This window comes from Herpailurus yagouaroundi, unplaced genomic scaffold (genome assembly GCF_014898765.1).
Source record: "Herpailurus yagouaroundi ecotype Mexico unplaced genomic scaffold, PumYag 165, whole genome shotgun sequence".
Classification (NCBI taxonomy): domain Eukaryota; kingdom Metazoa; phylum Chordata; class Mammalia; order Carnivora; family Felidae; genus Herpailurus; species Herpailurus yagouaroundi.
Window position 1 is genome coordinate 10,978,149 of NW_024412406.1, and position 68,823 is coordinate 11,046,971.

At 38.8% G+C, this 68,823-nt stretch overlaps 2 protein-coding genes, 2 long non-coding RNA genes and 1 pseudogene across 4 annotated transcripts in view; 1 reads left to right on the top strand and 4 right to left on the bottom strand.

Annotated features, from left to right (window-relative positions):
* LOC121038110 (uncharacterized) overlaps positions 1-3,751 on the bottom strand; it is a 5,415-nt gene extending 1,664 nt beyond the window's left edge. Inside the window, exon 1 of the long non-coding RNA XR_005794164.1 lies at positions 3,637-3,751. This is a non-coding gene — a long non-coding RNA (uncharacterized LOC121038110). The remainder of the gene's footprint in view (positions 1-3,636) is intronic.
* The window catches only part of LOC121038109 (uncharacterized), a 130,367-nt gene extending 122,529 nt beyond the window's left edge, over positions 1-7,838 (bottom strand). Inside the window, exon 1 of the long non-coding RNA XR_005794163.1 lies at positions 7,607-7,838. This is a non-coding gene — a long non-coding RNA (uncharacterized LOC121038109). The remainder of the gene's footprint in view (positions 1-7,606) is intronic.
* Positions 7,839-18,849: 11,011 nt separating this feature from the next.
* Positions 18,850-20,049, top strand: LOC121038329 (L-lactate dehydrogenase B chain-like; annotated as a pseudogene).
* A 12,154-nt stretch (positions 20,050-32,203) lies between these two features.
* LY96 (lymphocyte antigen 96) lies at positions 32,204-60,186 on the bottom strand. Its single transcript, XM_040487570.1, has 5 exons — positions 59,968-60,186; positions 49,767-49,856; positions 42,079-42,207; positions 33,300-33,352; positions 32,204-32,336 (listed from the first exon to the last, which is right to left on the bottom strand). The coding sequence occupies exons 1-5, from the start codon at positions 60,077-60,079 to the stop codon at positions 32,238-32,240; spliced, it is 483 nt and encodes a 160-aa protein (XP_040343504.1). The 5' UTR covers positions 60,080-60,186; the 3' UTR covers positions 32,204-32,237.
* Positions 60,187-65,969: 5,783 nt separating this feature from the next.
* TMEM70 (transmembrane protein 70) overlaps positions 65,970-68,823 on the bottom strand; it is a 7,056-nt gene continuing 4,202 nt past the window's right edge. The window contains exon 3 of the mRNA XM_040487571.1: positions 65,970-66,614. Coding sequence (XP_040343505.1) covers positions 66,157-66,614 — 458 coding nt within the window. The 3' untranslated portion in view covers positions 65,970-66,156. The remainder of the gene's footprint in view (positions 66,615-68,823) is intronic.

The following is a 68,823-nucleotide window of genomic DNA, read 5'->3' on the forward strand; positions in this document are numbered from 1 at the left end:
ACTCACAAACCAAGAGACCATGACCTGAACCAAAACCAAGAGTCAGACGCTTAACCAACTGAGGCATCCAGGCGCCCCAGCAGCTGTAGTGTTTTACTGCTGTGAGGTTCTCCAATGTATGGATATGTATTTGCAATACTAATATAGTTAGCACCTCCATTCAGCTGTTGATGAGTATTTGGATTATTTCCAGTTTGGGACCATTATACATTTGCAACGAACATTCTTTCACATGTGTTTTGGTGTGCTGAATGTTTATTCTTGTTGCCTATGTACCCAGGAATAGAATTGCTGGATTATAAATGATATCTGATTAACTTTAAATGTCCTCTACCAGGGTGCCTGCGTGGCTCAGTCAGTTAAGCGCCCGATTCTTGATTTTGGCTCAGGTCATGATCTCACAGTTTGAGGATTCAAGCCCTACATTGTGCCCTGTGCCGACAGCACAGAGCCTGCTTGAAATTCTCTCTCCCTCTCTCCCCTGCTTGCCCCTCCCCCCACACACTCACACTCTCTCTCTCTCTCTCTCTCAAAATAAATAAAATAAATGAATGAATGAATAAAGTGTTCTACCAATTTATACTCCCACCAGCAATATAGAATTCCGAATGTTCCACAGCTTCCCCCAACGCTTGTTATCATTAGTCTTCTCATTTCAACCATTCTGGTAGAAGTATAGAAGTACCTTGTTCTGTTTTTTGTTGGGTTTTTTTTTTTTTTTTGTATTTATTTATCTGTTTTTGAGAGAGAGAAAAAGAGAGAGCACAAGCAGGGGAGGGGCAGAGAGGGAGAGAGAGAATCCCAGGCAGGCTCTGCACTGTCGGCATAGAGTCCAATGTGGGGCTCGAACCCACAAACCATGAGATCATGACCTGAGCCGAAATCAAGAGCCAGACACTTAACCAACAGAGCCAATCAGGCACCCCCTTCACTCTGGTTTTAATTTGCATTTTCCTGATAACGTAGAGCACTTTTTCATGTTTCATGTTGCCATTAAGCTATCCTCTTTTGTGAAGTGTCTGTTCATGGAATGTAGACTTTACCCAAGGTTTTTTTTTTTTTTTTTAAAGAAATAAAGGTGTAGGCTTTTATACAACATAAAGTAAGCCCTCCCCCAAAATCCCCCTTAAGTATCTTTCTTTCTTCTCATGGCAGTTGCTTCATTTCCCCCCCCCCCCTCTGTCTTCACATAAAGATAAAACTACATATAAGATCTTCTCAACTTCTCCCCCACACTTCCACTAAACAAATTCTTCATTCCTGCTCTACAAGATAATAGCTAATCAAACTTTACTCAGCAAAATGCACACTTGGTTCACATCTATTGAGTCATAAACTTGCTGCCTAGGGAACCTCAATACAGCTCATTCATAACAGGTCTTAAATCTACTAGACTATAAACCCCTCCCTTCAAACTCAAGTTATCTTGTTTATAAGTTAATTTACTTAATTTCTATCTGTTCTCAGTAGAAGTTGTTTTGTTCAATGTTGAAACGCAAGTGCCTAGAAAGAGTGCCTAATACATAGTAGGTGCTCAAACACTTATTAAATAAAATGAAGATTAAAAAGAAAGTACTGATTACATGAAAAGATGCTCAACATCACTAATCATCAGGAAAATGCAAACCAAAGCCACAATGAGAGGTCACCTCACACCTCTTAGAATGGTTGCCATCACAAATAAGCCATACAGAGAAAGACAGATACCATATGGTTTCACGCTTATGTGGTTCCTGAGAAACTTAACAGAAACCCATGGGGGAGGGGAAGGAAAAAGAAAAAAAAAAGAGGTTAGAGTGGAAGAGAGCCAAAGCATAAGAGACTCTTAAAAACTGAGAACAAACTGAGGGCTGATGGGGGGTGGGAGGGAGGGGAGGGGGGGTGATGGGTATTGAGGAGGGCACCTTTTGGGATGAGCACTGGGTGTTGTATGGAAACCAATTTGACAATAAACTTCATATATTGAAAAATAAAAAAAAATAAAAAAAGAATGGTTGTCATCACAAAGACTAGAAATAACAAGTGCTGGTGAAGATGTGGAGAAAAGGGAACACTTGTGCACTGCTAGTGGATATGCAAACTGGTGCAGCCACTGTGGAAAACAGTATGGAGTTTCCAATAAAGTTAAAAATAGAACTACTGTATGATCTAGCTATTCTACTTCTGGGTAATTACCTAAAGAAAATAAAAAGAGGAATTTGAAAAAATATGCACACCCCTATGCTCATTGCAGCATTATTTACAATAGCTAAGATATGGAAACAACCTAAGAGTACATCAATGGTTAAAGAAGATGTGGTATGTATATTACATGTGGTTTTTTTCCGCCATAAAAAGAAGGAAATCCTGCTGTTTGTAACAACATGGATGGACCTTGAGGGTATTATGCTAAGTGAAATAAGCTAGGCAGAGAAAAACAAATGCAATATGATTTCACTTATATGTGAGAACCTAGACAAAGAAAAAGCTAAGCTCATAGATACAGAGAACAAATTGATACTTTTCAGAGATGGGGGAGGGGGAGCAAAATAGGTGAAGGGAATCAAAAGGTATAAACTTCTCATTATAAAAGAAGTCCTATGGGAATGCAAGCTGGTGCAGCCACTCTGGAAAACAGTATGGAGGTTCCTCAAAAAACTAAAAATAGAACTACCCTACGACCCAGCAATTGCACTACTAGGCATTTATCCATGGGATACAGGGGTGCTGTTTCAAAGGGACACATGCACCCCCATGTTTATAGCAGCACTACAACAATAGCCAAAGTATGGAAAGAGCCCAGTGTCCCTCGATGAACGAATGGATAAAGAAGATGTGGTATATATATACAATGGAGTATTACTCAGCAATCAAAAAGAATGAAATCTTGCCATTTGCAACCATGTGGATGGAACTGGAGGGTATTATGCTAAGTGAAATTAGAGAAAGAAATCATATGACTTCACTCATAGGAGGACTTTAAGAGACATAACAGATGAACATAAGGAAAGGGAAACAAAAATAATATAAAAACAGGGAGGGGGACAAAATAGAAGAGACTCATAAGTATGGAGAACAAACTGAGGGTTACTGGAGGGGTTGTGTGGGAGTGCTAAATGGGTAAGGGCACTAAGGAAACTACTCCTGAAATCGTTGCACTATATGCTAACTAATTTGGGTATAAATTTTAAAAAATAAAACTTAAGGGGCGCCTGGGTGGCGCAGTCGGTTAAGCATCCGACTTCAGCCAGGTCACGATCTCGCGGTCCGTGAGTTCGAGCCCCGCGTCAGGCTCTGGGCTGATGGCTCAGAGCCTGGAGCCTGTTTCCGATTCTGTGTCTCCCTCTCTCTCTGCCCCTCCCCCGTTCATGCTCTGTCTCTCTCTGTCCCAAAAATAAATAAACGTTGAAAAAAACATTTTTTTTAAATAAATAAAACTTAAAAAAATGGTAAAATAAAAAGCTGTATTATATGCAGATCTAAAATAATGACATTCATTCACAGAAAAAAAGATATATTAAAATCCAATACTTAACAAGAAGAGGAAGGCAAAGAATGGGTAGTTATTGGAATTTGTGTTTTTCTTTTTTAACTCACCAACCAAAACTAAGGTACTACCCATAGTTTAATGCTATATGGACAGCAAGTTGGACTCACATTAGAATAAGCCAGGTTTTGAACTGATAATCCAAGGACAAAGCAAATCTGGTTGTCTGTCTGAACTCAGCTTTGGTTTCTAGGTCAGTTAATTTGCTGTTGACTTTGAAAACTTAAGGTTTGAGGATGGCAACAACTTAAAGAAATGAGTCATTTGTTTCTGTCAAGTGGATAAGGACAAAATCAGCAGGAAAGGAAATAAAATAAAATAAAATAAAAAGTCCTAGGTTGTAATGTACAGACTACAGTGACTATAGGCAATAACCCAAATTACATGTTTAGAAGTTGTTAAGAGTCAGTCTTAAAAGTTCTCAGCACAAGAATTATAACTATGATGATAGATGTTAACTAAACTTACTGTGCTCATTTTGCAAATAGACAAATATTGAATCATTATGTTGTACAGCTAAAATAATGCAATGCCAGTTATACCTCCATAAAAAAATAATAATCCTAAAGCTTCAAGCTTTAAAAAAAAAAAAAAAAGTACTGAGAATATTATTGTATCCTTCCTGACATCCAAACCCCTCCAATAGGAAACCATCCCAATTTCAGACTAAGTATCCACATGTACCCAGTGAAGCCCATATCCTACCAAAGAACCCAATCCCACCCCTCTCAAGGGGAAGTAGGTAGCACTCTGAACCACATAATCCTATCGTCTGGCCATAGCTAATGGTCCTATGTCAGCTAATGGGATTGAGGGCAACACCAACTGAAGAAATCTAAAGAAGAGTGTTTCTTGCTGTTCGAGAGACTTTCTGGAAACCATCTGCTCTCTCCCCACCCTACAATTACCTCCACCTCAGATGTGGACAAGGAGGCAGGTAACTCAGGGGTGGTCAGCAGCTGTCTTGTAATGCCAGCCTTGGAATGAAGAGGACCCAACAGAACATGGAAAAGGCGAAATAGGGGTTCTTTGTGACATCACTGAGACACTGAACCAGACCACCCCTGAAGCCTGTCCTACTACTTACATAAATCAATAAATCTTCCTTATCATTTAAACCCAGTTTGAGTTGGGTTTGTGTTTCTAAGAACAGAACACACCTGGTACAAGACGGCAAGGGCATTCACTGTAGGTAAGAGGAACAGCAAGAGCAAAGGTAGAGAGGAATAGAATAGCATGATCCTTAGGGAAGCTACAGGGACTACAGTATCTGAGCATAGAATAGGAGGAAAGCGAGGCACCTGGGTGGCTCAGTCAGTTGAGCATCTGACTTTGGCTCAGGTCAAGATCTCACGGGTTTTGAGTTCAAGCCTTGTGTCAGGCTCTGTGCTGACAGCTCAGAGCCTGGAGCCTGCTTTGGATTCTGTGTCTCCCTCTCTCTCTGCCCCTCCCCTGCTCACACTCTGTCTCTCAAAAAATGAGTAAAGGTTAAAAAAAAGAATTAAAACAAATAAGAATAGGAGGAAAGCAAAGTCAGAATGAGACTGAAGATGTAGACAGGGGTCAGAATAGGAGACTAAATGTGTGCCATGCAACAACACATTGATTTCATCCTATAGGTAGTGGCTTAAAATGAAATTTGAGGGGGCAGAGCTGTTGCCTCAGTTTTTATTTGAGATAGGTCACTAGCAGGTTTGAAATGGGTTAGCTAGGAAAGAAATTGTGAAAATCTGAGCAAAGACAGAGTAGGGAATGTAGATTAGGGAACAGGTGTAAGATTTCAGAAGGTTGAGCCTACCTAGTTAGTTCACCTAATGGATGGGAGTAGTAAAGGAGAGGGAGGGGTCAGGGCTCATGCCCACCTTTCTAGCTTGAATTTCCTGGCTGTCAGTGGCATCATTTACTGAAATGGAGAATACAAACTAATGAGTTCCTCTTTTTGACAGATTGAGTTCCAGGAGTTGTGAAATATGCAAGTGTTGTTTGACAGGTATGATAATGTCCTGCATGGTGCTTTTAGCTTTTTAAAATCAATTGCCGATATTTCATGATTGTATTTTTAGCATAAAAATCCAAATTTACCCCTTCTCTTGAAAAATCAGAAGATCTGACCACATTGCGCCAGTATCCCCACATGGTAAATTAAAACGTGCATGTGCCCTTCCATTAGCCATTATAACATGCGTTCCATTGTCTTACACCCAGCCTGCTCCAACTGCCCCCCCCCCTTAGGGATCTGAACTTTCAGCCCCTCATACTGATGCAACTGATGTCAATGGAGTATCACCCCCTGAAGCAAGTTTCCATCACTCCCATGTACCCCACATTCTAGATACATTTCTAGTGGCATCTAAAGCCCCTCCAGCAGCAAACTCTCTGGTTACCACGTACTACCACCTTCTGTAGTTGGGTTTGCTACTACAGCTCTCTCCCAAAAAGAGTGCCTGGTTTCCAGGTCCCATGGCCAATACCTCTAAGCTCCCATCCAGCATTTCCCCCTTCCTTTGTCTTTTTTTAGTTCTTGTTCCTTCTGATAGCAGAAGGGTAGACCTCTGTCAAGAACAGAAGAGGAAGGGTCAGAAATGTATCAGCCTACTCAGGACAAACTGAGCTAGATTGGAGGAAACTAAAGGTTTCCAGGAAACCAGCCTCCCAGGAAACCCAGGGCTGCCACTTTAACGGAAACGGTAATGGAAATGATAACACACTCACATGGTACTCTCCTGTGGCTAAAATTACCCATCCACCAAAATCTCCTCCCTTCCTCCAAAATGACTTCTTCTCCTATCAACTATATTATCAAGTACTTTTTCTTTTTCCTTTCTTCTTCCTTTTTTGCACACTTAGCATCTTCCTTTTTTGCACATCTCAGTCATCTACATGACTAAACTTTACTCAAGACAATAGTTGAACTTGAAAAATCAAGTAATTTGCATCAAGAAGTGAGTAAAATTGAACTCTGCTATGGATTCTGGCATTAGGAAAAGAAGCTTCCTAGCTTAGATGATTAGTAGGAAGTTGTGTACCTTGGGGGCCCTACAGTCAAGTGCATTTCTGAGCAGCCACAGAGCAACTTATTAAGAGGCTATTCTCAGTTATGCCCAGCTTATACCAAAAGGAAAACAGCGGAGTTCTTGGTTGCTGGTATTGTACTGATCCTGGGTTATCTGCACAGGGAAGCCTGGCATGTGCTCTTTGTCTGAAAACAGGCTGTTCTCATTAGCACTAATGTCCACATCCGGCCTGCTCATGAACACTAAGGAAATAGAAGCTCTTCACTTCCTTTGCCTTGAATTATTGCTTCCTCTCTTGGCTTTCAGAATTGTAAATTGAATCTTATACAGGAAAATGTGTCTTCCGCACACTGGCCACATGCATGCTTATATTTAGAACAGCTCCCTCTACTCTTCTCTATACCAATAATATCTTATAGGTCTTATGTATCTTGAAAAGGGCACCGCTAAGAGAATTATTGGTGGTGGTGATGGTACAGGTGCTGTGATTTAGCTTCATTAACAATATTAAAGAAAAAAATGTTGAAATAGTAATAAAATCTAAATCCCACTACCCTTACATGTTTTCATTTTTTATATAGCTTCATTCAGTGTGTCCATATTAAATATATTGTTTTATAATGTTTATATTCTTATCATTTAACATACATTTAACTACCTAGTGGTGTGTAGTTTGTTGGGTGATTGTGAGTGAGATGACCATCATTCTCACCAAGTCTTAACTAGATGTTTTCATTTATCAATACAACATTAATCTTTACTGGCTACCAGAGCTCATGGATATTTCCTTAAAAAGCAGTTGAGAAAAAAAATCTCAGATGTGTTTTTCCACACCACCAAGCAATTAACTCAATCTTCCAAGGGCACGGACCGGGTGTCCTACGAATTTGACTCCGTTCTGACACTATCTACTTGGAGATAGCCACTTCCAATGCAAATCGAAAGTCCAAGTTATCTCCTGTGCTTCTAACCCACTGGCTAAAAATCAGAAGTTCCACAACCCACTCTTTGAGTTTAGTTAATCTGCCAGAGCAGCTCGTAGAACTCAGGAAAACCATTTACTTACCAGATTACTGGTTTATGACAAAGGATACAAATGAACAGCAAGAGGTCCCGAACACAGGAACTTCTGTCCAGGTGAAGTTTGGGACCCGCCACGGAGACATGTTCCGGTTTACCAACCCGGAAGCTCTCTGAACTCTGTCCTTTGGGTTTTTAATAGAAGCTTCACTACACAGGTGTGATTGGTTAAATTATTAGCCATTGGCAATTGATTTCACCTGGAGACCCTCTCCCTCTTCAGAGGTCAAGGGGTGGGACTAAACTAGTCACAAGGTTGGTTCCCCTGGCAACCAGCCCCACCCTTAGATGCTTTCCAATAGTCATCTTATTAACGGTAATCTCAGGTGTGGTTGAAAGGTGCTTGTTAGGAATATCATGAAACTTTATCACTTAGGAAATTTCAAGGATTTTAGGAGTTCTGCACCAGAAATAGGGACAAAGACCAAATATATATTCCTTATTATAAATCACAGTATCACCCTGAGGTGATATTCTAAGGAGGGCATGTAACCTTTAACTCTGCTTCCCGACCCTGTGGAAAGCTCAAACTTGAGAAATAACATCCACGTAGAATTGCATGAATGCCCTAATTCAAGCATTACTTTATATTCTACTCCTCGATCAAGCAAGTCCCTGAAGTTGCTACCGAACTTGGACTTTATTTGACTGAAATCTACTGTGTTAAACTCTTAGTGTACCTCAAGAGACATTGACAGAATTAGTCATATCAAATCTTATAACAAGAAGTATAAATGGAAACATGAAAATTTGTGTTATCTCAAACGTCATCAAAGAAATGTAAACAGTGAGATGACTATTTTTGCTTAACAGATTAGCAAAGTGTTTTTTAATGGATAATGAGTACATTACTAGATAACCACAAGTGTTTTGATCTAGGTGGAGCATCAAGCATGAGACAGGAACACAGGACATAGTCAGAGATCCAATATATTCATTCCTGCATTCAACAAATATCTTTTAAGGTCATACTGACGTGGGAAGCAAAGGTAAAAGAAAAAATTAAATTTCTTTACAGTGTACAGCCCACTGACAAGTCCTTGAGACAGGCAGAGTGACCTTCCTCTAGGAACGCAACTGCCTTGGTGTTAATATTAATACTTAGCCAAAGGCAAAAGACAAAAGCTTAACATTATCCTGACCCCAATGGGATCCTGTAAGCCTCCTTTAAGATACAAAAATTCCTATGGAAACTTCCTTTATCTCTACCCCCCAAGATAAGTGTTAGCAATCATCCTCCAAGCATATAGCCCATTGATATACATCTCATGGTCTCATAACTAAAGGTTTATTAGACAGTAATAAATGACCTTTTCCTAACAATAGCTAGCCCCCTCAAGGTCCTGGAAACCTTGCTTCCAAAATTCCTTAGAGACTTATGCCATCCCTAACACACTCCCAACTTGAAAGTACATAATCAGTCACCTATCACAACCCCAGTTCAGCTCTTTCTGCCCATGAGTCCTCTCCCTGTACTTTAATAAAACCACGTTTTTGCATTGAACACATCTCAAGCATTCTTCCTTGGCCATCGGCTCCAAATCCCAATGTTTCCACATCAATACTATGTACCGCACACTGGGATAGATGATGAGGACATAATGGTGAGTGAAACAAATATGATACCTGCTCTTGTAAAGATTACAGTCCTAGGGGGATAGATAAATATCAATCAAATAATCACACTAATTAGTGTATCATTGCAATCTGGGTTGCCTGTACTGCCACAGACACCACTAGGTGTCCCCATATCCATTCACTCCATCTACAGTAACAGATCTCCAGGTTTAAAGCTGGGCATATGGCAGCCAAAATAAAGACTACTTTTCCCAGCCTCCCTTGCAGCAAGATGTGGCCATGTGACCAAGTTCTGATCAGTGAGAGGTGAGTGAAAGTAATAAGCGCAATTCCTGAGTCATGCCCTTACAAGGAGTGATTATGCCCTCCCTTTCCTCTTTCTCCCTTCCACTGACTGAAATGGAAATATGGTGGTGAATTGTCTTAAAGCATGCTGGTGAGGGTAACTTAGAGATGTCCATACAACAAGGTAGAAAAATTCTGGGCTCCCAACATCAGAGAGACACTAGAGAAATCCTGGGCTGCTAAGGCCAACATTATATTGTCAGCAAAAGATAGAGACTTCTGTCTTATTAAATTCACCATGGCCTCTGTTTCAGCAGCAAATCTATGTTCCAAAAAGAAGAGCATTTGAGAAGACACAGTAAAGTGTCCTGACCTACGCTGGTCAGAAGGTGGGCTTCTCTGAGGAGTTGAGGCTAGAACTTGGATTGATGAATGGATGGATTTAATCAGGCTGGAGGTTGAGGTGGGGTAGAGAGGAGTCCTGGAGGAAAGCTTATTTAAAGAATGGAATAGAAGGCCACTGTGGCTAATTAGCCTACAGAAAGGATGTGTAAGAATAATGGTGGGAGCTGATGCTGGCTTAGAAGGACTTAAAGCTGTATCAGAGATATGGATGGATCTTGATTCTAAAAACAGCAGGAAACCATTAAAATGTTTCAAGCAGGGAAATGAGATGACCAAGTCTGTGTTTCAAATACATTGCTCTAGTTGGGATGAGGGTTAAGGTTGGTGTTTGGATAATATTGCAGAAGTCGAGAGAAATTATGGTGCCTTTGTCAACTGTTGTAGGCCTTGTGAGCACAGGGTACACATACAAGATTGTTCATGGCAACATTGTTTGTAATAGACAACATGAACAACGTCATGTGGCCACAAAATGAATGAGTCTTACAAACACTGTGCTGACCAGAAAGAAGACAGAGGTAAAAGATTACATACAGTATAATTCTATCCACACAGTTCAGAAACAATCCAAAGTAGCCTGCATTAAATCTAAGGTGCCATTGATTGTAAAACACTCCATTATTTTATATTTCTGTATTTATATTTTATACCTTTTCTCATAAAGAAAAAAATGCTGCAAATTAAACCATGACAAGCCATCATCATAAGCATATCTCAACTTCAGATATGCTAAAATATGAAAAAGAGATCTTCTTGGATTTGGTAAAATGAGGCATAACGTTTAAAGATTCATACATGGGAGGTAAAATTTAAATGCAAAAATACTGGGCACCTGGATGGCTCAATCTGTTGAGCGTCTGACTTTGGCTCAAATTGTGATCTCACGATTCGTAAGCTGAGCCCCACATCAGGCTCACTGCTGTCAGCACAGACTTCAGTTCCTCTGTCTCCCTGTCTCTCTCTGCCCCTCCCCCCTCATGCTCTCTATCTCAAAATTAATGAACATTTTTTAAAAAAAAGCAAAATGCTATCATAGAAATCAGGAGAGTGGATACTTCTTGGAGAGAGGGCTGATTGTGTAATCAAGAAAGGGCACTCAGGAGTGGGGAGGCTTCTAGAAAACAGCAATGTTTAATTTCTTAACCTAGAGAGTAGTTTATGATTATTCCCTAAACTGTGCATGCAGGTTTTGTACACTGTTCTGCATGGCACACTGAGGCTTGTGGGGGACAGGCTGATTCAGATGTGCTAAGGGTGGAGGGTATGAGGGCAAAAGACCCAAGGCTGCAGAATGAAGGACGGGTAAGAGAGAAAAGCCTAAAAGCACGAAGACCAGTCAAGAGGTATATAAGCCTGACCTAAGTAGCAGCATGAGTGTAGAAGAGAGGGAACAAATGGGAAAGATGCTTGGAATTTAACATAACATGGTCTTGGATCTGGCTAGATATACTGGTTGATTGGATCAAGACACAATCTTGATTATCATTACCATAGGCATCATTTGGGGAGAGATTACTACATTTCAGACAGTGGCATTTTGCACACATTGTGTGATTAATCTTCACAACCATCTGAAGTGTTAAATATTGTTATCGCCAGTATTTTAGAGATGAAAACTGAGGCTTAAGTCACATGGCTAGTGGCTGGCCAGGACGCAAAGCCAGGTATGACCAGCACTCCCACCATGTCTTTACTAGTCCCCTATCATTGCACTCCAGGAGCAGAGTAGCTTTTCTCTTCCGTTGTGTGCACAAAGATTGTGTTACTGGGCTCCATGCTTTATCCAACTTTCTTTCTTTCTTTTTTTTTTTTTTTTAATCCAACTTTCAAAGTGAAACAAGCAGCCTGATCTTCCATTCACCCCTTCTCTACCCCTGCTGTGTGCACTGGCCTGTGAGACTGTGACAACTAGCCCCTTTGCATTCTGGTTTCATTGGGTTCAGTCAGTGGAGAGTCCAGCAGGAGATCTGAGGGAGGTAGCAAAGTGCAATCCCTCCCTGTGGGGCTACTTCCAGCTGGTCTAGATGCACAAAGGAGGTAGGGGGTCTCAGCATCTCTCAGACAGACACTCTCTGTCTCCAATTCCTGTATGCGCTCCCCTACTCTTGAGGAATAATGGAGTCCACTGATCCTAACCCTGGGTACTGCGCTATTCTGCATGGTTTCCTTACATTTGGTCCTCCGTAAATAGTTCTTTATTAAACCCTCCTTAAATTATCCTAATTTAAATGTGTCATCTGTTTTCTGCTGAGACCCTGCCTGACACAGTAATAATACCTTACAGCTAAAGGCTTTTACAGTTTCTCATTAGTTTATTTGTACTTGAATAGCACTTTTTCAAGTTTTCTTTAAACAATAGACCTAGAAATGCAAGTGTCCATGTTTGATTCTTAGTCACTCTGCTGTAAGTAGAACTGAACAATCTCTTTGTTCTTGTCACAGACATTTTTATAGACTTTGTGTTTGTATTTCCATCCGTTGTTCCCTGAGAGGTCTTTATACTTATATAATGTTAAGGCACGAAACCGCTCCTTCCCATTTGATCTTTGCTTTTTATCCTCTAACCTCTGGACTCAGAAGCCTGTGCAGGCCTCAAAGACAGGAAAGTGTTTTTCTATTTGTATCCTCTGCATCAGTCACAGAGCCTGGCAGGGAATGGAACTCAGGACGGACATATTGAATGAATGGAGAATGATGTCTATTCTGGATCTCAGTTAGGGAACAAAACTCATCAGACAGTAGTCTCCTGATAGAGCGTTCATGAGAAAAGTAAATAACGCTTGGGAATCAAGTCAGAGAGGGGTGTCTACAGGGAGGGCAAAGCATATGGAGAACTTACGGGCAATCAGAAGTTGAGGTAGCTCACAGACTTACATTGCCTTATACTTCCCTTCTTCAAAAATTCAAAGATGACCAATTCTTTTTCTCTGAGCAAATTATCCCATTTAAACATTCATGAATTAACCACATTAACTTACTTCTAACGAAGAGAAGAAATAGTTTCTGTCTCATACATTTCAGCTGTCTTGTACTCGGGAGATTGTCAAGTTGAAAGATTTCTTTTTATGTTCCTCTTAATCCACTCTTTCCCATGAACAAAAATTTACTTCAAACTGGGAAGTGAGAGTTTGGGTTCATCTGTAATTTTTGACTCACATTATACAATCTAGCTCTAACTAAGCTGTAAAAGCATACAACACTCAAGACAAAATGAGAAAATAATAGAATTCTTTGACAGAGTAAATTATGTGTAGGTTTTCCTGTTTCGTCAAGCCAGGACCATTAGAAATGATCCAGTTCAAACCCTTCTCTTGACAGATGAAGAGAACAAAGCCTGAGGTCAGACTGGTGTTAGATCCAGGTCTGGGGCCATTGTTCCCTGACTGCCTACCTGAAAACCAACTAGAAATGGAGGGCTCTGGGCTCCTGGGCTAGTCCAATGGTAGAGAACTTGACCCACCTGAGCGCTACCCGGCCATCTTCTGAAGCACACCCAGTAGCTGACAGGGACTGGCCAGACTCTGGAGAATGACAGGCAAAGCTGAGAAGCGGCTGTGATTGGTGACAGCCAAAGGCCACTGAGACAAAGAGGCCTGGAGGGCCAGGCCCTAAGTTTTGTTTTTTGTTTTTTGTTTTTTTTTTAATTTTTTTTTTTCAACGTTTATTTATTTCTGGGACAGAGAGAGACAGAGCATGAACGGGGGAGGGGCAGAGAGAGAGGGAGACACAGAATCGGAAACAGGCTCCAGGCTCCGAGCCATCAGCCCAGAGCCCGACGCGGGGCCCGAACTCCCGGACCGCGAGATCGTGACCTGGCTGAAGCCGGACGCTCAACCGACTGCGCCACCCAGGCGCCCCCCTAAGTTTTGTTTTAAAGCATGGCTAGTTTCCATCTTTGGATAGTTTAGTATAAAAAGAAAACATGGAAAAGCAAGGTCAGGGGAGATAAATACCATTTATGTCAAACCTACCACATTCCAAGTTCCCTCATCCTAACCTTTTACCACTTTTGTGAGGTAAATAGTTCTACCCCTAATTTATTTTGTATACTGGAAATTTTCATTTTTATTTTGTGTAAGTATTACGTTAAATTATTTCAAATAACTGGAAGCTCTTTGCCTTTTTTATATTATGGAAATTGCCTGAGGTCATAAAGCTAGTTAATAGCAGAACAAGAACTCAATAAGATATGTTTAATGCCAAAGTCCTATAATGAGTTCCATCTCCTAAAATTCTAACAAGTTGAATCTTCAGAACATCTTTATTCATATATATTACATTCTTAGTATTTGATTTCCACTAAACTATATGCCTGGCACTTGGTCATTATTTTAACCTTTAGAATGCCAAAATTTCAGTTTTTAATCTTGCCTAATCATCCTTTTCTAATTCAAGTCATAATTAAGAATTCATCCATTTTTATCATATCAGTTAAATTTTGCTCTTGACAATTTAAGATGTGTAATGTGTAAATGTGCTTACAAGTATCCCATAGTTGGCTGGGCTGTGAGAAAGCAGGTATATTTATATGTTACAAGAAACAATGTGAATTAAAAAAATAAAACATTAAGATCTTAAAACAAAAAGAAAGAAACAATGTGAATTAGTTCAACTTTCTGGAAAGCTATCTGGTAATATTAAAAAAAAACAACTATAAAATTATGGATGTCTTTTGTCCATTTTGGAAGAATACACACCAAGTGAGTAAACCACACCTATATATATGTGTGTGTGTGTGCGTGTGTGTGTGTGTGTCTATATACACACGCACACACACACACAAATCTTCATAGTGTTGTTTCTAATTACAAACATTATAAGTAATCCATATGCCCAACAATAACAAGCAAAAAAGCAAAATGAAGCACATCAGGCCAATTCGAAATGACAAACGTGTGGGTCACCTAGCAACAACTAACATGAGCAAATTCCAGTCAACCTCAACCGGAAAAAGGTCACTGACAATGGCAGTGCCCCACTGCTGCCACATACCCTCTTCCCAGCCCCCCTCATTGAGGTATTTCACTTCATTATTTTCAGGTCTAAGATTGCATCTTACCTCTCCAAAGCCCTGAATAAAACCCTCCTGAACTCTGACAGCCAGAACCCAATATCAACACAATTGTGATATACAAGATGTGGTCTTTAATTTCATTGACAGTCACTTCATCCAGCATGTCTCTCCAGCTCACCATCTCCAACTACTCTCCCTTCAGGACAACCTTACCTCTGGATGACTCTGTAATCTTTTTTTGAGTTAGTGATCCTAATCTGCAACGATAAATATTCACTGCCATCTACTGTGTGCCAGACATTAGACACTGATGAATGAGACTATTTTGATTTGTGTATTAACCTGCCTATAAGCCATTTCCTCTTTAAAAGGAAATAAACCAAAAGTTGTCCAGATCCTAAGGGCTGAATTTTCAACATTAACTGTTAAGGACTGCAAAAGTCTGGAAACTGGAACTTTCTATAACCAATATATATACATATATACATATATGTGTATATACATACATATGTATACATTTATATACATATATGTGTATATACACATATATACATATGTATGTATATACATTTTTTTTTAATTAAGAAATTGCCTCTGGGGGCACCTGGGTGGCTCAGCCAGTTGAGCCTCTGACTTTGGCTCAGGTCATGATCTGGCAGTTTGTGAGTTCGAGCCTTGTGTCGGGCTCTGTGCTGACAGCTTGGAGCCTGGAGCCTGTTTCAGATTCTGTCTCCCCCTCTCTCTGCCCCTCCTATGTTCATGGTCTGTCTCTGTCTCTCAATAATGAAAAAACGTTTAAAAAAATTTTTAATAAAATAAAATAAAATAAATAATAAATAATAAATAAAATAAAAAATAAAAATAAAGTTAAATAAATAAAATTAAATTAAAATTTAAAAATATATTTAAAAACAAAGAAAGAAAGAAAGAAATTGCCTCTGCAAGATTATAGCACTCATTTATCCTACCTAAGTGCCATACTCTTGTTGGAACATACTGGTAAAAAGAGCAGAATTTTGAGTGAGTCCACATCTCAAATTCTATTAGTGTGACTAGAAAGGTATAATGCCAGTATCCCTTTGTTTTTTTTAAATTAATTTTTAAATTCTATTTTTAGATACTTTTAAATATCTTTTGTTTTATATTTATTTGAGAGAGAGATAAAGAAAGAGAGTGCAAGCAGGAGAAAGGGGCAGAGGCAGAGAGAGAGAAAATCCTAAGCAGTCTCCATGCTCAGCATGGAGACCTATGCAAGGCTCCATACCACATTCTGTCTCTGTCTCTCTCAAAAATAAATAAACATTAAAAATAAATAAATAAATAGTTTCAAATTTACAGAAAAGTTCCAAGGATAATAAAACTCTCATATACCTATATTAACCAATTTTTAACATTTGCTACCTTTGCTTTATAACTCTCTCTGTAATATGTGTATATATATATATAAAATATGTGCCTACACATATTTTTTCTTCTAAACCATTCAAGAGAGGATTGCACATACCATGCCCTTTACCCCTTTTAAGCAAGGATATATATGCTTACATAACAAAGGTAAATTCAGGAAGTGTAGTAAGGAATTTGAATTTAATCTAAAGTGCACTTTTCAGTCTCATTAAAGGTCCTAAGAATTTTTTTTATAGGCAATTTTTATTTGGGCCAAGATTACTTATTTCATTTAGCTGCCATGTCTCAGCCTTTCCTTGCCTCGTGACACAGACATTTTTGAAAAACACAGGCCAGTTTGTGTTTTTTTAATGCATCCTCCTGATAAGTTTGGTGCTTCTTGGCCACAGTGCTACCAAAGGGTAGTGCATCCTTTCAATGAGTCCCCTCTGGAGGCACATGATGATGCCCATTTACACTTCATTGGTGATATTCATTGTGATCACCTGGTTAGGGTGTTGTTCAGTTTCCCTACTGGATAGTTACTGTTTTTCCTGTTGTAATTACTAATTTCTCTTCAAACTTTCCCTCCCTAGATTTAGCATGTATATTTGATTCTTCCCTAAATGAAATTGGACCATAATGGTTAAAAATGTTGGTTTTGGGCACCTGAGTGGCTCAGTTGGTTAAGAGTCCAACTCTTGATTACACTCAGGTCATGATCTCACAGTCATAAGATCAAGCCCCGTGACAGGTTCCTCACTGGGCATCAAGCCTGTTTAGGATTCTCTTTCTCCCTTTCCCTCTGCCCCTACCCCACTCATGCTCATGAAAATGCATGCATAAGCTTACTCTCAAAACAAAAGAAAAACAAAAACGGTGGTTTTGTAACTCCATTCTTCTTCTTTGTTTAAAAAAGTTTATTTTATTTATTTTGAGAGAGCGAGAGAGAGCAGAGGAGGGGCAGAGAGAGGGAGATAAAGAATCCCAAGCAGGCTGCACACTGTCAGCAAGGAGCCCCACATAGGGCTTGAACTCACAAATCTTGAGATCATGACCTGAGCCAAGATCAAGAGTTGGATGCTTAATCGACTGAGCCACCCAAGCACCCCACTCCATTATTCTTCTAACTCCATTATTAGTTGGCATATGAGAAAGAACACTCCCTTCTCTCCTATTTACTTATTCACTTATTTACTTACTTAATCTGTGTATTACTAGTAAGGACTCCTCGATTTTCTTTTTTCCTCAATGAGTAGTAATCTATTACTCTTCTTACACATATTGATGCACTAATTGGCCAGATTGTGGCCAGTGAGCAACATTTCAAGCTGGTTTCTGAGTATTTTTAACATGTTGCCATCAATGGGGGTTGGGAGGAGGTACTTCCTTACTTTTGTGAATAATACAATGTCTTAGGCTTATCAGACTTTCCTTGCCTCAATCCTAAAATCAGCTATTATGTAAAGAGTACAGATTCCATTTCTAAATTGAATTGTTTGGTTTTTTTTTTTTTTGCTATTGAGTTGTATGAACTTTTTATATTTTGGGATATTAGCCTTTGATCAGACACATGATTTGCAAATATTTTCTCCCATTCAGTAGGTTGCCTTTTCATTTTGTTGATGGTTTCCTTTGCTGTGCAGAAGTTTTTTAGATTGATGTAGTCCCACTGTTTATTTTTACTTTTGTTGCCTTTGCCTTTAGTGTAAGACTCAAAAGCTTATCACCAAGATCTATGTCAAGGAGTTTACTGCCTATGTTTTCTTTTAGGAGTTCTATGGTTTCAGGTTTTACTTGCCAGTCTTTAACCCATTTTAACTTAATTTTTGTTTATGGTGTAAGATAGTAGTCCAGTTTTGTTCTTTTATATTTAGCTGTCCAGTTTTCCCAACACCATTTATTGGATAGACTGTCTTTTCCCACTGGGCTCCTTTGTTGTAAATTAGTTAATCATATATGCAATCAAATAAACATGTTTGGGCTGTCTATTCTGTTCCATTGATCTATGTGTCTGTTTTTATACCAATACCATATGATTTTAATCTATAGCTTTGTAATATAGTTTGAAATCAGGGCACATGATGATCCAGCTTTGTTATTTTTTCTCAAGATTGCTTTGGCTATTCAAGGTCTCTTGTGGTTCTATACAAATTTAGGGCGGTTGTTTCTATTTCTGTGAAATAGAAATTTTTTAATGGGCAGAGGATCTGAATAGACATTTTTCCAAAGAAAATATCTAGATGACCAACAGGCACATGAAAAGATGCTCAAGGAGATGCAAATCAAAACCACAATGAGATATCAGCTCATACCTCTTAGAATGGCTATTATCTAAAGGACAAGAAATAACAAGTGTTCGTGAGGATGTGGAAAAAAGGGAATGCTCATACACTGTTGGTGGGATGTAAATTGGTGCAACCACTATAGAAAACAGTATGGAGGTTCCTCAAAATTTAAAAATAGAACTACCACTCCTTGCAGACACTGCACCAGAGGAGTCACACGTAGTTGTCAGTGCCCTCTTTGCACGACTCTTACAGAAGTTTCTCTCTGAGCACATGGCAACTCTTAAGGAAAAACTGATGGCACCAGTTGCAGAAGAAGAGACAACTGTCCCAAACAATAAGATCACTGCAATGGGTGTTGAACAAGTTGGTATGGCATGTGCCATCAGCATTCTGGGAAAGTCTCTGGCTCATGACCTTGCCCTTCTGTATGTTTTAGAAGATAAACTCAGAGGAGAAATGATGGATCTGCAACATGGGAGCTGATTTCTTCAGACACCAAAAAATTGTGGCAGATAAAGATTACTCTGTGACTACCAATTCTAAGATTGTGGTGGTAACAGCAGGAGTCCACCAGCAGGAGGGAGAGAGCCATCTCAATCTGGTGAAGAGGAATGTTAATGTCTTCAAATTCATTATTCCTCAGATAGTCAATCACAGGCCTGATTGTATCATAACCGTGGTTTCCAACTCAGTGGATATTCTCACATAGGTTACCTGGAAACTTAAGTGGACTACCCAAACACCATGTGATTGGAAGTAGGTATAACATGGATTCCACTAGATTTTGCTGCCTTATGGCTGAAAAACATGGCATTCGTCCCAGCAGCTGCCATGGATGGATCTGGGAGAACATGGCGACTCAGGTGTGGCTGTGTGGAATGGAGTGAATGTGGCGTTTCTCTCCAAGAACTGAATCCAGAAATGGGAACAGACAATGACAGTGAAAATTGGAAGTAAGTGCATAAGATGATGGTTGAAAGTGCCTATGAAGCCATTAAGCTAAAAGGATATACCAACTGGGCTATTGGATTAAGTGTGGCTGATCTCATTGAATCCATATTGGAAAATCTATCCAGGATTCATCCAGTGTCAAGAATGGTGAAGTGGATGTATGGCATTGAGAATGAAGTCTTCCTGAGCCTTCTGTGTATCCTGAATGATCGGGGATTAACCAGTATTATGATCCGGAAGCTGAAGAATGATGAAGTCACTCAGCTCAAATAAACCAGATACCTTGTGGGACATCTAGAAGGACCTAAAAGACCTGTGAGTTCCGACTTCTAGGTTGTCGAAATTTAAAACTACAATGTGATTAACTGTGAGCCTTTAGTTTTTCATCCATTTACATGGATCACAGTTTGCTTTTATCTTCCTAAATATATGAATCTGGGCTCACAGAATCAGAGCCCATCTTTGGTTGAGTGCTTGCAACAGAGCCCTTGAACAAATAAAATTAACTATTGTAGTATGCTTCTAAAAAATAAAAATAATAGAAACAATAAAAATAGAACTACCATATAATTCCACAATTCCACCTCTGGGTATTTATGCAAAGAAAACAAAAACACTAACTCAAGAAGATATTTGCACCTCCATGTTCATTGCAGCATTATTCACAATAGCCAAGACTGAAACAATCTAAGTGTCCACTGACGGATGAATTATAAAGAAATTGTGCTATGTACATACAATGGAATATTATTCAGTCATAAAAAAGAATGAAATCTTGCCATCTGTGACAAAATGGATGGACCAAGAGGGTATTATGCTAAGTGAGATAAGCCAGACAAAGACAAATACCAAATGATCTCTCTTATTTGTGGAATCTAAAAAATGAAAAACAAAACAGTACTAGTCCATAGATACAGAGAACAGATTGGTGGTTTCCAGAGGTGGGTGTGAGGGGTAGAGGGGGGAGGAAATGTGTGGAGGGAGTAAAAAAAAAAAAAAAAAGAGTACCAATTCCTATTAGTAGGGAATTTCACTGTGTGCACTAAATTTAGCCCTTCAATTAAAAGAGTTAGGAAAGATATTAGATATCATAAACTCAACTAATACGAATTCCAGTAAATCTTATAGGGTTCTTCTTCCCACTGTCCATATTTGTATCTCCCTTCTTATGTAATGAGAACTCCCAACGAACTAATATATTTATTCCTTTGGTCAATCCTACAATACACACAAAGTAGCTTTAGAATTGCTATTTGCACCCTACTTTGTAGGGGGAAGAAAGAACTACTAAGAAGAACAGTGTATAGAGAAACTTAACAGAAGACCGTGGTGGGGGGAGGGAAAGGGGGAAAAAAAAGTTACAGAGAGGGAAGGAGGCAAACCATAAGAGACTCTTAAAAACTGAGAATAAACTGAAGGTTGATAGGAGGTGGGAGGGAGGGGAAAGTGGGTGATGGGCATTGAGGAGGGCACCTGTTGGGAGCAGCACTGGGTGTAGTATGGAAACCAATTTGACAATAAATTTCATATTTTAAAAAAAGAGACTCAATAGTGAAGAAAAGTAATATTTTAATACAGTCTTTTGAAAAAATCAAAGGAATGCAAAAATAAAATCCATGATGAATAAAATATTAAAAATTTTAATGAAGACAAAAAAAGAACGGTGTATAGTCAAATTATTGTATAGTCAAAAGTTACTTGGATTAGTTCTTTTTTTCTCCCTTCAATGTAGACATGACATTCATTTAAAAATATAATTGGCTTTATGTGTTTCTATATACATTCCATGTTAGGAAATTTTTGATCCTTGTTGATTTCTTTTATTTCAAAATATCTAGAACATTAACATAACTCAAAGTCAAACTTATATACAAAGGTGTGGTCAGAGAAGTGTTACTCCTGCCTGTATACTTTTCATGTCTCCTCCACACACCCTCTGTATAGGTCACTAAGTTCATTAAATTTTGGCTAGTGAAAATAAGCAGACATATGCATTTTCTTTAATTTCTCCTTCTCTCTTCAACAAAGCTGGGTACTACACATATACTTTTGCAATCGCCTTTTTTCACTTACTATGTCCTAGAAATCCCTATCAGTTTTAGAGATCATCCTACCTACAACCAGATTGTATGTATGTGACAAAATTTATACAACCAGTCTTCCATGTTTAACCATTAAGGTACTTCCCAAAATTTTGCAATTACAAGTAATGCTGCAATGAATCACCCTGGGCGTTTATTTTTGTATTGTTAGAGGCTATGTTCCTGGTGAATTTCTAGAAGTAGAGTGCCGGGTTTGTTAGATATTGCCAAATTCCCCTTTGTAGGCGTGGTACAATTTGCCTTCCCAGCAGCAATGTTTCCTCATAGCCTTGCCAACAGAATATATCATCAAGCTTTCAAATCTTTGCCAATCCAAAAGAAGAGAAATGGGGAATTTCAATATAGTTTTTTTTCCAGTGTAGTTTTAATTGGATTTTTTAAAGTAAGTTTGAACATCTTTTTATATGTTTAGAGGCTATTTTATATAAATAATTCATGAATTGATTCTCTTCATAAAAACTTGAAGCACTATGGATAAGTCCCTTTTAACCATCACCCACCGTCTGGTCCCCTTTTCCTTTACCCAAGGATAACTACTGTGATTAATTTGGTGTATATCCTTCCAGTTCTTATCTAATGTCTTTATATACAAATATATGTCCCCATAGAAAGTACACTGTATACTTTGGCATGTTTTGAATTTTTTTCAATGTATCATACTATACATGTCTATCTATGGCTTAACATCTGTTTGTTTTTTTTACAGAGAAGTAAAACACTTTAATGCCTCAATAATTCCAATGTTTTAAATTACAGTGTACTAAATATTTGTTTTAATATTTTTCCATTACCCTATATGCTTATAACCAGCAGAGTTTCTAATGTTTTGATTAAAATTTTTTATTGTGGTAAAACTCACATAAAATCATCATTTTAACCAGGGGCACCTGGATGGCTCATTTGGTTAAGTGTCCGACTTTGGCTCAGGTCGTGATCTCGTGGTCCGTGGGTTTAAGCCCTGTGTCGGGCTCTGTGCTGACAGCTCAGAGCCTGGAGCCTGCTTCACATTCTGTGTCTCCCTCTCTCTCTGCCCCTTCCCCACTCATGCTCACTCTCTCTCTCTCCCTCCCTCTCTCCCTCCCCAAAATAAATAAGCATTAAAAAGAAAGCAGATTCCCGTTGTTTTGAAAGAGACTCTAAAACTTTTCATTTTACAAATCTGAAACTCTGTATGCATTAAGCAATTCCCCTTTTCCCCTGACCAAGCTCCTGGTAACTACCATTCTACTTTCTGTTTCTTGACTACTTTAGATACCAAATATAAGTAGAATCATACAGTATCTGTCTTTTTGACTGGCTTATTTCACATATCTTGTCCTCAAGGTTTATCAGTGTTGTAGCACATGGTAGAATTTCCTTCCCTTTTAAGGCTAAATAATATTCCACTGTATACACCACATTTTGTTTATCCATTTGTCTGTTGGTGACATTTGGGTTGCTTCCACTTCTTGACTATTTTGAATAATGCTGCTATAAACATGGGATGCAAATGTCTCTTTGAGACCTTACTTCCAATTCCTTTGGATATATATCCAGAGGTAGCATGGCTGGATTATATGGTAGTTTTCTTTTTAATATTTTTAAGGAAACTCCTGTTTTCTATAGCAGCTACACCATTTTACAACCTCACTAACAGTGCACAAGGGTTCCAGTTTCTTCTCATACACAAATAACACTATTTTTTTTATAGTAGCCATCCTAATGGGTATGAGATGATACCTCATGATGGTTTTGATTTGCATTTCCCTAATGATTAGTGATGTTGAGAACCTTTTCACGTGCTTCTTGGCCATTTGTATATCATTGGGAAAATGTCTATTCAAATCCTTTGTCCATTTTTCAATTGGATTATTAGATGTTCCTATTGTTGTGATGTAGGATTTCTTCATATATTCTGGATATTAACCTCTTGTCTGATAAATGATTTGCAAATAGTTTTCACCGCTCCTTAAATTGCTTTTTCACTATGTGCATCGTGTCCTTTGATGCAAAAAGTTTTTAAGTTTGATATGGTTTCATTTGTCTATTTTTGCTTTGATTGCCTGTGGTTACGGCATCATTCCACATAAAGCATTGCCCAATTCAATCCATGAAGCTTTTCTTACAGGTTTTCTTCTAGGAGCTTTAGGTCTAAAACTTTAGACAGTTTTTAGGTCTTACATTTAAGTATTTAATATATTTTGAATTAATTTTTATACATGGTGTAAGGTGAGTGTCTGACTTAATTCTTTTGCATGTGGATATCATTTTCCCAGTACCAAGTGTTGAAAATACTGTCCTTTCCCCATTGAGTAGTAGCCTTGGTACCTTTGCTGCAGATCATTTGACTATATGCACAAAGATTGATTCTTAGGCTATTTTATTCCATTGGTTTATTTGTCTGTCTTTATGGAAGTACCACACTGTTTTGATTACTATTGCCTTGTAATGTTTTGAAATCAGTAACTGTGTGTCCTCTAACTTTATTCCTTTTCAAAATTGTTTTGGCAATTCAAAGTCCCTTGAGATGCCATATTAATTTTAGGATGAATTTTGCAGCTTAACTTTTTAATTCAGCAATATTGCTTTATTTATCCACATTAGTACACATACATCTACATCTACCTCATTCTTTTAAACTGCTGTATAATGTGTATTAATTGTTCTACAATTTCCTTTGAACATTATCCAAAATGATTGTCACTTACATTGTTCCCAATTTTCACTGATTTTGATTGGAATTTTCTACATGTTCCTTTAATTTGAAATAAGTCAATGGGTTTAAGTGATTAATAATGAAAGCATTCTTTTTTAAACTTTTTATGTTTATTTATTTTTGAGAGAAAGAGTCAAGGTGCAAGCAGGGTAGGGGTAGAGAGTGAGGGAGACAGAATCCAAAGCAGGCTCCAGGCTCTGAGCTGTGAGCACAGAGCCTGAGGCAGGGCTCAAACCCACCAACCGTGAGGTCATGACCTGAGCCAAAGTCAGACAGTTAACCAACTGAGCCACCTAGGCATCCCTTAAAGCATTCTTTTTAATGTCATTTTAGCTGAATATAAAAATCAATATGTACTCAGTATTTAAAAAATGATGCAGAAAAATACAAGGACTAAATCTAAAACACCTATAATCCTACCAAGATGCCAGGTAACACATCACAGAATGGAGGGATTTATAGTACAGAGATTAAATCCTAGATCCTCCTTTAACGATGTGACCCTGGGCAAGTTACTTAACTTCACTAACCTTATTTTTCTCACCTTTAAAATGAAGACAATAATATCTACCTGTTGGAAGTTTTGTGAGAATTAAATGAGATAATACTTAGGATATTGGGTAGCACTATATTGTATATCTATGCTATAGATTCTATAGGGAAATGGGTGACTAAATTATAGTATAGTCAAACAATAAAAATTTTTATAGCCATTAAAAATAATGAGGTAGCCAAACTATGGAGAGAGCCCAAATGTCCATCAACTGATGGATAAAGAATTTTTTTTAATATAAAGAGAAATTCTAATTTTAAAAAGAAAAAATAACTTTAAAACACAGAACTACTTTACAGAATCATCCACCTTTGTTTTTTTCAAAGTTAACAACACCTTGTGAAAAACGATTTCAAGTTAAAAACAGCAAAAGCAAATAGGCCACCTAAAACCTTCCAACTATGTTCATCCTGAAGTATCCAGAAAGGTTTACAGGAGTGCAGGGGTGACTCAGTCTGTTAAGCGTCTGACTTCAGCACAGTCTGTGAGTGCTGCTTTCAGCACAGAGCCTGGTTTCGATCCTTTGTCTCCCTCTCTCTCTGCCCCTCCACTGCTCATGCTCTCAATCTCTCTCAGTAATAAATAAACATTTTTTTAAGAAAAGGAAAGGTTTACTTAGTGCAGTTCTGCAGGAGAACTTGTGAGATCAATCTGAACCTTCTGTCCTAAAATGATCAATCTCAGATAAAATAAGCATCTTCTACATTTCCCCTGGCTTTTATTAATGTAGGCCCCTGGCTCATTTGAAAATTGGCCACACCAGCTTTCTTACACAGAATAGCAATCCATGTAAATCTTTTAGCCTCAGCTGCCCAGGGCTATACAAGTAAACCATTACAGCCATGGCCTTTTCTTAATTCCTAAAGGAAATCAATGGTGAAGTGAAAAGACTACTTCCACAAACTGTGGGGTTTTCCATTATACGCTTATGATGGTGTAATAAACTAATCAAAATATCAGATTTGCTATTTTCAGGATATGCTTGAATTATGTTTGTAGATCAAGGAGAACTTTCTAAAAACATATTTACTATAATAATTTCTATAAACATATTTATAAAGGGGATGAAAACTAAAAAGAACAAAGGGTATAATTTTATTTTTTAGTTTATTTATTTATTTTGAGAGAGAGAGAAAGAGAGAGAGAGATGTGTGTGAGCAGGGGAGAGGAAGAAAGAGGGGGAGAGAGAGAATACCAAGCAGGCTCCATGCTCAGCACTGGGCTTGACACAGGGCTCAGTCCCATGACAATGAGATCATGACCAGGAGATCACGACCATGAGATCATGAACTGAGCCGATATCAAGAGTTGGACGCTTAACTGACTGAGTCACTCAGGTGTCCCCAAAGGGTGTAATTTTAAAAGAGCTTCAGAAAGCCAGCGCAATGTAATAGCTACAAATTACTTTTTACTTTCACAAATGAAATTTACTCTTCCATAAGCAATGTAGAAATCCCTAAGAACAATTCTGATAAAGCTCAGTTGAGGAATTCATTGAAAGGTAAAACCAATTATTTGAGGTGGGGGGCAGGGAAATTTATTGATAGGAGAGATATGAGATTATAAAATAGTTCAGGCACAAGGAAAAGTTTCCACTCCGTAAATTTTTTTCTTAATAGTGATATGTTATAGGATGAATTGAAATCTAGGATTAATTAAGCCAGTTAGGATATTTAAAATACAGTGAAGAAATTGAATGTGCAATTACATTGAAAAATCCCAAAATGATTCCAAGAGAAAGAATACAAGATCCACATCTAAGCAATATTTTTATCATTAACTCTTTATGAACAATGAAAGATCAGTAATAAACTAGAACGAAGAGAGTAGTGTCTGATAATTTTACAAAATTGTCTATTAAGTGGTGTTGCTATAGAAAGGTACTATCTGGGTCACAGTACCATGAAGATCCATTTTAGCCTTTCAGACCAAGGCCAAATAAAAGGTTCCAGGTCCTCAAGTTATCATATCAGTGCCAGATGAGAGAAGTTTTGAAGATTGAAGCTTTTTTTCATCTGCTAAACAAAAGATCATACCCCCAGAATGTGGTGATCTCAACAAGACATTACCATCTAGTCAGGTGGCCTACCTCTAGTCAGGACGTTTCTCTCCAAAGTCATCTCCTACACTGCAAGAAATGCTTGTAAGTGCAGCCAATGAAATCAGGATGGATCCCAGTATTCAAAAATCAAGCTAAAATACAGCTGAGAAAGAGCATTTATATGTACAATAGTCCCCCCCCCATCTGTGGTGGACACCTTCCAAGATTCCCAATGGACACCAGAAATGGTAGATAGTATCAAACCCTACATATACTATGTATTTTCCTACACATACATACCTATGATAAAGTTAAATTTACAACTTAGGCACAGTAAGAGATTAACAACAAAAACTAATAATAAAATATAACAATACACTGTGATAAAAGTTATGCATATGTGGTCTCTCTCTTTCTCAAATATTGTATCGTACTGTACTCACCCTTCTTCTTATGATGATGTGTGATGACAAAATGCCTATGTGGTGAGAAGAAGTGAGGGGAATGACTTAGACATCATAATGTAGCAGTAGGCTACTGGGCCAGGAGAAGGATCATCTGCTTCTGGACCATGTTTGACTGTGAGGAACTGAAACCATGGAAAGCTAAACTACAGATAAGAGAGGCTACTGTATATCATAAAATCCTTCACTATTCCCTTAAAGTTAGCTCCTCCTTCAGATTGTCCTATTTATGTTTGTGGCACCATGATCCTTCCTCTTCAGAAATCTCAGAGTCATCTTTGAATTCTTCTCCTTTTCCCTTATAATAAGCAGTGGTTGTATTTGTTAGGACTGTACTTGGCTGCATGTGAGAGGAATCCACCTAAGGCAGCTTAACGAAACAGAAGTATATATTCCCCTCAAAACCAGAAGACAGGGGTAGGCAGTCTGGAGCTGGAATGGCATCCAAGTCAATGACAGTATCAGAGAGTCAGGCTCCTGGCTTTTAACTACCAATCTTTGCATGTGACTTTCATAGAGCTTGAAAGATGGTGCCTCCTCTCTGACACCTTTTGTGTTTGTCTTAGCCTAGGAAACAGAGAGCCCGAGGCAAGGTAGAAATACTAATGCTTTATTGGGTGATATACTCCCCAGGCATAGAACAATAAACAAAATAAAGTCCCTTCCCCCAGGGAGTACATTTTAGTGAGGGGATTCGAAAATAAACAAATAAATAGATATATAAACTAGAGAAGGTGACAGAAAGTAATAGTTCTATTTTATATAGACTCTCAGAGAAGGACATTCTGAGGAGGTTGTATTTGAGCAGAAACTCGAATGAAAAAAGGAATAAGTTACGCAAATATCTGGAAGATGTACGTTCCATGTTCAAGGAAGGATGACTGCAAGAGTCTGAGATAAGAATGTACTAAACATAGTGAGGGAAGAGAAAAGAGACCATGTGGTTGGAACCAAATGAAAGATGCCAAGAGAAATGTCATGAAATTGAAAGGTGGTCTTTTGGGACTAGATGGTGTCAGATCTAATGGGCCAGATTGAGAGATTTCATTCTAAGGATGATTACATAGGCCAATGGAGGGTCTAGGGAATGAGAAGCAAATAGAAGAGTAGACATCATTAAGAAGGCAACTGCAGGGTCCAAGAAGAGAGGGTGTGGTGGATGTGGTGACATGAACATGGAGGTCAAGAAGAAGCAGGGCTCATACTCAGAGTCTGGATTTCAGGAGTAGGACTATCCAGCAATGCAGTGCTCTTCCCTGCCTCACCTCCAACAACTCTCTCATCTTCTGCCTTCCATCTGTATCTGGAAAGAAGATGAGAAATCTAAGCCTGGAGACTGACTGTCAGGATCCAACCCCAGCTCTGCCACTTGCTACATATATGAACTTGAATAAGTTACTTTTATTTTCTATACTTCATCTTCTCCAACTTCCTTATCTATAAAATGGGGATAATAATAGTATTTCTTGCTTAAATTCTTGACATGCAAAATGCCTAGAAAAGCACCCACCACCTGACATGTTTAGCATCAATAACCGATACCTAATATCACTACTAGATGTTTTCAACATCTTAAATGTGCTGTATCTCTCTCACTTCTGAATTTGTCACCTGCTCTTCTCTACAGCTGGAATGTACTTTGTTTAATTAATTCCATACTCATCCTCCAACACTCACCCTAATGTCACTGCCTCTAGGGGGCCTTTTCTGATTCCGTAGATGATGTCTCTTACCTCATCACTCCATACTTAACCCTCATCATATTTTCCAATAATCATTTGTTTTGTTTGATTTTCCTACCATGTCAAAAACTCTGTAAAGGAAAGAACTGTTCTTGTTTTGTGCACCTCTGTATCCTCAAGGCCTTGCATAGTGCCTGAAAAACAGTAGGCATTCAATAGATATTGAAGAAATCAATTCACCTAGCAACCTGGTAATATTAGCAAAAAACAGAGTATGTAGTAGTCAAGCACCCAGGGCCACCTTATGACTTTCATGGGTCCCATCCTGCACAAATATATATATTTATAAATGTAAGTACTGTGCCCACTGTGCCTAATAGATAAGTTGGCCCCATAAGCATCAGCAAAGGATGGGTTAAAAGCAATGGAAAAAGTCAGCAGGAAATAGAGGGCCAGAACTGGAAATTAGCCTGACTTCTGAGATGTGGTAGACAAGGTAACTGTAAATCACCTAGAATGTTTTTAACTGCAAGTAAGAGAATCCTGACTCCAATTCACCAAACCAGTAACAGAGAAGTCCAGATATAGGGCAAGGTCTGGGCTTAGTTGATTCAATGACTCAACAGTGTCTGCAAAATTTCAGGTTCTTAAATGTTTATTTTTAGAAGAGAGAGAGAGAGAGAGAGAGAGAGAGAGAGAGTGAGGAAAGGGCAAAGAGGATCCAAAGCAAGCTCTGCACTGACACCAGCAAACCCTATGTGGAGCTTGAACTCAAGAACTGTAAGATCATGACCTGACCTGAAGTCAGATACTCACCTGACTGAGCCACCAGGCGGCCTTCAGTTTGTTTCTAAATCCCCATCCTTCTGTCCATAGCATCAGCTTCATCCCAAGGCCAGTTTCCCCTTATAGTCATCACATGACTGGCAGCAGAAAAGAGGCCACATCCCTCTTTGTTTTCATCCAGTGAGACAACCAAGACATTTTAGTCCTTCACTGTAGTCTGATTAAGCCAACATCAGACATGCATCCAATATGAACCAATAACAATCCTCTGGGGAATACCTCACACTGGCTGATCTAGCAAGTCAGGATCCTTTCCTAGAGCTAGGGATGTGGCATGCACCAGAACAAAATCAGGGAACGGGAAATGTCTGTAACCCATTCACAACTCTTAAGCCCCTCAAGAATTCAAGAGATGTGGAATGAGTTATCAGATACCAACTACATAAAAGTATATAAAGTGTTTACAACAAGTAGTAAAATGTATTTGCATCAAGTAAATAAAAAGGTCAAGAGACCATTTAATCCAAGGGAAGACCTTTAAGGAGAAGATCTGTGGAGGGTGCTTTTGGAGAAAGCTTTCCTGTGAGCTGCCTCCCCAAACCCTTCCCCTTAAAGAGGGAAGGAAATTGAACTAAGTAAGGACCTGCCTACCTTAGGGGATTCCACCAGGCTTCTCAGAGAGCTTAATATATGAGCTCTATATTGGAGTGGTGCACATTGGAACTGATGCCTACTAAATTTAGAGGGCTCTCTATTGGTAACATTATCAAATCACAAATGACCTCCACATTGCTAAATCAACACTCAGTCTTCATCTTATTTAACCTATCAACAGAGGAAAACAGTTGAAACTGGCTTTTCATAGACCAACATTCCAGATTTTCCCTCTACCCTCATGATCCCTCTACCCCCATGATACTCCTCTTTTGCTGCCTCCTCCTCACCCCCAATGCCTTGATGACAGAGTACTCCAGGGCTCTGTCCTTGAATCTGTTATTTTATCTACCTACACTTATTCTTTCCATATGTTAGCAACTTCCAAATGTTCACCTCCAGTCCAGAACTCTCTTCTGAACTTCAGACTCCTATATTTCCTGCCTTTTCAAAGTCTCCACCTGTATTTCTAATAGATATCTCAACATGTGCAAATGCAACTTCCTGATTTTTCCCAATAAACCTGTTCCTCCTTGACTTTCCCATCTCAAGTAATGGCAACTCCATCCTTCTATCTGCTCAAGCAAAAAGGCTGGAGACATCCTCTCTCTGTCTCATATTCTACATCCAACCCATCAACAAAAGTATTTTTGCCATTGTCTCTGCTTTCAAAAAATATCCAGCATAGATCAGTTCACATCATCTCCTCTATCATCTTTTGCTCAGGATTGCCTCTTTTCAGCATCAAAAGTATAAGAGTTGCACTCCATACTACCTATTGATGATTCCCTGAGAAAGTAGTACCTGACCAAGAAGGATCCACACTCATTACAGAGGTGAAAGGGCAGAATGGAGTGGAGGAGTGGAGTCAAGACAGGAAACAATGGCTGAAGGTTCTAGAGGGAGAAATGTGGCACATTCTGGAACACAGAGAGCAAGGGGAGAGTGGTGGGAATAGGGGCTAGAAAGGGAAAGGGTGGGCAAGGCCTGGCAGGCTTTCCAAAAGACTCCAACTTTATCCTAAAAGGAATCAGAAGCCACAGGAAGGATCTTGTTTGGTTTTGCTTCATTTTGTTCTATTTGCATTGTGGTGACATGAATGGACCTGTATTTTGACAGTATTATTAAAACAATCCTTATGGAGAATACTTCATCAAAGGCACCTGACCAAGTACAGGAAGATCAGTCAGGAGGCAGCAGAGTAGTCCAGGGAAGCAATGCTGGTAACTTGCCCCAGAGTAGAGAGGCAGGAAATGGAGAGAAGTCAACCAGTTCAAAAAATTTTACTGCCTATGTGTTATGGGCTGAATTTTGTCTCTCCAAAATTCATATGCTTAAAGCCCTAACCCCCAGTTCCTCGGAATGTGACTGGATTTGTAGGTAGCATCTTTAAAGAGGTAACTAAGGTCAGTAGGGCGGGCCCTAAACCAATGTGACTGGTGTCCTTATAAGAAGAGATGAGGACACACACACGGGGAAGACCATGTGAAGACATAGGAAAGGCAGTCATCTACAAGCTAAAGGGAGAGGCTCTAGAAGGAACCAAACCCATCCACACTTTTATCTCTGATTTCTAGCCTCCAGAACTGTGAGAAAACAAATTTCTAATTGTTCAGGCCCCCCCATCTTTGCTATTTGTTACGGCAGCCCTAGCACACTAATACACTGTTGGAAAAAAAATTTAAGTCAGCAATAAGACTTTTGAAAAATAAAAATATACTCCATTTATTCTAATTGAAATTAGGGTCATGTATGACAGTAAAATTCAGACAAAAGAGCATTTCTTCAGTATTTCCAGTGATGGCTTCTGCAACACATCTGTATCGTCCCTAAAATGAGGAATAAGAAATACAAGTAAATAAAATGTTAGATGCCTCTATTTTATAAGACTTTTATAAGAATTTTGTCTTATTAGGAGGAAGCCATTTAAATTAAATTGGTTATCATTTTCTCAGTTTCCTAATGAGATGAAATTTTGTATGCCTTTTGAATCCAGTGAGCAGAAACCTATTTATTTCCCAACTATAAAGGGATATTATAAGGGGATATTTTTTTAACAGTTTTTTGAAACTAGTCTGTGAGATTTTCAAACATACAATATCCTTAGAAAAATAGGTAAGGAATATGCATTTTAAATGACTATTTTAAAATAGTCACCCAAGGGTGCCTGGAGGGCTGTCTGTTAAGTTTCTGGGCCCCGAGTCAGGATCTGGGCTGACAGTGCAGAGCCTGCTTGGCGTTCTCTCTCTCTGTGTCTCTCTCACTCTGTCTCTCTCTCTCTCTGCCCCTCCCCCTCTCACACTTGCTTTCTCTCAAAAAATAAACTTTAAATAAATAAATAAATAAATAAATAAATAAATAAATAAGATAGGTACCCAAAGTGAAACATACCCAAAATTTCTTTGCCAGGCATCTAATGCAAATATCTAAAATTACATCATTACTATTCATGGGGTCAGTTACTGAGTTATACATGGCAGTCATTCAGTGCTTTTACCCAAAGATATTCAACATATTAATTATGAGCATTTGCATTACTTTTAGCCATGGATGTTAGAGGAAAAAAATGAAGTGAAAAAGAGCTTTTTTGTGTGTTACTTTTCCATATTTCCATATTCTACAGAAAGAAGAAATAGCAAAATACCCCAAACTAAATAAAAGCAAAAACCAAAATCTTAAACACCTTAAGGTTGAATAGCTATTTTTGAAGTTGTGAACGGCTTGTTTCAAATTCTTAACACATCTGTTACTTCAAAAGATTAAGAAAGTACAAAATGACTCTTGAACAATACCTTAGAAAATCGTATTCCCCTGAAGGAGAAGCCTACTGTTGTATTCACAGTCTCTACAAACAAAATACAAAATACAAAAAATTATATTGGTCGTCATCGGGTGATTTTGTTTTAACATAGTATGGAGTGTACCTTTTATGCTGCTACTGGCAGCAGCAGTCCCAAGCGAATTGTAGAGAAGTAACAAACTTCCTACCCCGGCTATGGGTCTCCTATGGCTTCCTCGCCACCCCAAGCATCTCTCAGTATCAGCCTATATTTCATCCCTTAGGGGATACAAAATTTTAAGGCCTACTTGTCTCAATAGTGAATGAATGAATAAGCCAGTGCTAATATGCTTCATCCCAAATTACATGTGTGCATATTTAATACTGCTACTCCTTCAACAGAGTAAAATAGATCTTTATAAAGGTGGAGGAGAGTTGGGAGGCAGCCAGGAAACCAAATCTCCTTCCAATCCCACCACTGAGAAGCCTAAGTAGTCACTGCTGAAATGCGCAGCCATGGACCTGGCCCTGCAGAAGTTGTGGACAGAGTCAGAAGTGCAGGAAAAAACATACTCTACTCTCCCACTCAGAAACACCAAAGGAGTGAATTTACAGGGTAAGGATAGAAAAGTAGAAATGTTTTGAATCTCTAACAAAAGCAATAGTGGCCAAAAATATCTTTTAAAGTAATATAGTCAAGTGCAAACTATAACCATTCTTGTTCTCCTAACTAGCCAAAGAAAATCCTTAATAGCAAATGAATAGATTATGTCTATTTTCACAAAAAAAAAAACATCTATTTGCTTCTGGATGTGAGAAATAATCCCACTGCCCCAATCAAAGGAGGGACACGGAGACTTGGAGCACAGTGAAGCGAGGCTTTAATCAACATTCTTGAAAGAGCAGGTATCTGATGGACAGGCACACTTGGGGCAGTTACAACAGACAATTTATCTCCTAGCATGCAAGTCCTTCCCCTGATTCCTCATTGGCTGAGGACTACAGAGGTTACAGCCTTGCCTGGAAGTTGCCTATACCCATGTAAGGCCAAAAAGTAGTCTGACTGGAACACATGTATATTCCTTGAGGTAATTCAGAGACTTCAGTTCTTTGGCACATGGTCATTGCAAAGCCTGTGAAAAATAAGCCCAGGAAATGAAGAGAGGAAGAAGAACCAGGAAGTGAAATGTCTAAGGGTTTGGGACTCCATTGTGTGATGGGGAGGGCTTTGTACATATTTCCAACAGGTTGTAAACCTACTGTTAACTAGACAGCACAGCTTTTATTTGGCATTTCTGAAAATGAATCATCTCACTTCTCACAAGGGTATATCCTTATTAGGGGTGTTAGCACACGGAGATGTTATTTCTTGAGCCTAGTAAAGTGATCATGTCCTCATGATATTCTGATTTTTCATTCAAGACCAATCCAATTCAAATGTAATAGTTCAACAAGTATTTATTGAAAGCTACTATATACCAGGGATTGAGGAGACAAGGGGCAAAAGTTAAAGTCTACTGGGGATATAGGCATGCAAAGAAGCCATTCCAATACGATGCAATGAAAAGATGCAGTAAGGATTAAGGGAATATAGCATTTTGGTAAGAGTGATAGTTCCAGATCTGAATCCCAGCTCTCCTACTTACTTGGAGTGTAGCCTTGGGCAAGTCACTTAACTTCTCTGTGCTTCAGTAAAATGGCAATGGATAGTAACACCTACCTTTTAGGAGGATCATGAAGGCTATATGAGTTAATACATGTTAGTGCTCAACAATGCTTGGAATGTAGCACTCATTAAATGTTACTAACAGTAAAATCTTAGTTATTATAACATTAAATGTTATTTCTTCTCCTTTCTAGACCCTCTTTCCATGGCATCTTGTGAATAACAATGATGCCATTAATATTATCATTGATATGATAATGACTGTTATTCAAAAGATGCTGGTGGGAAGGGAATCTAGAAAAGTGGGTTGAATTGTCATAAAGGATGGGAAGGAAGGACAAGAAGGATTTTCCAGGTGGCAGGAAAAAAAGGAGCAAAGGCAGGAAAGTGAAAATCAGTATGACTAATGCATACACCTGCAAGAGGCTCAGCGTTATTAAAGCAAAAGAGAAGCAGGAGTGCTAAGAACTACATCTTGTGCTAAGACGTAAGCAAAAACGGACTAAGGTTCCACATTTAAGAGAATGGAGGCAATGGAAGAACTGCCAAGAGTGTGAAATCATCAGATTTTATTTAGAAAGGTGGGTCACATGACCATATCACACATGAATTTAAGGGTGGCACTAAGAGTCAGGGAGACCAGTTAGAGGCCAGGAGGTGGTGACAGTAGTGAAGAGAAGAGGTAAATGCCTTCCATGACCACCAGCTCAGGTGCCCTCCCCCATTATGATCTATCTCATTAGCCTGCTGCTCTCCTTGAGAGCACTTATCAGAAACTGAATCTTATTTCATTTTTGTCTTATTTCATGACTTAGTAATGATCTCGTTTACTAGTTCATGAGCTCCATGAGGACAGGGGCTTTGCTTTGGTCACTTCTGCATCTCCAGTACCTGGTCCCTGGGTACCTGGCTTCAGGAACAGCTATAAAATTTACAAAGCCCAGTGCAAAATGAAAATGGGGGCCTCTTATTCAAAAGGCAGGAGAGACATCCTATGAAAAGTACTGAAATATAGAGCTTTTTCTTTTCCTCTACAGTCTCTCTCTAGACTTGCCATGATATTTTTTATTTGTTATTTAATCTCATTTGAAGTAAAACAAAATTTTAAATTATCATTCATCTTAAATTGCACAATGACAGGGTTTTTTTTTAATGTTTATTTAGTTTTCAAGAGAGACTGTGAGTGGGGGAGGGGCAAAGAGACAGAGAGAGACACAGAATCCAAAGCAGGTTCCAGGCTCTGAGATGTCAGCACAGAGCCCGACGCGGGGCTCAAACTCACAGACCATGAGATCACGACCTGAGCCAAAGTCAGACACCAACTGACTGAGCCACCCAGGCATCCCTGCACAATGACAGTTTTAAATACAAACATCAGAGCTTTTAACTCTGAGGCAGAATCACTGAAATTACACAGTTTGTATTTGGTGGCTCATCCCCAGAAGGTGCTTCAAGCTGACCAGAGAAAACTAGCACAAGCTTGACATCGGACATTTGAAAGAAGGAAGAGAAGATATGGCCAGGCAGGGAATGATCCAAGGGAATGGTCTCTTGGCTCAGAGTGAAAGGTGAGTATAGAAGCTCAGGGACACCCAGGGGGCTGCTCCATGAGTGGGGCACTTATGTGAAGCGTGGGCCTGAGAGCTGCCTGATGGGGGCCTCCCTCCCCTGTGCTGCCAGGCGCCTCATGCCTCAGTTTGGGGCAAAGAAGACAAATTAGGCCTCTTTCCTTCCCAAAGGCCCACTGTCACATGAGTTACCTTCAAGCGTTTTGCAACTTCCATGTAATACCTCCAGGAGCTACCTGTTGGTGGGGAGGCAACCCACTGATGGTTGGAAAACCCATGCACCCATGGTGCTGCCAGTCCAGGTGGGGTGGGTCATGGCCACATTGCAATTCAGACACTGCAGGGCACCTGCACCTGATCCTGACCCTCCCTGCATACAGGCCCTCACCAGCGATAGAGGGCAGCAGGGGTCACTGGCTGTAGCTGGGAGGGGGTCCCAAGCAGGGTCCAGGGTGCCAGCAGAGAAGTGGGCAGCTGGGACCCATCTAGGGGAACTGCATGCATGCCCCACTGTCCCATCAGACTTCACTTATAAAATACACACTTAAAGATAAAATTAATAAGAATCTCAAGTCTATGATCAGAGAATATTAAACTCCAAATGTGAAGCCCTTCTAAGTATGAGGCCCTGGCTGTGAAGCCAATCCTGAAAACTTTGTGTGAGAGAGGAAGGTAAGGAGATGGATGATACTTGAGAATTTGAGAAAGAAATCAAGAGTAACTCTGAGATTTCTGAGGAGACTGCCCAAATGTTTACCAGGTCAGGTGGGAAGAAGGGGCACTAACCTCTTCTGTACAGTAGTCTTCTTTTTCAATTGTTTTGTCTCTCTTAGAAAGCTCATAGTTTGCTCATAGATCCCATTCTATTCTTATGGGAAGTTAGCTTGAAGCTTCTGCCCACATTCAAGAAGCCAGGAGAGAACTAAGACAGGGCCAGAGAAAAGGAAGACAGAGCCCCTGTTTAGGCCCCTCTCTACACTTCCCATGCAGCTCACTTGTGGTCCAGCACAATTTTCCTACCCACCATGTAGAATGTAGGACCCAAGCCTCAGATGGTGTTTTATTAGTTGAATCGTGTCCCTCAAAAAGATGTTGAAGTCCTAACCCTGAGTGCCTGTGAACATGGCCTTATTTGGAAATAGAGCCTTTGCAGATGGTCAAGATGAGGTGGTCTCTAATCTGACTGTGTCTTTATACAAAGGGGAAATTTAGACACAGAGACAGAAATCATAGAGAGAAGACTATGAAATGGCACAGGAAGAAGATGGCCATCTACAAGGCAGGAATCGCCTGGGGCCTTTAGAAGCTAGGAGAGAGGCCTGGAACAGATCCTTCCCTCACGCCCTCAGAGGGAGCAAAGCCCTGCCAATACTTTGATTTTGGACTTCTAGCTTCCAGACATTCAGATAATAAATATCAGTTGTTCTAAGCCATCCAGTTTTTGGTATTTTGTTACAGCCACTGAAGCAAAACCCTGGAAAACAGGTCTAATGGATAATTAAGTTTAAGATGCCTTTGAAATAGCCACTTATTTATTTTCAAATGTGTTTTTAAAAAGAAACAAGGGTGTGTGTGTGTGTATGTGTGTGTGTGTGTGTGTGTGTGTAAGATGTGGTAATACTGTGGGTAATTTTCATTTTATTTTTGCTTGCCTATATTTTCTAAATATCATATCCTAAAAATATATGACTTTTGTAACAAATACCAAAAGGAAAACTATTTTAAAAGTAGATATGTATGGTACTTACTAATTTGATTCCCAAATTTTCAAGGGTCTTGATAGCATCAATGCTTCTTAAATCAGAATGTCCTGAGCTCTGAGCCCATATACTCAGCTACCAGATGGACATGTTTACTTAAATGTTCCAAAATTACCTTGAGCTCAATATGCCTAAACCAGAACTCATTGCTTTCTCTTTAAAAATCTGCCCCTTCTGCACACATCATTTCAGATAATGGCACTTCCACTAATCCCAGTCACTGGCCCTCCACCAGCCCTTGATTTTACCTAAACTTTGCCTGCCACATCAAATCAGTCAGAATGTCCTGCCAGTTCTGTCTCTAAATATGCCCTCTTTCTTCACCTCCCCTCTGTTCCCAGGCCGCCATCTTTGTTCAGCCCTTGTGGTCTCTCACATAGCCTCCTGGCTACACTTCCTTCCGCCCCAGCTTCCTACCTCAGCCAACCCCCGCCTCCTTCCATATGGACACTAGTTATCTGCAAAACTGAAAATCTCAGTGGGTCATCCCTACCCACTGATGACAAGATGCAAGCCAATATCTTGTGCATGACTTACATGCTCGCTCCTGTCCCCTTTCCTAGGCTCATCTCCAGCAATTCCCTACAGCACATTCTGCTCCAGCTACAAAAAACTACTCTCCAAATAAAGCATATTCTTTCAGGGTTATATGTGTTTGCATATGCTGTTTCTTCTCCAAGGAATGTCCTTCCTCCTCCTCTCTAATGTTCTCAGATTCAAGACTTTACTAAAATACTCTCTGAAACCTTATCTGAGTTCTGTCATAGTAAATTGGTAACTATCTAGTTAAACTAGGAGCATATAATTCTATCAGCATTTATGACATTTTATTTTAATTTTTGTCCAGGACTGTCTTTCCCAGAAAGAGGGACCTTCTGAGGAAGGACCCTATCATTCAACTTTGGATCGCCGGAGCCTAAATCATGACTTGCTCAAATTAGGTTCAACAGATGTTTGTGGAAGGAAATGCAGGAGGGAAGGAAAAGCCAGCAGACTGGGTTGAGTCTGACACATTTTAGATCTCAAGAAAGTGAAACTTTGAAAACTCAGATAAAATGTCAACATAATCTATCAGAGATTAGGTGGGATTGTGAAACAGTTGCTTTAAAAAAAAGTAATCTGCCAAAAGGGTTTTTGTTTGTTTTTTGTTTTTTTCCCAAGAGAAAGCATGGTACACTGGAAGACTGGGCCTTAAGAGTCATGAGGCTACTCTGTTACTAGCTCTCCAAATGGCGAAGGACACGTTCCTGAACCACTGCAGGCATCAGTTCCCTCACTTGTAAAAATGACAGGACTGTAAAATCAGAAACAAAATGACTCCTAATACCCATACCAATATCTATTATTCGACAACTATAATTCTTGAATTCTTATTCTAAGTACTGCACTAACCTTTTTATATACATTTTCAAATTATAGCCTTAAAACCATGTACAACAGGTTTCACGGTCCCCATTTTACAGGTGAGGAAAATGAGGCTGATAAAGGCTAAATCACACACACAAGCTCACATTGCTGGTAGATGGAAAAGCTGGGACAGAGCCTCAGATCTTTCCACTCTGAGCCCAGACAATAAGCAATGCCAACTCCATTATTTGCATATGGTTTGGGGGTGGCAGACAAGTCAGAGCTGTGGAGAGATGGTCAACTGGAAGACGTATCTTGAAGTTTCACTTGCATAGGAAAAAAAACTAATGTACTTAGAAGCAATTTTCTTAGTGAATGCTAGGAAACACAAGATCAAATTGATGTCGATGTTAGAGCCGGTATAAGCCTGTTATGAATTTTTATGCTAGTCTCATTCCATTCATTCCCAGCCATTATTTTCCAGTTTTTGTCCCATCTATATCTAATTTATGCTATGTTGCTAAATTTAATATATTCACGTAAACTACCTCTTTTTTTTTAAACAAGAGAGGGTACAAGTTAATGGTAATTAATTATATAAGAAAATATGCAACTGCAATAGTAATTTTTAAATGTTAATAAAACAATTGGGGTTTTTTTAAACCTAATAGTTGTTTTAAAACTTCTTTTTTTAAAAATGATAATGCCCACTATCAACAAGAGCTGAGATTAAACTACAGAGATTAAAATACATACATGTTGATGGTGACATAATGTATAAAAGGGTAGATTCCTTTAGAAAAGCGATTTGGCCTTATGTAAACAAAACCACAAATACAGTCAACCCAATTAAGCTTGGATATTTCCCTGGCAGTTACATGTAACCCCTGCAAACATATTCAAATCTAAAATATGAGAAAGATTATATACAAAGATATATCTATTACAATATTATTTATAATAGTAAAAATGTCAGAAGGAAAGTAATTAATTGTCCAATAGGAGAATGGTTAAATAAATCAAAGCATACCCACTAAGGGAGATGTTTCACTATGTAATGTTTATACTTCAATTTTTGAACCACAAGAATTATCTAGTCAAAAAATGAAATGCATTAACTTTTAAAAAGAAAATTATTGGGGCGCCTAGGTGGGTCAGTTGGTTAAGCGTCTGACTCTTGCTTTTGGCTCAAGTCATGATCCCAGGGTTGTGGGATAGAGCCCTGCATCGGGCTCTGTGATGAGTGCTGAGCATGGAGCCTGCTCGAGGTTCTTTCTCTCTCCCTCTGACCCTCTCTCTCTCCCCCGACTCTCTCTCTCAAACAAAAAATAAATAAAAAGAAAATTATTGGGGTGCCCGCTTGGCTCAGTCAGTAGAGCATGCAACTCTTGATCTTTGGGTTGTAAGTTCAAGCCCCACATTGGGTATAGAAATTACTTAAAAATAAAATCTTTAGGGGTGCCTGGGTGGCTCAGTCGGTTAAGCGGCTGACTCCGGCTCAGGTCATGATCTCTCGGTCCATAAGTTCAAGCCCCGCGTCGGGATCTGTGCTGACAGCTCAGAGCCTGGAGCTTGTTTCAGATTCTGTGTCTCCCTCTCTCTGACCCTCCCCCATTCATGCTTTGTCTCCCTCTGTCTCAAAAATAAATAAACGTTAAAAAATTTTTTAATTAAAAAAAATAAAAATAATAAAAATAAAATCTTTAAATTAAAAAAAAGAAAAAGAAACAATTATAGTGTAGCATACTTATAAGTACATAAACAATGTACATACATTGAAAACTCAGAAGGGAATACTCCAAAATGTCTTTGGAAATAAGATTCTCTGACTTTTTTTTATACTTTCCAATTTTTTGGTAATGTGACAGTATAATATTTATAAACATTTAAACTATTTAAAATACTAGTTTAAAAATTACTTGATTTACAGTAAGTGACCTTTAAGGTCCTGAACTCTGAAATTTTCTTATTCTGTGAATATTATCAGGGCAGAAAAAAGCAGGGGAAGATATTGAGGAAACCACTGTAAAAAAAAAAAAATCGAGTGAGTTTCTTTTCTTTTTTTTAATAAAATTCTTAAAAAGTACTTTTTTTTTCTTTCCCTGCTGATTCCACCAAGCCTGTTCCCTTGGCTGTGGTTTAGTGAGTTTCTATAAAAAATAGTAAGTGTAATGTTTAGAAAAAGGGATCCATAACCAAGGATAAATGTACAATATTAATCTGAACAAGGTAAAAATTTTAGTATACCTTTTAACACACTCAAATAAGTACCATCTTAATAATAATTCAGTAACATAATTACAAAATGTTGTTTAAGTTGCTAAAGTAAAAATCTTTGGATAAAAAAAATGATTAGAAAAGGAATTTCACATTTTCAGTGCATTTAACATTCAGAACATTCTCACAAACTATTATGTTCTATTCTGAAAGTAATATGAATTGAATGCTTACCTCCCTTCAGAGCTCTGCAAAAAGAATAAACATCATCAGATCCCCGGCAAATAACTTCTTTGCGCACTGGCAAATCCATGGAGTTTATGGATAAATAGAGATTGAAATATAACTTTTTAATATCTCTTCCTTAAAAAGAAAAACAAATCTCATTAGTCCCTCAAATAATAGATTCTTTTATAAATAATAATTAACATGTGTTGTACACTTAAAATATGTCTTTTACTTTTCCTACATTATTTCATGTAATCACGACAACTTGCTATGTGGGTATTGTTATCCTGTGTTACAGATGAGAACACTGAAGCTCAGAGGGTAATTAATAGATGGTAACCCAACAGAATATTTCACAGTGAAAATTATGTGCCCTAGTCCTAAAAATAGAGGAACCTATGTGTTTGAGAAAACTATCAGGTGGGTATGTAAAATTTCCAGTTCTAGTTCCAGTTCTGCTACGAAGTTCAAGAAAAAGGAAAGGAAATGAGGATAATCAACTCATTCCCATATTTTAGGAGTTTTTTTTAATGTTATTCAGAGAGAGAAAGCATGTGTGGGGGAGCAGCAGAGAAAGAAGGAGAGAGAGAATCCCAAGCAGTCTCCATGCTGTCAGTGCAAAACCTGATGTGGGGTTCAATCTCATGAAACTTGAGATCATGACCTGAACCAAAATTAAGAGTTGGAGGGGCGTCTGGGTGGCTCAGTCAGTTGAGCATCTGACTCTTGACTTTGGCTCAGGTGATGATCTCATGGTTTCCTGAGTTCGAGCCCCGTGTTGGGGTCTGCACTGACAGTGAAGAGCCTGCTTGGCATCCTCTCTCTCCTTCTCTCTCTCTGCCCCCCTCCCCCACTCACACTCTCTTTCTCTCTCTCAAAAAAAAAGAAAAGAGTTGGACTCTTAACAAACTGAGCCACCCAGGCACCCCTTAGGAGTTTTGATGAAAGACTTCTTGGAGAATAAAACTGAACCTTTTGATTAGAAATTATATGTATGAGTTATCTTATTATTCTTTCATGGTTTCCCTTTTACCATTTAACATGGAAAATTCCAGTAAACACTGTATTTTGCTCACTTCTTCTAAGTTATTCAGTTAGCCCAACTGGAAAATATGTACAATCTTTTTTATGATAAAAACAATTATTGTGGGCTCCTGGCTGGCTCAATCAGTAGAATATGTGACTCTTGATTTCAGGGTGATAAGGTCAAGCCCCACGTTGGATGTAAAGATTACTTTTAAAAAATTTATTATAACCGCTACCTCATTGAAAATATTTTCCTAATAAAGTCACCATGACTCATTGTAGCCATAATCAAAAGAAAATTTTTCCATCTTTAACCTGAACTTGGTGTGCTTAACAGAAATGCCAGCTCCCTCCTCAAAACTCCTTCCTTTGGCATTGGTGCTACCATTTTCTCCCAGTTGTCTTCCAACCTCTCTGACTCCTTCTCCTCATTGACTTCTCTTTCTTAGGGCTGTATCCTCAGCTCTCAATTTTCACTTTGCACACTCTCCTTGGCTTTAAGTGCCACATAAGGTGATAATTCCCAAATCATCATCTTTAGTTTCAACTTTTCTTCTAACCACCTGTCCCACATATGCATTCAATATCTGTCTTCAAGTGTTTTCCGTTATCTCACCCAACAGATCCAAAATGTGATTTCCTCACCTTCACCACCATATAGGCACTAGAATCCCCAACTCCAGTAAATCTCACTAGCCCACTTTTTATCCCCATCGGCAGTCTCTTAATGCAGGCCCTCATCACTCTGAGCCTAAGTACCACCAACTTCCTAATTTGTCTCCACTTCTCTACTTGTAGGGTAAAATGTGGAAAAGAACATCATAGGGTCTGTTCCAAACAGTGGTTCTATGGTCCACTCCATGAACTGTGTCTGGCACCACTCCAAAGCAGGGATGTGTGCAGAAGTTGAAGAGGTGTCTTCACAGGGAATTCCTTGAGACATGGGTATATGGCAGTACTGCAGTGCTACCAGTGGTGATGCAGGACAATGAAACTTTTTTAATTTCTGCATGGAACACAGCATGATGCCAGTCTTCAGTGACTCCAAGAAAGGAAGTGCTGCTTTGACAGCTAAGCAGTTTACATCTTGAGAAGATTTTTGCCCTTGGACATCACTGTGGTCATGTTGGACACATGAACAATGGTCAAAGTGAGGTACTACTTGTATGAATCAGTAGGTCAGGAATACCAATGTGGGTATCAGAGTGAGAGACAAGAAACATGTATAACAAAGAGAACTGTTTTTGAGTTCAGCTAAGACAACTCCAAGAACTTTCAGATGTAACTTTGAAGGAGGCTTAAAGTCCAGCTTTATTTTTTTACTAATCAGTTAATAGCATATAAATAATTCACCAGAGGGGCGCCTGGGTGGCGCAGTTGGTTAAGCGTCTGACTTCAGCCAGGTCACGATCTCGCAGTCCGTGAGTTCGAGCCCCGCGTCAGGCTCTGGGCTGATGGCTCAGAGCCTGGAGCCTGTTTTCGATTCTGTGTCTCCCTCTCTCTCTGCCCCTCCCCCATTCATGCTGTGTCTCTCTGTGTCCCAAAAATAAATAAAAAACGTTGAAAAAAAAATTTTTAAATAAATAAAAAATAAATAATTCACCAGAAAAGCTATAAAGCCTCAAAATAAATAGTTTCCATCCCTAACCTATTTTTGGTTCAAGTTATTATAAATTTTATTGAATTGAAGTAGCTATAGGCCCATAAAAATAAGGTTGATTTCTATGAATATGGCCCCAAACTTTACACAGACATTCTAATACATTCTAGGAAAACTCAGGTCATAATTGTAAAAATTATAAAAATATGTATGTAAAATATAAAAATATATATGTAAAAATTATTAAAAATATGACTAAATAATCAATGAAACCAGGAGTTGATTCTTTGAAAAGTTTAAAAAATTGATAAACTTTAGTCAGACAATTAAAAAAAAAAAAAGAGGAGGGACTCAAATAAATAAACTCAGAAATGCAAGAGGAGAAATAACAACCAACACCATAGAAATGCAAAGGATTATAAGAGAATATTACGAAAAATTATATGCCAACAAATTAGACAACCTAGAGGGATGGATAAATTCTTAGAAACATACAACCTTCCAAAGCTGAATCAGAGAGAAACAGAAAATTTGAACAGACCAATTATCAGCAATTAAATTGAATCAGTAATCAAAAAACTCCCAACAACAAAAGTCTAGGACCAGATGGCTTCACAGGTGAATACTACCAAATATTTAAGAAAAGTTATTACCTATTCTTCTCAAACTGTTCCAGAAAATAGAAGAGGAAGGAAAACTTCCAAATTCATTCTATGAGGCCAGTACTACTCCAATACCAAACCAGATAAAAACACTACAAAAAAAGAGAGAACTACAGGCCAGTATTTCTGGTGAACATAGATACAAAAATCCTTAACAAAATATTAGCAAACCAAATATAGCAATACATTAAAAAAACCATTCACCAGGATCAAGTGGGATTTATTCCAGGTATGCAAGAGTGGTTCAATATTCATAAATCAATCAACATGAAACATCACATTAACAAGAGAAAGGATAAAAACTGTACGACCATTTCAATCGATGCAGAAAAAGCATTTGACAAAGTACAACATTCAAAAACTCAACAAAATAGGCTTAGAGGGAACATACCTCAACATAATAAAGGCTCTATGTGGAAAACCCATGGCTAAGATCATATTCAATAGGTAAAAACTGAGAGCTTTTCTTCTAAGATCAGGAACAAGACAAGGATGTTTACTCTTACCATTTTATGCAACATACTACTAGAAGTCCTAGACATAGCAATCAGACAACAAAAAGAAATAAAAGGCATCCAGATTGGTAAGAAAGAGGTAAAACTTTTACTATTTTCAGATAACATGATACTATATAAAGAAAACCCTACAAATTCCACCAAAAAAATTCTAGAACTGATAAATGAGTTCAGTAAAGTTGCAAAATACAAAATTAATATACAGAAATATACTGCATTTCTATACACTAATAATAAAATAACAAAAAGAGAAATTAGGAAAACAATCCCATTTACAATTATACCAAAAAAAATAAAATACCTAGGAATAAACTTAACCAAGGAGGTGAAAGACCTATACTCTGAAAACTATAAAACATTGATAAAAGAAATTGAAGATGACACAAACAAATGGAAAAATATTCCAATGCTCATGGACTAGGTGAACAAATATTGTTAAAATGTCTATACTACCCAAAGCAATCTACAGATTTAATGCAATCCCTATCAAAATACTAACAGCGTTTTTTTATAGAACTAGAACAAATAATCCTAAAATTTGTATGGAACTACAAAAGATTCCAAATAGCCAAAGTCCTCTTAAAAAAGAACAAAGCTAGATGTACCACAATTCTAGATTTCAAGATATACCACAAAGCTATAATAATTAAAAGAGTATGGTGGGAGCGCCTGGGTGGCACAGTCGGTTAAGCTTCCGACTTCAGCTCAGGTCACGATCTCGCGGTCCGTGAGTTCGAGCCCCGCGTCGGACTCTGGGCTGATGGCTCAGAGCCTGGAGCCTGTTTCCGATTCTGTGTCTCCCTCTCTCTCTGCCCCTCCCCCGTTCATGCTCTGTCTCTCTCTGTCTCAAAAATAAATAAACGTTAAAAAAAAAAAAAGTATGCTGGTGGCACAAAAATAGACACATAGATCAATGGAACAAAATACAGAACCCAGAAATAAACCCACAGTTTCATGGTCCATTAACCTATGACAAAGGAGGCAAGAATATACAATGGGGAGAAGACAGTCTCTTCAACAAATCGTTTTGGGAAAACTGGACAGCCACATGCAAAAGAATGAAACTGGACCACTTTCTTACACTACATACAAAACTAAATTCAAAGTGGATTAAATACCTAGATATAAGACCTGAACCCATAAGATTCCTGGAAAAAAATAAGCAGTAATCTCTTTAACATCGGCCATAGAAACATTTTTCTAGATATGTCTACTTTGACAAGGAAAACAGAAGCAAAATTAAACTATTGGGACTACACCAAAATAAAAAGCTTTTGCATGGCAAAGGAAACCATCAACAAAACAAAAAGACAACCTACTGAATGGGGGAAGATGTTTGCAAATGATATATTCAATAAGGGATTAATATCCAAAAACTATAAAGAACGTATACACCAACACCAAAAAATATAAATAATCCAATTTTAAAAATATGACCGATTCTTTTGTTGCTGAATTAACATAATGTTACATAAATGTTATATTTAGTGAACAATCAGGTATTTGTGGTGGCCACAGAGGTAAGGTACTCAAATCTCCCTTCCAAAGAACCTACTGGGAGAAGGGTAGTTGGCAGACAGCCTTCAGCTGCTACACTTTCAGATCTATCTCAGAAGTCATCCAGAAGCAAAACTCCTATAATGCTCCTATCATGACCAAAGCTGCTCCTATAATGACCAAACTCCATAAGGTCACTAGAGCCAAACTACCCCTATCTGTCTCAGGATACCTGTGATGTGACAGCAATCTTTGCTCTAAGGCTCCCCAGTTACCTGGCTCAGAATATCTCAGGGATGCATTTTGGTCTGATGACCCTCTTACCAGATATTCCTTCCTTTCCTCTCTCATTTCAAAGGTATCAGACCTGCATCTCAATCTGAATTTGCTCCTTGCCTACTCTGGCTTCCTCTTCACTTTATTTTTCACATCATTTCCCCTAAGAAATCTCTTGTATGTCTAATTCCTTTTTGGTATCTGCTTTCCAGAGAACACTAAGTGACTCTGTATTGTATTATTACTTCAGCCTGGAAGGATACAATCTGCTTCCTGTATGTAAGGGCAAGAGGTTCAATTGAAAATGAGGGCATTTGTTATGTAAATAATCACTTCTGCCAAATGTGGGCAGAGGGGGGTGGTTGATAAAGCACACCACATAAAGCAGTAAACAAAACCTGAGAAAAGAGGAAGAAATTATAGAACATCAGCCAGGCAAAAACTTAGATTATTTCTTTCGCCCATGGCCAAGAAAGTGGAGTGAACAGAATTGATTATTCTTTCTTCTGTGCTACCACTAAGCCTTAATGCTATCATTTCACTTACCGTACCATATTACCTACAGATCTCTCTCTCCCATTGCACTGATTCTTGAGGGTCAAGAGAAAGTCTTATTTATCAATGAATTCACAATACTTATCACACTACTTAAAATATACTATGCATTTCTAAATATTTTTAATGAATACATGAATGCAGAAACAAAGTTTCAAAATACAGGTTAAACGATTAGATTCAGGAGAAATAAAACACAAGTTTATCGTGTATTATTTCTGGGTTCTCAGCAAACTTTTGTCTTGTAAACTGAGAACTAAAATCAGGGGAGAAATGTTTAAGTTTATTTACGTGAAAGCATTTTTTTAAAGTGTAAGCTCCAAATATAGGTTAGGATGTAAATGATGGCGATGATGAAAACAACAATGATAATGATGATAATTAGAACTGAAGTTTCCTGGGATCCTAGGGCTTACAGGGAACAGAGCTGACTAGCAGGAGAGGAAGCAAATTTTGTGTTTTCACAGACACTCAAATCCATCCTGATGCTATCACCATTACCCAACTTAGTTTTTACTAAACTGATGACAAATGAAATCATAGAGAGGAAAACAAGACACAACACAAAACAAAACAAAAAATATTGCCTTCTTTTATCCCATCATCATCATAGTTTTTTCTAGAAAGATCATCTTCATATGTTTAAAAATTTTTTTTTAATGTTTATTTATTTTTGAGACAGAGAGAGACAGAGCATGAATGGGGGAGGGTCAGAGACAGGGAGACACAGAATCGGAAACAGGCTCCAGACTCTGAGCTGGCAGCACAGAGCCCGACGCGGGGCTCGAACTCACGGACTGCGAGATCATGACCTGAGCCGAAGTCGGACGCTTAACCGACTGAGCCACCCAGGCGCCCCTCATCTTCATATGTTTAAAAAAAAAAGTTGTGGCCTACTCATATACAGACCTTTCACTAGTGAAAACCCAACTTTACTCATGAGCTGAATAGTTAATGGTTGACAAAGAATATACCTATTACATTATTCGAAGTCTTGCGTTATTTCCATTTTTACCTCCGTGTCATTATGTAATCCCCTCCCCCATGAGTGTGAGCTAATCTAGTGCCTTGCTTCTAACAAGTGGTATACAGCAAAGGCCATAGAGTGATACTTCCATGATTAGGCTACATAAGATTGTGACTTCTATCTTGTTAGCTGACTGTCCCTCTTGCTGGCTTTGACGAAGCAAGAAGCCATATTGAAAAGGCCTATATGGCAAGGAACTAAGTGTTGTCCAATAGCCAGACAGGAGCTGAATACTGCCAACAACCACATGAGCTTAGAAGTGGATTCTTCTATACTTGAGCATTCAGAAGAAACTCCAGTCCTCGCTGGCACCTTTGCGGGAGATCCTGAAGCAGACACAACTAAGTCATGCCTACACTACTGACACACAAAGCCTGCAAGATAATAGATGTGTACCGTTGTAAGCCACTAAAATTGTGGTAATTTGTTACATGGAAATAGAAAATAAATACATGTACATTTGGAACACAATCATTTATCATTAATACTTATTGAACCCTTTTCATTGAAGTACAAAAACAAAACATTGGACTTACTTGGAATGAAGGAAAGATGCAAGTATCCCCGGCTTCCCTTCATTGACATACAGGGTTGAATAGCTATTGAGATAGGGACTTTCATGTTATCTAAATGGAAGAATAAAGATAATGTCAATAAATTATTATAAATCATTTGTAGTAAGTAGAGTATTCTGAATATCATTCCCCAAAAGATGCCATTAAAATTATATAATGAGAAAAATTGAAGGCAGTTAAAAACATCTCCCTCCCTGAGGGAATGACATCAGCAAGATGGCAGAGTAAGAAGTCCAAGACCCTCCTTCCCCTCATAAACATACCAATTCAACAACAACTCATGGACAAATTCCCTTTGAGAGAAATCAGAAACTAATTGAAAGTTTTCTGTATCCCAGGAGAATGTGAAATCAGACTCACCAGAGTCAGTAGAGGACCTCCTTTTATCAGAAACCCTGCACCTGGCACAGCACCATCAGGAAAAGATCCCCTACCCTCCAGCTTCACTCAGGAAGCAAGAGGTTGGTTCCTGTATCCAAGTTTCCTCCAAGGTGGATACCCAAGGACTAACAAATTAGAAAGTCTGAACAGACCTAGAACTGGTATGGAGATTGAGGAGTAATCAAAAATTTTCCAACAAAGAAGAGCCTAAGACCAGATAGCTTCACAGGGAAATGCTAACACTTTTTTAAGTTTATTTATTTGTTTTGAAAGAAAGAGAGAGAGAGAGAGAGAGAGAGAGAGAGTACAAGCAAGTAGGGGAGGGACAGAGAGAGGGAGAGAGAGAATCCCAAGCAGTCTCTACGCTGGCACCATGGAGCCCAATGGAGGGCTCAAAATCACAAACAGTGAGATCATGACCTGAGGTGAAACCAAAAGTCAGATGTTTAACTGACGGAACCACCCAAGCACCCCTCTAACAAACATGTAAATAAGAATTAATACCAATCCTCAAACTCTTCCAAAAAAAAAATGAAAGAGACCATTTCCAAACTTATTTTATGAAGCACTGTTACTCTGATACTAAATCAGACAAAGACACCACAAGAAAACAATGGACCAATATCTCTAACGAATATGGATACAAAAATTCTCAACAAACTACTAGCAAACTAAATTCAACAACAAAGTAAAAGGATCATACACCATGACCAAGTGGGATTCAATCTTGGATGCAAGGATATTTCAACATATGAAAATCAATTAATGCAATATACCACATTAATAGAATGAAGGATAAAAATCACATGATTATCTCAATAGATGCAGAAAATGAATTTGACAAAATTCAACACACTTTTGTAGTAAAAACTCTCAACAAACTAGGATTAGAGGAAATGGCTTCAGCATAATAAAGGCCATACATGAAAAGCCCATAACTAACATTACACTCAGTAGTGAAAAACTGAAAGTTTTCTTCTAAGATCAGAAACAAAGCAAGGACACCCACTCTTAACATAGCACCAGAAGACCTAGTCAGATCAATTAGACAAGAAAAAAAAAAAAAAACAAAAACAGAAAAGCATGCAAATCAGAAAGGAAGAAGTAAAATTTTCCTTGCATGCAGACATGATTCCTTTTTTTTTTTAAGATTTTATTTTTAAGTAACCTCTACACCCAATATGGGGCTCAAACCCACAACCCCGAGGTCAAGAGTCACCTGCTCCACTAATTGAGCCAGCCAGGCACCCCAAGACATGATTTCATATATAGAAAATCCTAAAGACTCCATTAAAAAACTGTTAGAACTAATCAACAAATTCAGGAAAATTGCAGGATTCAAAATAAATGTACAAAAATCAGTTGCATTTCTATATACTAACAATGAGCTACCTGAACAGAAATTAAGAAAACAAACCCATTTACAATAGCACAAAAAAGGAATAAATACTTGGCATTAAACAAAGGAGGGGAAAGTCTTGTATACTGAAAACAATAAAACACTGATGAAAGAAATTAAGCAAGCACAAACAAATGGAAAGACATCCTGTGTTCACTGATTAAAAGAATGAATATTCTTTCTTTTTTTAAAAAAATATTTTATTTTTAAGGAATCTCTACGCCTAATGTGGGGCTTGAACATACAACCCCAAGATCAACAGACATAATGTCTACCAACTGAGCAGCCAGATGCCCTAGAAGAATTAATATTCTTAAAATGTCCATATTACTCAAAGAAATCTACAGATTCAATGTATTCCCAATCAAAATCTCAATGGCATTATTTTACAGAAAAAAAACTCTAAAATTCATATTGAACTACAAAAACCACAAATAGTCAAATTAATCTTGAGAAAGAGGAACAAATCTGGAGGCATCACACTTCTTGATTTCAAACTATATTATAAAGCTATAGTAATAAAAACAGTATGGTACTGGCATAAACACAGACATAGAGACCAACGGAACTAAACAGAGTGCCCAGAAGTAAATTCATGCATATATTGTCAACTGATCTTTGACAGGGTGCCAAAAATGCACAATAGGGAAGGGATGGTCCTTTGAAGAAATAGTGTTGAGAAAGCTGGATTTCTACATGCAAAAGAATGAAATTGGGGGTGCCTGGGTGGCTCAGTCGGTTAAGCCTCTGACTTCAGCTCAGGACATGATCTCATGGTTCATGAGTTCAAGTCCCACATCAGACTCTGTGCTGACAGCTCACTCTCTGTTTCTCAAAAAATAAATGTAAAATAATTTTTAATTAAAAAAATGGAATTAGAACCTTATAATACACTGTACACAAAAATCAGCACAAAATGGACTAAAGACTTAAACATAAAATTCAAAATTATAAAAACCCTAGAAGAAAACAGAGGGAAAGTTTCAAGATATCAGTATTGACAATGATTTTATAAATATGACACCAAAAGTACTGGCAGCAAAAACATAAGTAAACAAATAGAACAGTATCAAACGAAAAAGCTTCTGCACAGAAAACAATCAACAGAGTGAAAAGGCAACCTATAGAATTGGAGAATATATTTGCAAACCACATAGCTGATAAGGGGTTAATGTCCAAAACATATAATTATAATAATTCAATTATAAAAAAATTAGTAACCTGATTTAAAAATCGGCTGAAGGGGCGCCTGGGTGGCGCAGTCGGTTAAGCGTCCGACTTCAGCCAGGTCACGATCTCGCGGTCCGGGAGTTCGAGCCCCGCGTCAGGCTCTGGGCTGATGGCTCAGAGCCTGGAGCCTGTTTCCGATTGTGTGTCTCCGTCTCTCTCTGCCCCTCCCCCGTTCATGCTCTGTCTCTCTCTGTCCCCAAAATAAATAAACGTTGAAAAAAAAAATCGGCTGAAGACTTGAGCAGACATTTCTCCAAAGAAGACATGCAAATGGCCAACAGGCATATGAAAAAAATGTTCAATATCATAAAGTATCAGCGTAATGCAAACCAAAATCACAATGAGATATCACCTCACACTTGTAAGGAGAGCCATTTTTTTTTTAATTTTTTTAAGTTACGTTTCTTTATTTTTGAGAGGCAGAGAAACACAGAGTGCAAGTATTTCCAATGAAGGTTCCCACATGTCTGAAGTTGTCTGATTATGATGACAAGATCAACAATTCAATACAATCAGACAAATGTTTAGAGAGCCCCTGTGGGTGCTCAGTATGGGGCTAGGCATCAGAGCAGGTGGGCAGGGGCCTCAGGTGTTAGAGAGTGGAGAACAGAGCTATAAGGCTTAGTCTTAACATAAGGAAGTCTATGATTTTTCTGGGAAGACAAGACCAACTTACAAAAAATAATTAGATGTAAGAATCAAAAGATTGTATAACACTGTATGGCATGTGATTTTATTATTTACAAGGGTTTGGGAACTATTGGACGATAGCTTCATTATTTTAGAGTTACCATGTATGTGATCAAGTTCTATATTTGGTTTATTACAGAAAGTGGTAACCAGTTTCAACAAATGCACAGAACAAGAGGCTCCAATTTACCTGCAGCCGTAAAGGCCAGCATTGCTAATTCATCATAGCACTTTTTCCTACTGAGTACTGCCTCAGAATCTTTCTTAACCCATCATTCCAGGCAATGGCAGCTGGCACAGAAAATGAAACTAATGCCACTCTGAGTGCTGGCATTAAGTATTTTTTGAGGTCTAGGGAGGAAATGTTGGCCGGAGTTGAACCATCATGGCACTTAATTTTACCTCTTCAATGGAATTTCCAGTACATAAGTATGCAGTCCCTTTTGACAGGAATGCCCTTGTCATCATCAGTCAAGACATTCCTTCTCCTCCTTCAAAATGTATTCAAATATCATCAACACTGTTAAGCCTTCCCGGACTCCCCCACACCTCCTTACTCCCACAGTCACAAACACACAATCATTCATAGTATTTGACCATCTTTCAATGGTCATTTGTAGATCTTTACTACAATTATTCATTTATATACCTATTTCTTCATAAAAACAGCATCAGCCTTCAGGACAGGAAGAAGGTCTCATTTGTTTTTCATGTCTCTGGCACAGAGCACAGTGCCGGGCACATGGCAAATGAGAAATGTGAGCTTACTTACTTTTGCTGACACCTATTATGTGACAAATATCTCTCTAGGCACCAAAGAAACAACAACGAACAAGAAGTCATGGGCCCTGCTATTGAGAAATGTACAATGCCAAGGGGCACTTGGGTGGCTCAGTTGATTAAGTATCTGACTCTTGATTTCAGCTCAGGTCATGATCTCACAGTTCATGAGTTTGAGCCCTGCCTCAGGCTCTGCGCTGACAGTGTGGAGCCTGCTTGGGATTCTTTCTCTCTCCCTCTCTCTCTCTCTCTCTCTCTGTCTCTCTCAAAAATAAACATTTAAAAAATAAAAAATTAAAAGAGAAATGTATATACCAATAAAAAAATCAAATAGGGTCATGGGATAAAGAGTGTGTGGTGGAAACAGAGGAGTGGGGACTAGGGATGATGGACTTACTTCAACTACATTACTCAGGCAGTGACAGGAAGAAACCAGGCCTGTGGATGGAGAAACAGTGTTTTAATCAGAAGGAATTCTAGTTAGTGCAGACTAACTAGAGAGGTGAAATGACTTTGGCATGTCAATAACAACAACAAAAACATACACATACAGACACATACACAGACACATACACACAGACCATAATATGAGGTACATGGAATAGGCAAATTCACAGAGACAGAAAGCAGAGTGGAAGTTACCAGGAACTAGAGGGAGGGAGAAATAGGGAATTAGTGTTTAATAGGTACAGAGTTTCTCTTAGGGATTATGAAAATTCTGTTAATGGGATAGAGGTAAGGATTACGCAACATTGTGAATGTCCTTAATACCACTGAATTGTACACTTAAAAATGGTTTAAGGGGTAACTCTTATGTTTGCCATGTTGGTAATATAAACAATAATGATAATAAAGGCCAGTGTGAATGAAAGTTATGAAACAGGCTGGGTGGGAATCATAGGGATGAGACAAGTAGGCAGGGGCAATCTTAAGGGGTCTTGGAGGTCTTGCTATAAAGTTGGGATTTCACTCTACTTGCAGTGGAAATCCACTGGACAGTTTTAAACAAGGAGAGTAACATTGTCTGACTTATTTACATTTTCAGAAGACCTCTCTGGCCCCTGTGCCAAGAACAAATTATATAAGAGCAAGAATTGAAGTGAAGAGAGAAGAATCTGAGAGGTTGCTACAAAGGCCAAAGGAGAGACAGGGGTGTGAGTGGTAAGCAGAGAATAGTCATAAGTAGTTGGCTTTAGAATATATTCTGGAGATAATGAAAATGTGAACCACCAATAATAAATTGAATGTGGAAGATAAGGAAAAGAGATAATTTTTTTTTAATTTTTTTTTGTACATTTATTTATTTTTTGAGAGACATAGAGACACAGAGCACAAGTTGGGGAGGGGCAGAGAGAAAAGGAGATACAGAATCCGAAGCAGGCTCCAGGCTCTGGGCTGCCAGCCCAGAACCTGACGTGGGGCTCAAACTCACAGACTGTGAGATCATGACCTAAGCCAAAGTCAGATGCTTAACCGACTGAGCCACCCAGGCACCCCAGTAAAAGAGATAATTAAAAGGTACCCCTGGTTTGGGGCATAAGGAATTCGGTGAATGATAAGATGGGAAATATAGGAATAAACAGGCTTAGGTCAGCATAAGTCAAGAGTTCTAGCTCCAAATGGCTATTGGACTTACCAGTGGCCATGCTCAGTTTACAGAATGAATGAATGAATCCTCAGGTCATGTACAGTTATTCATCCTACTACACATAAGACAAAAGCCAGAAGTTCCTTGAGATACCAGCCATAGCTTACCTAACTTTTGCATTTTCAGTGCTCCTTAGCATAACTAAACTTGATGCCTGTTAAATAAAGCTTGTTAAACTGCATTAAATTCAGCTGACTTGACTAGGCTCTGTAGGGCACATAGGGCTTTGGATGGACCACAAAATGACTGCATGAAACAGAAAGATGAATACAGATATTTCAAGTTACAGAACAGCAGAAGTACAACTAAAGGCCAGAGAAGAGGCTGGCCTGCTCAGAGTGGGGTATCATGCAACATACCAAGATATACCTGCTTAGCTGGAAGGGCCATGCTACAAGCACACGCCCAATCAGTCAGTAGGTCCTGTCAGCTCCACCTTCAGAATCCTTGCAGAATCTTCTCATCACCTCCACCACTATTCCTTTGGTCTGAGTCACCATTATCTCTCTCATCAGGGTTATTTCGCAACAGCCTCCCAACACATGTTCCCCCACCCTCTCCCTCATATAGGTTATTGTCAACACAGCTGCCAGACCAAGGTTTGCTTGCAGTAAAAGATAATCTGGCCCCTGACCTGCAAAGCCCTCACCTCCTCTCCATTTCCCTCTATGACCACATCTTCTACTGCCTTCCCTCTCACTCACCCATCACAGCCACACTGACCTCCTTGCTATCCTTCCAACACACCAGACATGTCCCCACCTCAGGACCTTTGTGTGTGCCCTGTGCTCTACCTCTTCCCCTAGATATCTGCATGGCTCATTCCCTCAACTATTCCAGGCCCTTGCTAAATGTTACCTTCCCAGGGAGACCTTCCTTGGCCATGCTACTTTATAATGCAATACCCTTCCCCATCTGTGCACTCTGTCTCTTCCCCTGCTCTATTTTCCTTACACAGCAACTGCCACCATCTGACATGCTGAATATTTTACTGATAAAAACTCCGTGAGAGCAGGGACTTTTGTTTTTGTTTGCTGCTATGTAATATCCTCAATGTTCAGAACAGACATGCTAGATGCTCAGTAAATAATTGTTTACTTCAATAATCCATTAATTCTGGACTGGTTTCTGGACTACCTATAGCTAAATAAATAAATAAATAAATAAGTAAAATGAAGGCTAGAACTGAATCAGAGTCTGATGACTTCAGTTACAAGGGGGCATGTGTCCAGGGTCTTTTAGACTGACTTGCACACCCACATCTTCTACCTTTTCCAAAGCTGAGGAACATACAGCTAATTCTTGCCATTTCTGTAGGTTTTTAGCTGAACCACCCTCCCCACCACCAAATTCATATGTGGAAATTCTAATGTGACTGTTGGGAGATAGGGTCTTTAAAGAGGAGATTAAGTTAAAAAGAACCTGTTAGGGTGGGCTCTACTCCAGTATGATTGGTGTCCTTATAAGAAGAGGAGATTTAGACACATAGAGAATGTCACCAGGTTTGAGTGCACACAGAGAAAAGACCATATAAGACACCGCAAGATGGCAGCCATACACAAGCCAAGGAGAAAAGCCTCAGAACAAAACAAAACTGATGACTCTTGATCTTAGACTTCCACACCCAGAACTGTGAGAAGTAAAGTTCTGTGAAGTCATCCAGTCTTTGGTGTTTTGTTACGGCAGCCCTAGCAAACTAATACACTGTAAATATCCCATAGCTTCACCAAATGGAAATCATCCTCACGGAAAGACTAAATAGGGTGTTGTTTTTGTTACCAACATCCTCACAGGAATACCTACAGGAATCAGTGCTTCCTGCACATGCATTTTGGGCTCAGCCAGGACAGATTCTCTGAGGTAGGGAAGAAAATTACATGGCAGTAGGCATTGCACCTGCTGTAGCTGTGTACTCTGCTTGCTCCCCTCAGTCCCTACATCAGTGAGGCAGCAGGAAAGGACCACAGGATTTCTCAGCATTAGACAGAAAGACACAAAATCCTCCCTCAAAAATCAAATCAAAAGACAAATCATATTTTTGTTACTAAAAGAATAAAAGCTGAATAATTGGGCTACCTGAGTGGCTCAGTCAGTTAAACGACCAACTCTTGATTTCAACTCAGGTCATGATCTCAGGGTTTGTGAGATCCAGCCCTGCATCAGGCTCTGTGCTGACAAGCTAACAGTGTGGAGCCTGCTTGAGATTCTCTCTCTCTTCCTCTGCCCCTCCCTGGCTTGTGTGTACTCTCTCTCTGTCTAAAAAAAGAAAGAAAGAAAAAAAACTGAAGAATGATAATAAGTATAAAGTAAATAAGGACACATGAAACATGGCACAGAGGTAACATAATTGGGGTGCCAGCCTGGCTCAGTTCGTAGAGCCATGAGACTCTTGATCTCAGGGTTGTAAGTTCAAGCCCCATGCTGGGTATAGAGATTACTTAAAAATAAAATCTCAAAAAAAAAAAAAAAAAGAAGAAGAAGAAGGTGACATAATCAATGTATGGTACACAGAAGTCAAAGGAGAGGAGAGAGTTGGCCGCAGAGTTCACTGGGAAGGCTTCCTGAAGGGGGAAACTGATCTTCTATGATGGAGAAATTTCAGAGATAAACTGAAAGGGAATTCAGTATAATCCACACATGGAAAAAAGCCACGTGTAAAAGATTGATCACACAGCTGAATTGTGTTCTCACACCTGGCAATTACTCTAATGCCCTGGAAGTAACTTTATATTAGCATTTGTCAGAGTGTGCTCTCCAGGACAGTCAATACACTCCAAAAATACAATAAAACAGAAAATCTGGGGATTAAATAGGTTTTTTTTTTAATTACAGAACTTTTCAGAACTCAGAGTACGTTTGCAAATCTCCCCCAAATGATTAAACCACCAATCCTTTTTCCCAACAGAATCTCAAAGAGCTAGCATTTGTGGAAGGTAGCAAACCTTCCCGATATAGCTAATAGGTAGAAAAGGGCAGCCAACCCATGATAAGCAAAGCAATAGAAAGTACCAAACCAAAACAGCAGTCAAGCCCTGATGCTGTGTATTCAGTCTGGCAGACATTTGTGAAGAAATAGGGAGGAAAAACAAGAAAACAGTGATACAGCTAGTTAATAGCATTAGGGTATGGCTGATTTTTTAAGTACTCAGTATTGTTGTTTCTATATGGCTATGTGCTAAAATTTTAACCTACAACAATCCTTGTAAAACAGCTTTAAAATCACTTTCACTTTGGGGAGCCTGGGTGGCTCAGTCGGTTGAGCATCCGACTTCAGCTCAGGTCATGATCTCACAGTTCATGTGTTTGAGCCCTGAGTCAGGCCCTGCACTGATAGCTCAGAGCCTGGAGCCTGCTTCAGATTCTGTGTCTCCTTTTCTCTCCCTGCCCCTCCCCCACTCACTCTGTGTCTCCTCTCAAAAATAAATAAAAACATTTAAAAAAATTTTTTTAATCACTTTCATTTTACCGATAAAAAAGCTGGGACACAGAAAGGCTAAATATTTTTTGCTGAAGGTCACACAGCTTGTAACTGATGGAACCAGGCTAACATCCACTTAGGGAGGTAATTCCAAGACCCCTCAAAAGTCACAGCCTGAAACACTTAAAAAGCACTGGTTACACGCCCACTGCTTTGCTGAAGAAAAAAAAAATCACATACCAGAGCAATAATCAATTCCAAAAGGCAGCTAGGATGATTCTACCTTCTCAAGAAGAACCAGTAAGTATGGGTCTGAGGCAAAAACTCAGCAAAGAATTCTGCCAAAACTGGGAAGAATCTGAAACTGGGATCACAGTGGAGAGAGCTGACCACAGGGAACAACAGAAGCACTCAGAGGTCAAGTTCAACACAGTTTAGAGACTTGGGAAGTCTGTGAAAAATGAAGAAAATCCACATGGACAGTCACCTGCCATCACATTTGCTGCCAGCAGCAGCAGCTGGAACACACTGTCATTTCCTGTGTTCCCGCGACAGCAAAGTGACGTTCGTTCCTGTAAAAACTCACCCTTGAAGCACTTGTTGCTGTTTTACTTACCACAGTGGGAATACCAAACACTGGAATCAGAAGAGTTGCAGATCCACTGTAGCTCCCCAGGTTCAGTGAAGGTGGAAGAAAACAGAGTAGAAAAAAGTATAAATGGAAACATGATTCAATATCCCCAAAACTTTAAAAACGCAAGGAGAATCAGTAATCATCAGACTCCTTTCAGTAAGCAGAAAAGATTTAACTTAGTCATTGGTCACATGATTTCTGAGCTTCTGTCCAACTGTTTCCTCTTTTGTGTGTCTGTATTTAGTATTTGAGTACTTCCGGAAAGGGGAGAGAGGGAAATGATTTAGAATATACTTTTCTAGAACACTTGATGCAAATGAGAGCACAGACCGTTAAAAACAAAACAAGGTACTTCTCAGTCAATAGTAACAGAACCAGTCTGTAGGTCTCCCCTAGAATCCCAACAGACTGGTACGTCTTTTTCCATCTGTATTGCTGTTCTCTCCTACAAGTTTTTTAGATGACAGTGTCTCATGGCCCAGGGAGCTGGACCTGTAGGTCTGAACTGAATAGTCTTATGCAAACTATTTCTGCTCCACAATAGGTGCAGCCACAGAGCAGAGCCGGACTAGATGAGACCCCACACACGGGATATTACCATAGCTCTGCGCTGTGGGCAGGGGCCACACCAGGCTTGAGAATGCACTTACTTAAGCAAACTGCAGCTCCAGGGAATATTTTGACCCCTGATAATGAAATGGTCATCATTTTGCATGCGGCATGAATTTCAAAGTTCTCACTCTGTTCTAGAAAAAATAGGTGATCTTTTAGATACTTTGCTACTTGAAATCATTAAAAAAACTTTTTTAAGTTTATTTAAGAGAGACAGAGAGAGAGCACAATCAGGGGGTGGGGGAGGGGGACAGAGGATCCAAAGCAGCTGTGTGCTGACAGCACAAAGCCTGTTGCGGGGTTTGAACTCACGAACCAAGAGATCATGACCTGAGCCGAAGTCAGACACTTAACTGACTGAGCCACTTAGGTGCTCCACTACTTAAAATCCTTCAATGGACAGAGTTTGGAATTAGTAGCCAAAATAGCATGGAGTCAAGGCCTGAAACTCTACAAGTTTGGAGGAAAATAATCATATGTTGGTAAAAGCTTCCACTAAAGAACTGGGCTGCTTTCCCATTTTTAGAAAGGCAAAAATCCATGGGAGGATGGGGTAAATGGGAGCAGTTAATGGGTATTGAGTTTCAGGTTTGCAAGGTAAAACCTTCTAGAGATCTGTTGCACGGCAATATAAATATAGTTAACACTACTGAACTTATGCTTAAAATTGGTTAAGACAGTAAATTTTATATTATATATTTTTCACCACATTTAAAAAGTAAGAAAAATGAGGAGGAGGAGGAGTGGGGGGAGGAGGAGAAGAACCTATGAATGTCCCTAATGGTCTCAAAATACCACTCCCCATTAAAAGGAACAAAGACTGGAGAAATTGCTGATTCCAGGTCTGGGGCAGAAAATGCACAAGATGGAGCCTGGAACATCTTATCACATTAGATAACCAATATGAAGACAGTCCCCACTGACCAAAGATAGGTTTCTTATCGATGTTGTAACAAATAACCACTAACTTAGTGACTTAACAATACAAATGTGTTCTCTTACAGCTCTGGAGGGCAGAAGTCTGGAATCAGTTTCATTGGGCCAAAGTCAAAGCTGGTTCCTTCTGGAGACTCTGGGAGAAGACTCTGTTTCCTTTCTCATCTTAGAGAGCTCCAACGTCTGTATTCCTCCATCTTCAAAGTTCAGCATTCCCATCTCTGCTTCCATCATCACATCACCTTCTCCTCTGACCTTCTCACCTCCTGACTCCTTCTTATAAGAACACTGTGATTATACTAGAACCATCTGGATAATCCAGGATAATCTCCCCAAGATTGATCTATAAAATTCTTTTGCCATATGGCATTCACAGTTTCCAGACATGAACATCTTGGGGGACCATTATTCAGCCTACTATGTAAACATTAAGATAGTTAACTGCAATGAAGTATACATATTTGTATATAAATGTGAGCTCATATTTTTTTAAAGTCTAATCATCAGATGATGCTAGGAAGCCAGCTCTTTTAAAAACCAGTAAATAAAGGGAAAGAATCAAATATTTATCCTGACTTCTCTATGGAAACTCAGCTACTGGTAACCAGACAGTAGATGGGGCAAGTTTCCCTTGCCTCCTCATACTATTTTCTCTACTTTTAGAAGTATTCAGCTAATATATAAAAAAGTAACAATAGAATATAACCATTTTGCAACACCTAAGGAATTACTTAACTTAGGCACTGAACATCAATGATTACTAACTGCACAAAGAGAGAGACAGAAAGACTGTATTTCTTGATAGATGAACACTGGTAGACAGCCTCCAAGATGGTTCCCAATGATCCTTACTTCCTAGTACCCAAACTCTTGTGTAGTAGTCCTCTCCACAGTGAATAAGGCTGATTGTGTAATATTGCATTATTACTGCGTGCAACTTCCAAGATAGATCATATACATCATTGTGGCTTCCACCCTGCTCTTTTGGATCATTTGCTCTAGGGGGAGCAGGTAGCCCTAAGGAGAGAGCCACGTGGTGCGAAGCTGAGCCCTTTTGCCAAAAAGCCAGTACGGTTTGTCAGTCATGTGAGCAAGCCATCTTGGAAGCAGTTCTTCCAGCCCCAGTTCAGCCTTCAGATGATAGCAGCGCCAGCTGATATCTCGACTGCCACCTCATGAGAGAAGCTGACTCAGAAGCATTCAGCTAAGCCACTCCCAGATACTGGATCAACAGGCACAATGTGCTATGTTTGAAACCTCTGACTTTTAGGGGCTATTTCTTTTTTTAAATTTTTTTTCAACATTTATTTATTTTTTGGGACAGAGAGAGACAGAGCATGAACGGGGGAGGGGCAGAGAGAGAGGGAGACACAGAATCGGAAACAGGCTCCAGGCTCTGAGCCATCAGCCCAGAGCCCGACGCGGGGCTCGAACTCACGGACTGCGAGATCGTGACCTGGCTGAAGTCGGACGCTTAACCGACTGCGCCACCCAGACGCCCCTTAGGGGCTATTTCTTATGCAACAATAGATAACTAATACAAGCAACATTACCTATGAAATGGTTTTGTCCAAAATAATGAAATCTCAGTATGATGAGGGGCGCCTGGGTGGCTCAGTCGATTAAGCGGCCGACTTCGGCTCAGGTCATGATCTCGCGGTCCGTGAGTTCGAGCCCCGCGTCAGGCTCTGGGCTGCCAGCTCAGAGCCTGGCCTGTTTCAGGTCCTGCGTCTCCCTCTCTGACCCTCCCCCATTCATGCTCTGTCTCTCTCTGTCTCAAAAATAAGTAAACATTAAAAAAAAATTAAAAAAAAAGAAATCTCCGTATGATGAAGCTTCAAGTCCTACTACCAATTTACAGGAGATACAGAGGACAGAGAAACACATTAAACTACACCTCAGGGATACAATCAGAAAATCTAGACCAGGAAAAGATGTAAAGGACAAACAACTCTGTTCCTTCAACTGATAATTTACAAGGGAGAAAAAAACAAAGTGAAAGAAATGAAGGGGCCTATAGAAGAGTCTGAAAAGACATTTCATAAATTGGTATGAATAAGTATGAACTTTTCCTAGATCTTAATCCAAACAAAATGTGGGGAGGCATTGGAAATTTGAACAGACTGGATATTTGATAACTCTGGGAGAGGGCAGAGGTTTGGGTATTATAATGGTATTATAATTTTTTAAGTCCTTATCTGGTAGAGTTACAAAATTAAATATTTAAGAAATAAATGTTAGGATGTCTGGGATTTGCTTCCAAATAAGTAGAGGGCTTCCAAAGTAGTAAGTGGTTGGGGTGTAGATGAAACAACACTGACAACAAATTGGTTGGTAATTGCTGAATCTGGATGATAGCCATGTTGATTCGTTGTACTCCTACTTTTGAATGATTGAAGTTCTCAATGAAAAGGAAGCCAACAATGTATAAACTGTTCTGAGTAAATCAAATATAGTTTTAAAAACTGTATCATTCAGACCTAATGGCCATTTTGTTACTTTTGCTTCCAAAAGCTGGATTCTTTCAGGGTGATGAAATTGGTATTGAAAAAAAGGATTACAAAATATTTTATTACCAACGGGTTTTATTACCTGATGTAACCCAGACGTTAAGCCAGGATCATCCTGCCTTTTGAGATTCAAATAAAACTGACTCAATGCCCTTTCTATATGTAGTGGGCCACTCCTCACCTCCCCAACCTTTCCAAGATTACTCTGAGGTGAAGTTAGTAAAGTGGCATAAGAGAGATGTATATAAATTTCTCCTCCTCACCTTGGTCTGAGTTGTTTCTGCTGACTTATTTCAGTGGTGAATCACATTCTACACATGCTGTTCCTTTTCTACTCCTTGGTGTCACTCCATACCATGCACTTGAGAAGTCCTCTTTCTCAGTATTTTAGGCTTCTTTTCCCTAAACAACCAAGTTGTCTTCTGAATTATGATGAGACTAATAAAAATAGGTTTTTCACTCACTACACAGGTGGCAAAATGGTTATATGGATACAGGACATTTAAAGAAAGAGATATGAGGTACTCAAAACAAGTTATGAACGAAGTGACACTTGGAAGAAAACGAAAATATTAACAATACTGTTTTTTCTTCTAAGAGTGGAACTAAGTGATTCTTTTTTCTTGCTTCTACTTTCTGATACTTGATGAGCATTTGATTATGGAATAATTTTTAATAGAAATCTACAAATCACATTAACTGCCAAGATAGCAACAGGTATTGATCTAAGTGACATAGGACAGAGGAGCAGGCAGAGGCCCAACCCGAGGATGGAGACGGCACCAGGTTGTTCACCTGAGACCTAGAGCCTGCTCTCTACTAGGATCATAAACTGGCTGATCCTAGCAGAGGGTGCTCTAGGTCTCAGAAATGTGAGCACTTTTCTACCCTACCCTCCCTCCTACAAGCCCCTAGCAGCTTCAGACCTATCGGTCAACTAGTGATGCTCCTTGCTCCTTCCCCATCAACCTTCCTCAAACACAGATAAGCCGTGATATTTACCATCATGGCAGATAGGAGACATGAGGCAGCTCCACACAGACTGGGTATTTTGTTCTTGACTTGACTGACAACTAGCACAGTACCTGGCACACACTGGGCACCTAATAAGTTATCTACTGATCTAAATAGCATGGGGGCGCCTGGGTGGCTCAGTCAGTTGAGCGTCCGACTGCGGCTCAGGTCATGATCTCACGGTCCATGAGTTCGAGCCCTGCGTCAGGCTCTGTGCTGACAGCTCAGAGCCTGGAGCCCGCTTCGGATTCTGTCTCCCTCTCTCTGACCTTCCCCCATTCATGCTCTGTCTCTGTCTCAAAAATGAATAAATGTTAAAAAAAAAAAAAATTAAAAATAAATAAATAATAGCTAGCATGATTTAAGGCCTTTTGCTTCTTGCTGAAAATCCTTCACAAGGACCAACTTTGATTTTAGAACTAGAAGTTAAAAATCTTAAAATGCCAGGACTTCATAAAGTTATCATAAAGATTGCCATTTTATAAAAGGTCCTGTCATCTATTTAGTACCTATGATTTTTCCTGCTCTGATAGGCTACATCAAAGGAGAAGAGTGCACAGAGGGACAACTGGGACCACCAAAGACATCGCTACTTAGATCACCATTTCTCCTGTAACTATCATACTCACCTGGACAAGGAGATTCTTATTATGGGCAACTATGCCAGAGAAGATAGGCAAAAGCTTGTGGTTTGAACCAAAGGGAGATTAACACTGCTTCCTATAATTTTTGAAATTATTACTCTAATTTTTAAAATTATAGATATTTTAATGTGGGTAAAGTTAGTATCTATACACTTAGAAAAACCCAAAAAACAGCTCTCCTATTTGCTTCTGACATCTGATCCCCAGGTTAGAGGCAGCCACACTTAGTATTCTCACTTTTTAAAAACATAAATGGTAGAATATTACGTTTTGTTTTTCAAACATAGCTTATTTTATTATACAGAAACGTAATTCTCTGAAAATTAATTAAAAGTTGTTTGATACAACTTCAAATTGGTTTTAACAGTCAGTCACTAACAGAAAACAAAAGGCAATTTAATTATTATACATTGGAACATAAATCACATTTAAGCACAAACATGAAAACAGCAGACTCATTTCTCATCTTTGACTTGTTTCTTTTCACTGTCTTCTTCCGTTTCAAAAGTGAATGGTTTGTCATAACCCATTAGATGGTTATAATCTTCAGGGTTTGGAAAGAGCACTGGATTAACTAACAGTGATTTTGTTTTAGCGTAAAACGTGGTAAACACATGTGTGCTGTCTGGAATCTTCACGTCATTTTGGTGAAACACTGTACTCGTTTCTGAAAGCACAACATTATAAGTAATGGCTTTGTAAGTGTCTGTTGTAGCTTCATGGTACAACCGAATGACATAGCCTTTTGTAACAAAGTGAAGCAGTGCTGGAGTGATCACCGTAAAGCTTCCTATGATGCCATAAAATAATATTTGCAAAGGCAGACTTCCAAATATAATATTATTTTGTGCAAAAATGTATGGTAGAAATGCAAGGCTGATGACACTTGTAGAATAAGAGAAACATTTCACACCTAAATAGGAAAAAAAACAAAATGGGAAAAGATTAATATATATAAATTTTATAAAACAATCAACCTATTCAATTAATACTTCCACCTTCTTATAGCATCACCAAAACAATAAAATCAACACACACATATAGTGATTATTATTTCCTAGGCTCTGTCTCTACATACTTTATATATTTTATTCACGAAATCTTTGAAAAAGCACTATGAAATAGACGGATAATTATCATCATCACTCCCATTTAAGACATGAGAAAAACAATGCACTTGCTCTATATCACAGAGCTACCAAGTGGCAGAACTGGGATTCAAACCCAGGCAATTTGACTCTAGTGCCCAGGCCACTGACCAATACACTGCACTGCCTCTCCAGGTAAGAAATCTGCTTTAGGGTTAACTGGCCCTCTACCTCAGTTCCCCAAGAAAAGATTCAATATTACTCGAAGATCCTTATGAATACTATAAAAGTTAATTCAGCCAGCAGATTATCAAATAAAACTCTATTAATAAGCCCTTCCACATATCTAACATTAAATGTTTACATATGAGGCTAACATTATCAGGCTAAGTGCCCAGGATTAAAACTACCAAAACAAACAAACAAACCCGAAAACAAAACAAAACAAACACCAGTGGTTAAGAAACACATGGGAAAAAAGGCGCCTGGGTGGCTCAGTTGGTTAAGCATCTGACTCTTGGTTTCAGCTCAGGTTATGATCCTACAGCTAGTGAGTTAGAACCCTGCAACGGGCTCCACGCCTGCTTGGGATTCTCTCCCTCCCTTTTTCTCTGCCCCTCCCCCACTTATGCTCTATCTGTCTCTCTCAAAATAAAAACTTAAAAAAAAAAATAAGAAACACGTGGGAAATATATTCAACTTCTTTACCAATGAAAGACATTCAAGTTAAAACAGTGAGATATTTTTACCTGTCACATTAAAACATTAAAAATCAATGACTTCTGAAATGCATAGTTAAAAATAGTTAAGAGACACCTGGCTGGCTCAGTAGGTTAAGCAACTGACCCTTGATTTTGGTCAGGTCATGATCTCATGGTTGGTGAGATCAAGCCCCACATCAGGCTCTGTGCTGAGGTGTGGAGCCTGCTTGGAGTGCTCTCTCCCCCTCTCTCTCTCTGTACCCCACCACTTGTGTATGCTCTCTCGAAATAAATAAAAATAAAAAACATTTAAAAAATAAAAATGGTTAAAATGGTAAATTTATGTTACATATATTTTACCACAATAAGTGACTTAAAATGTAAATTTCTAGAAGATCGACAAGTTGAGATCCTAGACAAATTGGTTATAAATTTAACTTGGAAAAACAAAGTAAGAAAAAAGGGTGGGAGAAGTTAGATATTAAAACATAAGTCTATAATTATAATGGTGTGGTCCTGGTGCACAATAAAACAGATCAGTTGAACAAAATGGAAAATCTAGAAATAAACCTAACTGCATACGGAAATTTATATACTATAAATTTATATACTATACATCTCAAATATGTGGGCAAAAATGGTGCTAGGACAACTGGATAGCCACATAAAAAAGATAAAAACTCAATTCATCCCTCATACCATCTACTAGGAAAATTCCAAATAATCCTGATATTTAAATGTAAAAAATAAAATCATAGAGATAGAAGAAGAAAATATCCATGCAGTCCTTCATAATCTGAGAATGGGAAAACTTTTCTAATTATGACTCAAAACACAAAAGCAATCAAGGAGAAAGGTAAATCTGATTAAAAATGTACATGGACATAAACAAAGTAGAGACAAATGAGAAAAATATTTGCAACTTATATCACAGAGTGTTAATATCCCCAACATATAAAAGGTTATTAGGATATGAGAAGATCAATAACCCTGTCCACAAACATGCAAGAAATAGAAGCAGATGGCTCACTAAAACAAAAATAACCACAGCTTAAACAGAAGAAATGTTAATAAACCTCAAACATAAGAAACATGAAATTAAAACCACGGTGAGATATTGTTTTCCTCCAAAACTGCCAAAAACCAAGTTTGACAACATACTGTTAATGAGGCTGTAACACAGTCTCATACATTGCTATTGGTTACAGGCTTAATTATCTTGCATCAGTAATTTAAAAATAATTCCTTCCTTCCTCCCACAGGTAGTTGCTATGACACTGGTACACATACAATACAATACAATACAATACAATACAATACAATACAATACAAT

Bases quoted from the DNA above. Each gene is read 5' to 3' on its own strand.
- LY96 (XM_040487570.1), bottom strand. From the start codon at position 60,079: ATGTTTCCATTTATACTTTTTTCTACTCTGTTTTCTTCCACCTTCACT. The intron at 33,353-42,078 runs GTAAGCATTCAA...TTTTGTTTGTAG, and splicing joins TTGCAGAGCTCTGAAGGGAG to AGACTGTGAATACAACAGTA. The intron at 32,337-33,299 runs GTATTGTTCAAG...TCCTCATTTTAG, and splicing joins GGGGAATACGATTTTCTAAG to GGACGATACAGATGTGTTGC.